We start from the raw sequence: 72,089 nt of genomic DNA on the forward strand, positions 1-72,089 counted from the left end.
TTTCGACTTTATTTTTAGGAGCAAGGATTCTATGAGGTCTTGTTGGCAAACAGTGAGGCCAGAGATGCCCTGCTTGAAATATCATCGTTGTTCTTTAACACTCAAATTACACATGTATTTCCATAAGCTCTTACCATGGATTAACAAAGTCTCATTCAACATAAATTTCTGGTATGGGCGGAGGTGGTGGAGTTTCCTTGCAGGTGGCATCACTTTCTTCCACTAATGGCTACCCAGTTGGGAAAAGAGGTTTTCCCTCCAAGGTTGTATGTAAACACCAATAGATTCTGCATCTTGTGGGATACAGACATCCCTATTCCAACAAGTATAACGATAAACTCAGGTGACTCCTTGGTAGGAAAATGGCCCTTTTAGCTGAAGTGGGGAAAATTTGTCAGCTCATGTTTTTGTTGTGGTAAATTCGGTCATATGCAATCATAATTTCCAAAGCTGCACATCCAACCTCCTCCTTCAACTTTATTGCCTCCACAGCCTTCCCCTCCCGCAAAGTCCCCCCCGGAACTTAGACACAATGGTGCTTTGAGTTTCGCACCACCTTCCTTATGGATAAAGGGAAAGGGAAGCAAGCATTGATGTCCATAACACCTCATTCCACGGTATCAAAAGAACAAGAAAAAGAATCAAGAAAAGGCAAAGTCAAGGACACAGAAAAGCTGGCCTAGATTATTCCCAAAAAGATGATTAATGTTCGAACTCCAGCTTCTTTGCATAATTATGTGCCCTTGTTGAAGACTGCATCTCAAACTAAGCTTTCCTATAATGATAATAAGTCTCTAGGGAGGCATGGGATAAGGTAGTGTGCTCATATAAGGAAGTTGTTACAGATGAACCAACCATGAGAGGTGCCCTTCAGGCCATGTCTTCTAGCCCTTTCCATGATGTACCTACAGTTGCTTCTTGGCATATGAAGATGTGTCGATGGGCACCAACCCTTAATTCTCTTGCTCCTTTGTCTTTTGTACATACTACATAGTATGCATAGTTTTTTGAGGTACATTTCATATAACGTGCGTGGGTTATGCAATCACAGCAAGTGGAGGCTAACTTGGCACTATATACATATATGTAAGGCAGATGTGGTAAGAGCATGATCAACATCATTTTGCCAATCAAACATCTTATTTGTGGGATATTGGATAGCTTATGCTGGAAATGCCAATTATTCAGGAGTGGTTATGCTTGTTCGGCATAGATTACGGTCAACTATTGCTTTCAGTGACCCATATGGAAAATGGATGGTGACCCATACGTATTGTTAATGGGGAAGTCTTTGAATTTGGAAGTGTATATACCTTTGTAGTCTCTAACAATCATGCAAGATTATGGAGTGATATCTCCTCGTATTGTCGATGTTCTGATGCTTTTCTTTGTGGAAATTTTAACAGTGCGCCAAACCATGCAGACAATACTACTGGTCAGTCACACATGTTGCATGTGGAATATCATGCATGGGATCATATGATGCGTTTTTGTAATGCATTGGACTTGTGGCCACTTTTACATGATAGAGATTCAAAATTCACTTTCCAACAGAATGTTTGATCCTCCTATTGAGCTCACCTTGACCGTTGGTATCTCTTTCATAGGCATCAATATGAGGCCTTTCTGTGGGGATTGATTATACTTTATTCCTTTTAGATCATGCTCCCATATGTCTGACTTTACGTTTTGGCCTATCTCTAGACGTTGCTTCTTTGCACAGGAAATGACTTTTGCATGTCAATAATGCATATCTAACACATGAAGTTTTTTGTAATATGATTATGGATGTAATCCCGCCCTTGATCCCCAAATGCATATTGATATAGATGCTACATGGTTCCGCTTTGTTATGCATGTCTAACGGGTGAAAGCATGACTGGGTGGACACCAAAGCTGTGTCCGAGACATCACTATTTGGCAAATTAATAGTTGTAATATGTTTGACAAAGATAGAAGAACCCAAGGCGTGTGATATATCATTTGATAGCTCTTGAAGAGGAGAATCTAAAAAGCTATTTGGCGCCAAATTTAGAATTAATTTGCAAAAATTTTACCGCGTGCCACATCTAATAGTGCAGCTATTCAAAACTAGTAATCAACCCATAAAAGTGTACCACCCAGTCATGCTTTCACCCTAACATGTTGTTAGTGATTATGGCAAGTACTATATGCCTTAGCTGTGAAGCAATGTTTAGCAGGCAAGGGATACATGTCAAAAATTAATGCATATGGTTAATTCTTTCCCACTTTTGGATGCCGAACTTATTCATTACTTTCAGCTCACACAATTATACAACATAATGATGAGAGAAAATTGGCTAAATGGCAGATGCGTGAAAGGCAACACGCTTTTGCCGATAAAGGTTGTGCCTCCAAATAGTTCTTCAAACATTTGCATCATTCTTGTCAATCTCAGGACATAAAAAGAGTCAAACTTCCCTCCGAGGAGTGGACATCTTCCCTACAGGAGTTAGCAAAGGCTTTAGTTTCTCACTTTGGGAAGATCTTCAAAGCCCTGCCCCCTCTTAGACAAGAAGCCAGACAAGCACACAATCTTTTCTATCGCATGTTGCTCCAATCATTTCCGTACAGTAGGCACAAAATTTGGAAGTTGCTCTCAATGAGGCAACGTTGCATACAAGTTTCCTGGACTTGGACAAATGGAAATCTCCTAGTTGGAATGGGCTTATTTTGTCAAATCCTTCTTGTCCTTTTGGGACCACCGTAAGCAACCATTACTGGCAATTATGAATACAACATGGGAGAAGCAAGATGTCCTCCTTTCTTGGAAGGAAGGGCTACTCAATCTATTACCAAAGCACGCTTTGGGTATGTTATCTTCACGAGCTAAAACACCCGAGCTAGGAACTATGAGCTTCAAATAAATCGTCTAGACAAGATACATATTTTACTTTAAGAAAAATGTGTAAGCACATGAGCTATTGTATAACTGCATAATCATTATATACTACAAAAATAACATATAGCATCCTTCTTATCAAGTTAAAAAAGCTTTTTTTAACCATAGTTTTCTAGATAAATAATATATAAGTCACAACTCACAAATGTATCTCTTTAAAGAAATTATCTTCCAAGACATACCACAACTATATTTTTCTCGAGAAACTATATGTTCTAAGCTAGCTCACAACCATATTTCTTTGGAGAAATTATGTTGCCACACATGCTATAACCATAGTTGTTTGCAAAGATGAAGCTCAAATCCAAGCAAAAAGCATATTTCTTTGAAGGAATGATGTAAGAACTAGGGAAAGCTAGACATGAGATCCTCCTCCCAACCCCCCATAATATAGGCCCTTCCCTAGACGGATCCCCTGTCCACATTGTCTAGCCCGGCCCCTGGCCGAAGTCCATGACCACCCTAGTCCTTAGGTTACAGGACCCTTGTCCTGACATTACTCCCCCCTTAAGGAAGAGTTTTCGTCCTCGAAAACATAAGTAGTAATATCTTCGTAAGAATACTGATGTTTTCTTTATTGACATCCCATACGTGGGCTAGTTGTCTGTATGTCCGATAATTGATGCAGTGAGGAGGTTCAATTGAAACCAAGAGCAACATCTTGATTTTCAACATTGTTGTCCTTTTGCAACCACTTGTATCGAATTGGTAACTCAATTTGTAACTTACTTGAGTACTGGAAAGGAATAACCACAACTAAGAGTTATCCAAGGCATAACCAGTGTTCAGATCTTCTGAAGGTGCTGGAATAATGCAAGAAAACCTTGGCATAACTTTCCATGCAGTTGTGAGCCAGATTTCCTACTGGCGTGAGTATCTTGAAAAGTTCATAACTACTGAGGGATAGAATAGGGAGTGTCCTCTTGTCAAACTTCTGAATAGTTTGGAACACAAAGAACTACATGTTCATCCCTAATGAAGGTTACTTGCCAACATACTTTGTCAGCACACCTAGTAAGTCCTTGACTTATGAAACTATTGAAACAATATCCAACCCCACCACAACAGGTGTTCAAAGTTGAAATCCTTCTTAAGCAAATTCTAGAATAGGGAGAAAATCATCTATTCAGAAATGCGTTGTGCTAACGTATGCTCTTAGCAGATCCTTTAGCAAAAGAAATATTTGTAAGTTTTCCATCCAGCACGAGATGAATAGCAGCAGTAAGAGTGAGGTGCTTTTCCCCAGCCACTTACAGACAGTCTTCCATGACTGTCGATAAACTAGGGCTCAAATCATTGAGTATCCAGCCATATATTTTATATGGAGTGAAGACAACCAACTAGGTTGAAAACGGGGTGGACTGGAGTAATCTCCTAGAGTTTAGACCATCCAAACGCAGTGCCTTGTATGGTAGGGTGTAAACTCATAATAAATCTGCAGGAGAGATTGCACATGCAGTGCAAAAAGGTGCAGAGAGAATAAAGTCCATGAATTGGCATGCCGCTCCAAATAAATCAGTGTTAAACACTAGGGCCCAGAACACCTAGTGTGCATGCATTTAACACAAATTTATCCAAACCGCAATTCCATGACGAGACTTTCCACGTTACGTAAGTGAAAGCCTTTCAACAAGAGTTGGACCATAATGGAATGTGAAAGCTCAGTCACACCTAGGTATCAACCATGAGACATTCTTAGTAACTTAGCATACTTGGCTATATGTAGAAAAACCCCTCCATTAAGGTGGTTTCACAGCACTTGTCATCGCAACAAGTCTGTATTGAGTACCCAAAAAATTTTTGCCACTGAAATTGTTCCTGATACGGTGTGCTCCAAATGGTCTAATAACAGATGCGACCTGCACGTAGGGACTTCGTCGCGACACATCATTAAGAATTAGGCGCCAGTGTCAGTCCCAGAGACTCATATTCACCACATGTGGAATATGTCTCAAATTAGGATGGCCGAAAAAGCGACATCCATCAAGTACAAGATGTACTTGTGTGTGGAGGTAACTACAAAACACTCCGCGACAAGAGTGAGAGGGACCCTCATGATCATTGCTCCACACTGGCTAAACCGAACTCCTTGAGTTCCTAGACCATGTTGTATCCCATGTGACAACATGTGCCAAAGCGAACCCTACAAGTGGGTTCATAATAGCATAATGCAGAAATGTATATTGGACACTATGGCGAGACATGCCCTTGGCATGTCTTGAAAACATGCAATCGTATTTATACAAGTTGAAAAAATCAAACAAAGCATACTAAAAAATGGAATAACACCAAATCAATAGATGTGTACCTGGGGATTGAACTTAATGTTCACTTACCCGTATTCAAATGCAGAGGAGCACGTCGCCCATCTGCGAAAAAACCAAGCAACATTGCACTGGAAATCCTGGGTGTTGCCTTCACAATCCAAACCCGTTGGTTAAAATCTATGTAGTCAAACCTTTTGGTAAGACCCTTTGCAGAAACTGCTCAACTAGCAGGTAACAGTAACCAACATAGTCAACCGTGTACAGAATGATTGGAATCAACTTGAAAAGTTGAAGTTGTTCGCTACCGCGTGGTAAAGTATGGAATTCCATAGACACTCCGTAGTGCTATAGAGGGAGCAGGAGATCCACACAAGTGAAATGCTTAGCTCTTATGGACAGCCATGCTGTCTTAATTGATTGCTGCATCTATACTCCGTGGTAGAGATGAGTTGATGTGAGTTTAAGATTATCAGAAACTCAACTGGAGCATCGCATTAAAAACATCCAAAAGATCACCGAAAATATCTAGAATGGCAAGACTCTTGCGTGGCCATTAACATCGATGTGGACTCCACTGGGTAGATTGGTGCAAGCGAGAGAACAATCACCCAAGGAATGCCAACAACTGGGTCTTACCCTAGATCTGACAATGGCTCTTAGCCAGTGTGTGTGGCTCATAGCCCTTATGTCAATTAGTGTTTAATCGTCGAACCGATGAAGACTAAGTTGGATGGCGTCTTGGCCAATTTCTAGCTGAGAGTTAGAGCACCTTGGCTCAGGCTGACTCCCAAACAAAACATGTTCAAAATCTTCTCAGAAAATTTTCATTATTCATTGAGAGAAATAAGAAAGAGAGAGAAAGAGAGAATGCTGGGCTGAGGAAATCGGATCCCTGTATTCCAATGGGTTGTGTGCCCTTCTGAAATGCTCGAGTGCAGACCGTGCCGGTGTCATAGCTTATCATATAAGCGTACATCAGTGTAATTGTACCATGCCCTCGTAGAGAGAGGTACCAAAAGTCATATCATGACTCACTTACTCTGTATGTGAGCGTGGTTGTATCAGGGTGCAGATGTATGGAATATTGCCTGTGAATAAACATAAAAAGAAAATGTCTAACAATAACAACAACTGAGCTCGTCCTTAACAAAGTAGCTAGTGCTATAGCGGAAGCGTATGCAATGATGAGTGGTGTACGTCCATCATACTAGTATGCCATGCATACAGATCAAAAAATGGAATGATAAGCCCTTGGCTTCAATGACAGTCTCAACCATGTGAGCCATTGGTATACATGTCGTGCACGATTACACTGTCATGGATACATGACACTGCACCGTTGCGAAAACTATGAGCTTATATCCATATAGTGCCAAATATGTGTGTCCTTATCATTGATTGGAAGTCAATCGATAATACCTTCACACATAAGAGAAGTAGTGCTTCACATGAAGACAGGCAAAGCACTTTGCTTTGTACAGTGGCTTCGGAGGGAGTCTGCCTAAGCACTTTGCTTTGCACAGCAGACAGATCTTTTCCAAAATGAAAAGTAAAACATAGACAAAAACAAATGTAACTTGAAATTGACTAACCTTGTCTCCCACTTGTGGCCAGGTTGTTGGTAGTGGCCTTGAATCCAGCTCATAGCCATATATGCGAATAATTGGAGAGTTGTCGGATGTCCCGCACATGCCTTCGTGGCTTGGTTTAATCCGATTTCTATTGAGAGAATATGTAGACATGTTGCAAAGACTCCCAAGTTTGTATGTAGATAGCCTCTCTTGAGTGCTTATAGCAAAACAATGCGTCCATTGACGCAAAAATGTCAAAGAGAGTCGATCTTGTCGAGCTTGCATAGAAAAATGGCCTTGCCAAATCATGCAACATATTGAGAATCATGCGACTGCTCAATATTGTAAGAGATAGAGGGTAACATCTAGTCATTAAATGTCAAACTCAATTTGTGTAACCACTGCCCTTGGCATTGGAAGTCATAGCATAGCGGTTGAAATCAATGGGCTTTATGTACGGTTGGTGCCCGCATTGTGGCAAGCTATAAGGGTGATGGAGTGACCGTGCACCCAATGTATATATAGAGGGACAGAGCCATGCTCTTGAAAGCCTTGGTTTTCCATAGATTTAAGCTTCAAACATGTTGAAAATTATAAAACAATACACGAGGCTTGCTCATGGGTAGCCACATACAGAGTCCTACTCCATACGTGGTGCTGAATGCATGGAATCCAAAAAAGTTGTTGAGGAGCCATGCTCAAGAAAATCTAGAACTTCAAATCAGAGAGAAAGAGTTGTCAGGGCTGTGTGACTTAAAAGGACTGATCAACCTTGCCGAATACTTATATCGGACAAGCCACAAGCCGTGCTTGTACTTGGTTTATCGTAGGAAGCCTACATAAAAGTGTCTTGCCAGAATGGTGGTATTAAACCTTGCTTGGCTCGTTGATACGAGTACGGTCACAAGCCTTGTTTGTAGTACGAGAGCTTATAGTGCACTATAGTACAAGGGCTTATAGTGCACAAGGAGATAATTATTGTTTTTAAATCATGGCATCAAACATAGCCGTTGCATGCCATACTATTCAGCATGTACCTAAAAAATTTTGCAAACACAATCGAAATTGATTTCATACCTGATAACATACTTGTATAAACGTGCCATCTTGATTGCCTTGCTAGGATGTTCGAGCTTCGATGAACCTCGAACCGAGCATCGACATCGTCATTGCCTAGCAGCCTTGCTCGAAACCTTGTCGAACGCAATTGGTAGAATTGTCATTGTAGAGCCCATATGGAAACCGATTTGAAAGAATCTGTAGCCTCTGCTGCTTGCACCAGCTTTGTAATTTGGAGGCTCAATGGCTTTGCATCCCCGAGCTTGGCAAAGCAAGATGTTGATATCTTGAGGGGTGTGTGCCCGGGGTGGGCATGCACCCTTACTTAGGGTTTGATTGAAAAAAACCCAAAATTGGGCGCCCGTGTATGAAAGAAACGCTCTGCTATGAGCCATGGCGGGCGGCAACAGCTCTGCGCGAGGACAAACACGGACCCATAGTTCCTTCTGCTGCGAACCGGGGCTTGGCCCTGTGTCAAAAAACTCTGCATGTTGCCTCGCGACCCCAACGATCCCGGCCCCATCCCTTTCTGTGCACCTTGACCTTGCCCGCCTCCTCGGCACTAGCGGCCTTGCACACGCACATCCCCGACTCCGACTGATGATCTCCACTGTTTACCCTAGGGCCATGCCCACGCCATGTCGGCTTCTCCACATGTCTTGCATGAACATGCACAAGGTGCAGATGAGGACAGCGCCCTTCCTTCCCAAAAAAGAAACTGAGGCTCTTGATACCACTGTAAGAACTAGGGAAAGCTAGACCTGAGATCCTCTTCCCAACCCCCCATAATATAGGCCCTTGCCCTAAACAGATCCCCTTTCCACACTGTCTAGCCCGGCCCCTGGCCGAAGTCCATGACCACCCTAGTCCTTAGGTTACAGGATCATGCAATTTGATGCCTGGATTGTGTCTCATGGAAATTGGTTATGTTAAATCTCCAAGCCTCAGTTATGGTGGCAAAGCATTGTCTCACATTTGGAAGAATCATCTACCTCTCAAAGAGCACATTTTCTTATGGCGACGCATGGTGAGTGCTCTATCAATTGGTCCTTTGTTGCATGTGTGACACATCGCATCCTCTCGTTGTGTCCAATGTCATGGGGATGACGAGACTGTGACGCATTTGCTTTGGATTGCCAGTGCCTCTAGACTTTCATCAGCCAAGTGTCCACTGCTTTGTGCCTTCCTTTCCTCTCTGGGATATTTCATAGACAGTTCTGGATTTTTGGAGTCCTTCAACCACCACAGTCTCGTTTGAGGTCTTCTTCAGTTGGGTCGGATTTTGGTGTGGACCATATGGCACCAATGTAACTCTTAGATGTTTCACGCCATGGAAATGGACCCTTTCCTTACTTCAAAAAAATTTCACGTAGACAATCACTACACTTTGCTCATGATGTGGGGAGACTTCTCTCTCGAAGCTTATAGCATTTACTTGACTGTTTCTAGTTTTCAGAGCCTCATGGTGCTTTGTCTTTTGTACCTCTTACTTACACACACACACACACACACACACACACAGAGTGTACATGCACGGGTAGAGACTCCCATACTGTTGTGTGCTTACTTTCATGCCCAATCTAGATAAGAGGCTCAACAAGTTGACAATTGTTGCAATCAGAGATATGTGTAGCTCTTGTTACATTATACAATGATGACTACACATTGTGTATGTACATGCACACGTTTGACTCCCATACTTTCATGCCCAATCCAGATAAGAGGCTCAACAAATTGTCAAATTATTTCCGTCAGAGATATGTGTAGCTTTCGTTACACTACACAATGATGACTACACATTTGTTTCCAATTTAGAAAAAAAACTTGAAAAATGTGCAATAGCAATATTTGACCCTTGAAAAAATGGAAGGGTGAGTAAACAAACCATTCACCGCACACAAAAACAATGTAGAAAGGACTCCTCAATATTGCATCTAAGCCAAGATAAAATAGACATACATCTTTTCTCACTCACATAGGGTAAAGGGGTCAGTTAAGATATAGCCCCCCAAAAGGTAAATGTACTAACCCCCAGAAGAGGGCCAAAATTTTGGAATCTTGCTTATGTCTCCTCTGATGATTTCTAAAGGAAGTGTGCTAGTACTTGCCTTTGGGTGTCTCTAGTCTCTTAAAAGCTTTTAAATTTGCATTTTTCCAAATAGAGCATTGAGATAAATCCAAAAAATATCAATTTTGGAGTAAATTTTCATGAGATATTTAAGGCAATCTTCAGATCTCAAATCTGGCTGGATATGCAGACCCCTTTTCCCCAAAATTATAATTTTTTTCTTATAGTTGTCCCACTATTGGCTCCTCTACCTTGCACACTTGTGAATAAATTTTGTAAACAACAATCTTCAATGCTAGCAAAACAGAAAGAAAGCCTACATTCACCTTTAAGCACCATTTTTTTTTGTATGAGGATCAATACCCCATTGTTTGCCAAATTCATTGACATTAGCACAAAAAAGCAACATATGTTGGACACACCACCAAAGCCAAAAATCTAAGCTCTAGTTGGAGCCATACCAACTCTGATGGCACCCAATCTGTGTTCAAATTTAATGTTTTACAACCAGAACATGCATAAGAAATGTTAAAAGAATTTAAGATGACCTGCCCAAATATTAAAAAAAAATTGTATGTGAATGTGATGGTGTGTGTGTGTGTTTTTTTTTTTTTGGGGGGGTTGGGGGGGGGTTTCAAGAAATGAGTGGAAAGAAAGGCAAAGAGAATTGTCTTGGTTTTTCCAATCTCAAAAAATAGCATTAAAGAACCAGCAGTCATTTGAAGGTATCCACTTACAACTATGATGCCTTGTTTTGCACTATCACACTATCTCTTAATAGAAAAAGGTTTGATTAAAGAGGTTGACCAACCAAGCTAATAAATATACAAAATATGTCACTACTTGACAATCTGGCACCAATCTTTCTTACACATTCAGCAGACTAACTATATTCTCCAGAAATGTGTGACCTTCAAAGGTACTGCGATGACCTGCATCATTCTTCAATAGTGAAATGAAGTCAATGAAGAGAAGATGCGCTTAGGACACGAACGAGATACACAAAACTGTTAGAGGTGGACAATTTACTGGTTCTCATGCAATTATCTGGGCAGAAGTTTGAAACTGTGGCTCATCTTCCCCAACTTCATCAATTGGACAGCAAATCCCTCCATATAAGTATTACCTTGATGGGTTTCTCTGACTCCCTATTCTTTCAATTACTGCCTGGAGCCGGTAGTTATGTGACTCCTGTTTCCACCAAACATTGGTGACCCATATCTGATTTGAACGCATTTGGATATCTAACGCCTGGAAAATCATGAAGGCACAAGATATGCTTCCACAAACCCCCATCCATCTACACCCTCTGGACCAATCCAATAGCCCAACAGTACCTGAGGCCTAATAGATCGTTGTCCTGTCAAAGATTGAAGGTCCAAATCATTGAAAAGTTTGGCCAGAAACAGAAACGGCGACATCTTGGAATACGAGAAAATGTCATAGGTATTGAATCTCTTTGAAAGAGCCCCTTGCTTTGAAGCTATCCCAGATGTCCAGCTTCCGTGTGACTTGGTGTTACGAGCCTCTGCAAATAATCAGAGCCAAGCATCAAAATACAATCTTTACTGTAAAAGACTAGAAAAAAGCAACGCTACCTGCACCAGCGACACATCCATGAGGGAGCTGCACGTGCATTAAACAATGTTGAATATTATGCAGCACAAAACACTGTAAAGACACACTTTCAAAGTGGAATGTTAGCTCTAACACAAAACAATCTCTCTCTCTCTCTCTCTCTCTCTCTCTCTCTCTCTCTCTCTCTCTCTCTCTCTTACAATCATGACGGTCTAGTAGCGGAGCACTTTATACATGCTAGGGATATGCTGATGGAGGTTCTTGCAGTGTTGTTCAATCGTGCCATGTGTGAGGGATTACCTGAGACTTGGAGGTTGTCTACTATTGTGCCTATATTCAAGGCAGGTGATCCTACAGAGCCTGGAAATTACCGCACTATTATGGTTGGACACACACTGGCACGATTGTATGCATCCATTATTGAGCAGCAGTTGAGTAACTGGGCAGAGGGTGACGGTTACGGGCAAAGGGACAGGCAGGTTTCAGGAGGGGTTTCTCCACTCTTGACCATATTCTGACACTCAGAGCTATCATTGAGGAGGGCAGGTCACATGGGAGACGGATTTATTGTAGCTTTGTGGATTTCCGCAAAGCATTTGACATGGTACCGAGAGCCCGACTGATGCGCAGACTGCAGGAGATGGGGGTGCCCACAGTGTTGATTTGGGGGATTATGGCTTTATACAGATCAGTGATGGGACATGTACGCACCCCAGAGGGGATATCTGACTTAGTTCACTCCACTATCGGGGTGAAACAGGGTTGCCCATTGTCTCCTACTCTATTTGGTATGTATGTTGATGAGGTGTCTGATTACATTGACAGAGAGGGTGATAGAGGTGCCCAGCTGGCAGGGACGTGGATCCCATTGTTGTTATATGCTGATGATATTGTCTTGATCTCTGACTCACCAGAGGGTATGCAGCGACAGTTGGATGCATTACACAGTTTTGCAGAGGATAGTGGATTGTCTGTAAACCTTGGTAAAACCAAGGTCATGGTGTTTAACACCACACCGCAGTGGATCAGGAGATCGGCACCGACCTTCACGTATGGTCAAGAGATTGTGGAGTATACAGATGCATACACTTACCTTGGGATAGTCTTCACTGGGCCGAGGTTTTCTTTGGGGAGAGCAGCAGAGACTAGACTGACCAGAGCTTATGCGGCCTTGGGAGGCTTGGAGAGGATGTGTTCGCAGGTTCAGTTCCAGGAACCTCGGACAAAGTTATGGCTCTTTGATACTTTAGTAGCCTCAGCTATGATGTATGGGGTACAGGTTTGGGGACCTTCTGTAGGCCAGGATGGTTGGAGACGTATGGAGAGGCCCTTGGTATCTATGATCTCCCGATTGATTAGAGCCAAGGCCTCCGTACCTCACGCGATCATTCGAGCAGAGCTAGCTGCCCCCCCCATGGAGATTGAGGCGCTTACCAGATCAGTGTCCTTTGTGCACAGCCTATGGGATACTACTAGAGACAGATATGCTAGACTGGCCCTTGAGTCTTCCAGACAGTTAGCTCTACAGGGGGACACTTCATGCTGGTATGCACAGATGACTTCATGGTTTCAGACGCATGGCTTCACCATGGACAGGTTGCCCCCTTTCCAGTATTCTCTTCAGGCACCCTCGCTGTCTCTTACACGGGTGGAGATCACTAGACTCATTCGTCAGGACCTGATCCAGCTCGACACCAGGAGGACATGGATAGAGCCGCCTCAGGAGTTGAGCACGAAGATGGCTTTCTATAGAGAGCATCTTCTCCACCTCACAGGAGATGGGTTTGTGATTCGACCCAGCTACATGGACACACATATGTCTCATGGTTTGCGTTGTGCCATTGGTCAGATACGCACATCCTCACATCAGCTCGAGATTGAGACTGGTAGATTCAGAGGGATACCAGCAGACAGCAGGATATGCCGATTATGCCAGAGAGAGCCAGAGACAGAGTTGCACTACATATGTCATTGCACAGTGTTCTATGAGATACGGGGGCGTTTCCACTGCTTATTCAGAGAGGGTTTTGGTCCTCTATCTAGGGTCATGAGTTATGAGGATCAGAGATGTCTTGGACTATATCTACTTGAGTTACACAGGTATAGAGACACTTTACTGGGGAGAGCTAGAGAGAGGCAGTCCCAGAGACACATTACAGATTTCTTTTCACTAGATATGGGACAGCCAGAGGAGCAGCCACCACTGCAGAGCTCGTCCCACACTCATTCGACCACTACTGGCACTCTCATCGACCGAGCATTGGAGCTACAGAGATACAGACGACCGCGACTGAGGAGAGGAGCTACACAGCATCGACGGAGACTACAACAGAAGATTCGAGCCATACTCTCTCGACATCCAGAGTGCAGATGAGGATGGATCCTCACCATTTCTTCCATCTTTGTTTCACACACTGTTACATCCAGTTTACCGGGTACCTATTGTATCAGCTGCTACACCCACGTAGTTTTAGATTGTAGTAGTAGTAGTAGTATTTTGTTCCACTTCTAGTTCTTTTCTAGTTCTTTTGTACCCAGACATGGTATTAGATTCACTATTTTGTAACTGATTGGTCTCATAGGTCATTTTGGCCTTTTGAAGACGTTAATATAACATTTCATTTCATTTCATTTCTCTCTCTCTCTCTCTCTCTCTCTCTCTCTCTCTCTCTCTCTCTCTATATATATATATATATATATATATATATATATATATATATATATATATATATATATATATATATATATATATATATGTGTGTGTGTGTGTGTGTGTGTGTGTGTGTGTGTGTGTGTGTGTGTGTGTGTGTGCGTGCACTAGCAATAACAACTGATTTACCATATATATATATGTGTGTGTGTGTGTGTGTGTGTGTGTGTGTGCGCGTGTGCGCGCGAGCAATAACAACAGATTTACCAAAAAAAAGTGTGTGAGCACGCAAAAAAGTGGGGCTTGGTACCCTTTTGTATTACGTAATCAAAATTACAAGCCCGTAGGCATACACACATAACAGATCTGATAGTGAAAAAAAACCTGAGATATTCAATGATTACAAACCATAGGGGGAAACTACCAGTGATGCAAAGTTACAAAAGATGGGTGATACAACAAAAGCTAGGAGCAACCACCCTAACGTCAAGAGGAGGCCGAAAACTCCACCAATGAATCTACATTAGCCAACTCCATATCTCCAAGACTGTATACAACGGCGCATTCCAATAGAAGAGACATCACCGCCGCAAGAAGATTCAACCACACACACAGCCACCTGCAGTTAAGGAACTGGCCACTTGTCCAAAACAGCCCATTAGAGGCTCAATTAGAAGAAGAAAGTGCAAACACTTGGCATTGGATTATGTTAAAACACACACACACACACACACACACATCTCTATTTAAAGGGTTGATTTAGCCAATTGTAACTTCTACTGGCACACTCTCTCTCTCTGTCTACTCTCACAGAAGCAGGGCGCCATCTCTCATAAGCTTTGCACTACTCACAGAAGCAGGGTGCCATCTCTCATAAGCTTTGCACTATTTCGGGGCCAATGCAATGTAGGGGTGGAGCTCTTTCTCTCTCTCTCTCTCTCTCTCTCTCTCTCTCTCTCTCTCTCTCTCTCTCTCTCTCTCTCTTATATCTCCATTACTCCAGTGTTGAATTTCTGATTTACAAGCTTAAATTCTCTGTTTTTGCTATCCTGGACCGCCTGGCAGAAGGCCAGCCAGTTACAAGGCCCACAAAATATAATGGATCTAATAGTGAAAAATCCCTGGGATATTCAACAAACACAAACCACAGGGGAAAACCTACCAATAGTTACAAAAGATGGGTAACACATCAAAAGCTAGGAACAAGGGACGTCAACCTTAGTGATCTCTCTTCTCCACAATTGCCTTGTACGTGTATGTGGCATTGCAAGCATTCTCTAGTGTCAGAGGATCTTATCAAAGTCGAGCCAAATTGGAGTCTAGTTGTCCAACTGGATCATCCTGGCAATTGTACTAAAGAAGATCAATAAAAAAGAAATACAGCAAGGGGGGCCTTGTTAGGGACCATTGCATATGGAAGTGGAACTCCATGTCTCCTCTCTCTCTACTGGTCCAGTGCTAAAGTTTGTTCCAATTGGTAGTTTCCATTGGCACGTGGTGCCCTTTTTGTTACAGTGGCATCAGAGAGTCACCTATTTGCTTTTTTGACAAGAAAACGGGTCCTATCTATCTATAGGCTTGCAACTCGAGCTATGGAATTGGAAGAAGATATGGCAAATAAAGAGGATGAAATAGAAAAAGCTTTATGTGCAATCAAAGAGAGAAAAAAGATTCTTGCAAAAGAATGTATATTATATATATATATATATATATATATATATATATATATATATATATATATATATATATATATATATATATATATATATAAAATAGCCAAGGATGAGAGAAGCGAGGAGGTAGCACGTTGGACCGCTTTTTGGCACTTAACCAATGATGACTGGTGGTTGACGGGCCCCGAAGTGCATAGAGGACAGTGTTCAAGCCTCGAGAATCGTCTCTAAACAGTCCCCATGGTTGTATAATCTCGTTTTTAACACACATTTTGATGCTGAAAATTTTCAAATCTTTCTTTCAAAAAAAATTGAGCTTTACATGACCACATCAAAGGACTTGAGAGGGAGATTGCACAGACAGTAGGTGAGGAAGCTCAAGCTTGAGCACTTATATTGTCACATGCGCATTGCACTTGAGCCACGTGGACAAGCTACTACCACAGGTCTGCATCAGTCTTAGTTAGGAAAGCTTAGAGATTTCACCTAGCAATTTTGTGAGCCTCTAGAAGGGAATGCATGATCAGGCAGGTCACTTAAGCATATAGGCATATAACAGTCACTAAAGTCATTTATTAATAAATAAGTCCTCTTTAAGTGTAGTCGTGGGTTGCTAAATATTACTCGACCTCCTCCTATTTTTCCATATATGAGAGCCTTGCCTCTTGCTTGAGCATCAAAAGATCACCAAACAGAGTACCCCTTGCATGGGCAATCAATAACCCAATACCCAGTACCATCAAGCACCAGCGTTTTCAGCCACAAAGTACCAACGTTTTCAACCATCAGTCTTCACCCTAGCATTTTGCAATTCCTCCGCGTCAAATGAGCCATTGCGTCTTTGCTTCGGCATCAGATTCAGCCTAGCATTTTTGCATGAAAATTAAGCATCATTATTCAGCATTTAGCCATTGTATCAGCATTTGTGCAAGTAATCTAAAGCAAGTACTTGCTCTGGCAATAGAGCAAGGGGGCCCTTGAGGATGATTGGGACCCGACATGCAGTGTCATCTCTCTCTCTCTCTCTCTCTCTCTCTCTCTCTCTCTCTCTCTCTCTCTTTTTGTATTCAGTTAAATTTCTCTCAAGTGAAGTAAAGTAACCTTGTGTTTGTGCAAAGTACTAGATCTAAGTTAAAATCCTTACATCCTTCCACTGCACCTGACATTTATGCGAAGTGTGTGTGAGTGTGTGTGTGAAGGGGGGAAGACAACTCTCTTTTATAGCAAATGGGTAGTGGATATATTGTGTGGCTCTCATCCCTTCCCAGAAAAGCCAAAAAATGGGTGGGTGGGTTTGGGGGTCGGGGGGGGGGGGGAGAGAGTCTAAAATTGTCCCTTTTTTAGAACTTTTTTTAACTGTGTCCTACAGCATGTGGTTTCCCAGACGCCCACCCAGGACATCCCCTTGCGACCCAAATATCTTCTTGTCTAGCCGACCGTCCCTCCCCCCCCCCCGTTAGAGTTTTGGCATCTCAAGTGAACTGCCCAATGTGATCCCATTATTTATTTTGGATTTAGGTATTTATTTTACTTATTTGTCAAAGTCTGGGTAGGGCAATTTACTGAGGTGGCTATATAAGCACACGAAGCCCCATATTGTATTATCATCTTCATTGCCAAGGTTGGTTGGTTCAGAGTCTCTCTCTCTCTCTCTCTCTCTCTCTCTCTCTCTCTCTCTCTCTCTCTCTCTCTCTCACGAGGATGTGGCAATTGCTAACTTGAGTTGTTGGTTTTTTTCCGATGATTTTTGTTTAATTTTTTGGGACCCTCTTTTTGAAGTTGCAAATGACCGGACATTGTGTGGCCAGTGTGAAACGGCTGACGGCCGAGAGTTTCACCCGCAGTCGGGACAGGCAGGTCACCACGAGTTGGTGGGGCCAATCGGCACTGGAATTCAAGCAATAAAAGGGTGTCTAGGCTTAGTTCAAAGTCATTTAGGCCCCTCGCGACACTTATAAGTTGGTGGGTACTAGGAAATTAACTCAAAAGAGGCAAACAGGACACTTGGTGGCTCCAAATGCAATTGCCAGAAGCATCAGCAAGAGGGGGCGCCCATTTCAAGAGAGGGGGCTGATTTCAGCCCACAAGTGTGTGCTACAGTGTGTGAGTAGTGGGTGCAGGTACTCACAGCTTTAATGGAAAGCTTGCCTTCTCCCTTGCTCTATGTAGCGCAATGATTTGCTCTCGTGCATCTCTCTCCCCCCTTTTGCACATATGATAATGCCCCACAAGTTGGGCTTCTCAAATGACCATGTACAGTTCTCGGGATTTCATGCGCGTTTGCCAAGGCAAGAGCCTTTTGTACAGGAACCGGATTAGCTAATTGCTAATCCCTTTCAGGTACGCACAGTTTCCTCGCAAAGGAATGCGAGAACGGAGAGTTTTCTCGTGTGAAAACTCGTCCGATTTACAGGGGAACTGTCCCATTGCGTGCGGGAGCACTTGAGACACGTAGGCGTGCTCGCTCCGCTCGAAACGGTCCAAAACAGAGAATTACAGCCTGCTGTGTTTTTCTGCAGATTTAGGGTTTCGCACCTAAACTGCAGGGAATCGCCAGTGGAGCCTCAGAAAGGCCTTGGGATGCGTGTACAGGGCAGTAGGCACCTAACAGTGGCAAAACAGAAAATTACAGCATGCTGAAATTGACCTACAGCTCACTAAAAAGCTTCCATACAAAAATCATTGAAAAGAAACCAACAACTAAGGTTAGCAGTTGCCACGTCCTCGTGACATAGTTAACAGTTGCCACGTCCTCGTGACATGCACTGTACAGTCATTTCAGCATACATGCATTTACCGCGTGAGCCACCTCTTATAGGTCATTTATTTATAAGCGGCTCTTGGAATTCTTTTTAAAAATCGTGAGTTTGTTAGAAAACTTGCCTGACCCAGCCTATAATTCTTATAAAAGAAACCCTAGTGCTGGGAGAGAAGAGCAAAGGAGCAGAGTAGTAGAGCCTCTCAAGCACAGTGGCTGTCCAACATTTTTGCCACCCATTGCATCGGCGTTTTCAGCCTTAGTACCTCGCCGTCATCAGCGTCTTTGGACGATCAGCTTTCAGCCCTTAGCCTCGCAGATCCACCCCATTCCTCGCAGCAAATCCATCATCGTTTCAACCCTTGATGAACAGCGTTTTTAGTCTAGCATGATCACCGTTTTCAGCCAGGAAAACCAGCATTTTCAGCCCAAGACAGCTGGCGTTTCCAGCCTTTGATCGCCAGCAGATCTCAGCCTAGCCTTGTCGTGGTTGCAAATCCCTTACCATCGACACCGCTAGCAGATTCCGATATTCAGCCATAGCGTCATCGTCATCGTCATTGACATCGTCGTCGTCGTTGTCATCGGCACAGTACCCCAGCACCCAGTATCCCTTGTGCCTTGGCTAGGCATAAGGATCCACAGAACCTAGTTGGACGCTCGCTACTGCTTGTTGCCCTCCCTGCACACGCCATCGCCTTCGGTGCCTCCCCTCAAACCCCCCCCCCCCCCGCGGCACTGCACGCTGCTCTCAGCCGGACACCCTCTCCCGCCCCAACTCGCCCCCCTGCAGCCCGCCAGTCCTCGTAACCCGTCAGCACCCCCCCGCCCCTTTTTCTCTTCGTCCCCGCCCCGAGATCCTCGACCCCTTGTTAGCTCAAGGCAAGGGTGTCGCCTTTCGTCCTCAACTTGTCATCCTCTCATTCGCTCTTCCTCGGTCGTCATCGTAGCAGCAGACACAGATGGAGGATTCTGCTCCGCCACAGAGGGACTCGACGGAAGCCCCCTCACCCGACCCCGCAGAACCCACTATCCGACTTGCTCTTTCGCTGACAGAGCAAGCGAGCTTAGAGGCAGAGGTGGCGCGCCTTCAGGCCACCTCTGTTATCTGCAGACTCTGAGCACCCGTCCGAGCAGAGGAGAGGTGCGTGATCTCCTCCAAGCCCGCCTTTTAGCAGAGGTGGACAAGATCCTCGACGTTCACCTTCTCGGGTGGGCTATTACCAGATAGAGTTTGAGACCCCCGAGATGGCGTCCAAGGTCATTGCGATGAGCCCCTTGGCCATCCGAGCAGTTCGAGCTCATTTTTTACAGTGGCGCCATGGTTTCGACCCAACTATCGACGTTCTTGTTGAGGAGGTAGACCTTCCCATCTCAGTCTGCTTCCCTAGTCTGAGGAGGGAGTACCTTCCGCTCTTATCCAGGATAGGCTCAAAGACTGGGACTGTCCTGGAGACACCTTGCACGGCAGCCTTTGTAGCTGCCAAGGCAACTGGCATTCCCACAGTACGTGTTCTGGTTCGGGACACCCACACTCTCTTGAAGGTCATTCTACTACCTCGGGTGAGTGGTGGTTGGCTCCACCAAAGCGTGGAGTATTCGGGCCTCCCGAATCAGTGTTTCATTTGTCGTCAGATGGGCCATCTTGCGAAGGCCTGTGCACGGAGGCCATCTTGCAAAGGCCCTGACCTTCACCTCAGGCTCAGCCCCAGCCTCCTAGGGCTAGCCAGAGCAAACAGAGTCACAGGGTACTCAGGCAGACTCACCCTCCGAGCCTGGGGCTTGGGCAAAGGAGGGCTGGCAGCAGGTTCATGGTCGGCGTCCACAGGGGTCACCACACCAGCCTGACCCTCTGGGTGGTCGCCAGGCTCTAGGCCAATAGCAGTAGGTTCCCACACGGAACCGTTTCATCCCTCTTCAGCAGGACGAGGTCCCAGCTCCACCCTCCACCTCGGCCTCACCTTCGACAGCCCCTCCTCCCCCCAATTTCTCCTTCGCCCCTCCCCCCCCTGCCTTCTACTGCTCCCCGCTCGCTCACTCCTCCATCCCCCACTAGCCCCCCCTACGTCCACATCTCCTCCTATTCCTACCCCGCAGCCGACCCATGGGGTAGGGCCTTCCTCGACTGCTAGGAGATCTCTTGGCAGCACTTTTGCCACGAGTCGCTTAGCGAGGAGAGGGACAGCCTTTCTTGAAAACCCCCTTCTAGTGTAGACGTCTCCCTTTGCAGTAGTTCCTCGTGGACTAACGAGCTTCGACATTCGTCGTAGGTGGGACTTCTTCGCCTACGACTTTACACGATTTCTCAGCGACCCTTCACCAGACTTTGAGGCAGCTTGTTTCAGAGTTCATGTACTGTTCCTTGCAGCTAGCGGGATAGAGGCCCTGGAGCTTCTCTTTTCCCTTATGTGGCAGGGACCAATCTGAGTGGACTTTGGACTCAGTGATGGAGTGGCTGTAGGCACAGGCCCTCGAGTTCTCTCACCACATGGGAGACCTGGGGGTTACAGACCTGATACAGACTTTGTGGCCGTTGGCCAAGTTCTCAATGACACCTCCAGACTCGGCATGATGTAGACACATTGTGGTACACTTCTTTGCTGACACGCAGACCCCACCATGCTATGTATACATACATGAGGACTCCTGGACAAAGGAGGTTGCCTTGCGCACAGCACGCTCTTCTTGGGCCTGGGCTAGACATTCTTTGCAATCACGCCTATCTCGGGGACGCTCAAATGCGGATTATTCCCCATCCAAGCCAGCCTCGAAGAGCATCAGTTCTTTCTCGTTCTCCATGAGGATTGTCTCATGGAACGTGAAGGGATTAGGCGGGCCCTAGTTTCAACACCAGCGGAGTCAATTGCGTCAGGAGCTTCAGCGATGCCTTGTGGGCGGAGAGATTGATCTTCTTATGCTACAGGAGCATCATGTTTGTGAAAGCCGCATTAGATGATGTGGTCAGCTTTTGCGTGGGCGATATGAGACATTTTGGTCAACTCCATTTGGACCTAGTGGTATCCAGGGAGAGGTTTGTATGACTATTGTGGACTCTTGGCAACAGGCCATTGTGGGTAGAGGTATTATTGTGTCTGGCAGGGCTCAGTGGATTACTATGCAGGTTCAGGGTTGCCTCTTGAGCTTCCTGAACATCTATGCGCCCAATGTGGCAAGTGCACGTGCAGAGTTTTGGTCTCACATTGTAGAGTCTTTGCCGCATGTAGAGCAATGGTGCATTGGGGGTGACTTCAACATGCTACGGGACCCCTCTGACAGGATTGGAGGTAGCCATGCTATTGTGCACGGAGCTGAGTTGGCATCTTGGGAGAGGCTATGTATGACTTTGAGGGTTTCAGATGTTTGGCAACACTCTGGCTATGTGTGAAACCGGCCTGTTCAATCCAAAAAGGGCGGTAGACTTTACTTCAAACCTTGATTTAGCTTTCACCCATTATTAGTCGTCTATTCTACCTGTACTTTCAAGACACAACAAAGGGGAAAGGGATACAGGCTGCTAGATTACCTGTATGAGAAGACCGACACCAGATTGGCCCATAACTTAGGCGCCCCTTTTGGTATTTCTTTATTGTCTAAAAGAGGGAATAAACGTTGTGGTTCCCTACAAGCTGCCCCGCACAAGCTTGGCTGAATTTCAACTGTTCCGGCCCGATTTCAGCAACATAACTATACTAGGACCCTTCACAGTCAGTATTCCCACGCATTGAATGACTTTCCCGACGCATACGGGCACTTTGCAAAACCTGGCGAGAATCTGCAGCACGCTGAATTCTCTGTTTTCAGCCCCGAAAATGCGCCAGATCACCTGTACAACGGTCCCCTCGCGTCCCCAAACCTCCTGGGGGTATTAGGGTCCGTTTAGGGCCAAAACCCTAAACCTGCAAAAATACACAGCAGGCTGTAATTTACTGTTTCGGGCTCCGGTTCGCGTGCCGGTCGCATCCGTAGCAAGTCCTCGAGCTCCCGCACCTGTAGGGCTACTTGCCCTTTGAATTGGACGAGATTTCTGGCGTGAAACCTCTCCGAATTCACCTGTACCTGCGGGGGATTAGCCGCTAGCTAATCCAGTACCTGTGCAAGAGGCTCTTGCCTCGGCAATCGCGCATGAACCCACACAACTGTACATTGGTCAATTGAAAAGCCCACTAGAGGGGCATAACATACTGCCATAGGGGAGAGAGAGGGCAGTGCGTAGCGTGCAGGGCATCACTTCTGGCACCGCACTGTACATAGAAGGGAAAGCAAGCACTCCATAGCTCTTAACCTGTGACAAAATCTGAAAATGAGCCTCTCCCAGCTTCAAATTCTGCGCCACTTCTTATTGCATGAGGAAAGTGCACCAGAAGGTGCCACTTGGCACATTTACAAGCATTTTCCCATTTCGGGGTTTCCACCTAAAAATCTCCCAACCGGTTGCCCGGTTGACTTCACGGCAGAGTAAGAAAATGTTCTCCTTGTCATTCCGGAGGTAATGACGCAAACACATTTTCAGGTCCCAAAATAGCACTTCCCTAAATTTTAGGAGATGCTGCCATTGTATCTTTCTAGGTCATCTGACCCCCTTTGTACACTGCAGCCACACCCAAAACTGAAATGTAGCCTCTGTAGCAAAGAATTCCACTTTGGCTAGTCAATGACCCCACTTTGCCTGACCATAGTCTTTGTCCAACCTTAGTGCTCTCTTGCCCTCAGGCCTGGACTCCCTCTGGACAGTTCCACACTAGCTATGCAATGCAGGGCAGTTAGATTTCCCGAGGGGTGTTTCCAAAAAGTGAAAGTAAATAAATAATAAGAAAGAAATCAACAAAAAGGATAGATAGTAGTCACACGCTGGTGACATACCCCCCTCTTGAAATCTCAAACGTCCTCGTTTGCATCTATGTCGTACATGCTCACAGTCAACACTGATGTATTCAACACCTGTCAACACATGTACGACACATACATGCTCATTGTCAACCCTGGTGTATTCAACACCTCGTTGAAACATGTATTGCCTGCGTGTGAACCCTGTTCCAATGACATAGTGGTAGCTTCGCACTCTACCATTGCTTTGAGTCACTAACTTTCCAATGACAAAATGGTAGCCACACATTTTGCCACCGTCTTTTAGTACACGTTGGATCCCGTAACACTTTCGAGCATACCTAAACCGACAATTTAAGAATGCAGTTACACATGTACCCTTTAATAGAAGCAATTACTGTATCCTTGACAAACTGACAAGAAATACTCACTTCTATAGCACTAATCACAATTTTGGACATTCCATAAGAGCAATTGCCAAACTGACAATCTGTACAGCTCTAACATTCATGTAACAGGTATTTCATTTGAGCTCACTTTAAATACCATGTACATCATTTGTTTCAGAAGCCATTGTCACACTGACAATCCATGTAGCTTTGAAACTCAAGGGGTCAAGGTAGGTTGCAAATCGAAGGCTTCAAGGTAAAGTGATAACACAGTTGGTGATTGTGCAAGTTCACCTTCTTCCATCCACTTAGCATCCATTAGTGGATAGTTTCTAAACTTTACCAAGTAACGCCTAGCAACCTTGCCTTTCACTTTTCTTTCCTTATGTGCCAAAATCTATTCGGGGACCAAGATCTCGTCAAGTTCCTCGACTTCTAGCTGATCTTCAACTGGCATATCTTCTGGCACATCACCCACATAGGGTCTGAGAAGACTCACATGAAACGCATTGTGAATCTTCCAACTCTCACGCAATTTCAGCCTATATGCAACATCACTAATTATGTCGCACACTTGAAAAGGCCCATAGTAACGCATGTTGAGCTTTGGAAACAGTCTTTCCTTGCCCTTCATCTTCTTTAACCTTGCCTTTTCAAAGCGTAGAAGCACCCAATCACCAAGTGAAAATACCACTTCACGACGGTGACGATTAGCTGCTTTCTTTTGCTTTGCCTGAGTTTTTTCTAAGGCCACTTTGACCTTCTTGTACATTTCATCCATGTCCTGAACATACTTATCTACTTCAAATATCTTGTCCTTTGTATGTAGTATGGGAGGAACTTTCTTGCCACCTTCAACTATCTCAAAAGATGCCTTGCCAGTTGATGAACGCACTGTATTATTGTATGCATACTCCACCAATGGCAAATACTGCTCCCACTTTCCTTTATGCTCTGACACATAGCACTTCAGCAGATCTAGGACAGTAGAATTTGCCTCTTCTGACTGCCCATCTGTTTGAGGATGAAATGACGAAGAGAATTTGAGTGTGGTGCCCATATTCTCAAACAAGCCTCTCCATAACAAACTTGTCATGCGTGGATCACGGTCGCTAACAATCGACTGTGGCATGCCATGATACTTGAAAATATTGCTCATAAACAAGCGTGCCATCTGATCTGGCTTTATCTTCTTCCTGACAGGAATAAAATGAGCCTGCTTGCTGAATCTGCAAATGATGGTCCAAATACCATCATTTCCTGTCTGCGTTCTCGGAAGATCAAAGATAAAATCCATAGCAATACTTTCCCATGGTTTATCTGGAATAGGTAGTGGTTGCAATAACCTGGTGCCTTTTGCCTATCAAACTTGACCTTCTGGCAAATTAGGCATTCTCGCACAAAGGCATCCACATCCCTTCTCAATGTAGGCCAATAGAAGAACGTCTCAACCGCTTTAACTGTAGCATCGATACCACGATGCCCTGCATACGGTGGGACATGACTCTCTTCCATAACTTTGCGTCGCAATGGCTTTGTGACACACAATCTGCCATGCATCATCATGAACCCATCTTTGAGAAGATAGTGTTCATGACGTTGTCCATCCATTAGCTGCTCGAAGACCCTTGCAAAATCTTCATTATTTGCATATTGTTCCCTCATATCATCAAGTTCATGATGATAAGGAATTGACACAGCTGAAATTTGTGGCTTCCTTGACAAGGCATCAGCCACAACGTTCTTCTTGCCTTCCACATGCACAATCTGAAAATGGAACATGGACAAGATATTTGCCCATCGCATATGCTTTTCAGATAACTTTGCCTATGTCAAGAAGTATCGCAAGGTCTAATGGTCTGTTTGGACAACAAAGTCTGCACCTAGCAGGTAGTGTATCCAACTTAAGAGCGCATGAATCACAGCCAGTAACTCTTTCTCATAGACCTGCATGGTCATCTCTGGCCCTTGCAAAATTCTGCTCTCATAGGCTACTACCCTGCCATCTTGCATTAGCACTGCACCAATGCTACTACCGCAGGCGTCACACTGGACCACAAATGACTTCCTAAGATCTGGCAACACAATGACTGGATCTGAAGTCATCTTTTCCTTTAAGAGATTAAAAGCTGAAATCTCTTTCTGTGTCCATCTAAAGGTGACTGCCTTCTTTTGAAGAGCATGTAAAGGTGAAGCAATCTCAGCGAAATTCGGATAAACCTTCTGTAATAGGAGCATAGTCCCAAGAAACTACGGACATCATGCACCGTCTTCAAATCTGGCCATGACTTGATCGCTTCAACTTTTGCAAGATCCATTCTGACACCATCCTTTGAGACAATGTGTCCCAGAAAGTGGATCTCTTCCAGAAAAAATTCACTTTTCTTTGCATTGATGAGCAACCTATGACTGCGTAGCTCTTTGAACACAATGGCCAAGTGATGCCTATGCTCCTCTTCATTCTTTGAGTAGACTATCATGACATCAAAAAATGTACCAACAAACTGCTGGTGTGGACGGAAAATTCTGTCCATCATCCTATTGAACGTAGCAGGAGCATTTGTGAGACCAAAGGGCATCACTAAAAATTCGTAAAGGTCAAACGTTGTTCTAAAAGCAGTCTTGTGCACATCCTCTGATCTAATGCGGATCTGATGGTACCCACTCTTTAGATCTATCCTGCTAAACATAGCTGCTCCTTCTAATTTGTCCAAAATATCATCAATTCTAGGTATAGGGAACCTATTCTTGATGGTATTCTTGTTCAGTGCACGGTAGTCGATGCACATACGCCATGAGCCATCCTTTTTCTGCACCAACAACACTGGAGAACAGAATGGAGATGAATTGGGCTGAATCAGCCCCTTTTCTAACAGCTCTTGAACTTGGCCCATTATCTCTTTCTGCTGAGCCGCACTAACCCTGTACGGAGGCTTATTTGGTGGGCTACTGCCTGGCACCAAATCTATCGCATGGTCCTCGGGTCTCTCTGGCGGTAATTGAGACGGTAATGAATCGGAGAAACAGTCACTATACTGTTGTAAAAACATTGACCTTTCTTTATCTAACACAGATAAATTTGATTCATCACAATCTGACACTTCATGTGCAAAAACCAAGTACACAGAAAGATGCTTTTTCATTACAGAAGTAATAGCAGAAGCTGATACAGTGGGAATAGACTCCCCTTTAAGCTTTACATCCAAAATGTGAGTCTTTCCCCTGCTCTGTACAGTGATCTTTTTGTTGTAAGCATCCATGATTCCCTATACACGAAATAACCAAGGAATACCTAACAACACATCACATCCGTCCAGTGGCATGATGTAAAATTCTTCAGCATCTACATAGGACTGGATATGTAGGCGCAACTTTCCAATGACGGGTGTCACAGCCTCTGTATGGCCAGGACATGCCAAACCTGCCTCTGCTGTATACCCCATCTCTTCAGGTCTAATTCCCAACTTGGAAGCCAATTATGGGGAAATGAAGTTGGCTTTGGCACCTGGATCAAAGAAGATAAGCACTGTTTGATCCCTAACCTTTCCCCATGCTCTGCAAAGCTCACTTGCATCTGAATTTGGCTTGTCGCCCACCATATCTGACACTAGACCAGCCATGGGCTTCTTTCCTTTCCTGTCCTCCTTGTCTTTAGAATCAACTGGCCTTTTCTTTGTAGGACAATTGTAAGCAATGTGGCCAGGCTGCTCACAGATGAAGCATTTGTTTTCTGACCTCAGGACCTTCTTTTGCTCTTCAGACTTGCGAGGAAAACGTCTTTTCATTCTCTTCGCTGCTCCCTTTTTTGATTCAGCCGTAGCTTTGCCTTTCCCTGCGTTGCCTGACTCCTGGGTCCCTTTAGGAACCTCATTGGGAACGTGCTTCTTCGCTGAATTTTTCTTGGCTGATCCTTCCTTGACACCAGTATTGAATTCACAATCTTCTCCCTTGAGCAAACCATTGTCAGTGTTTGCTACCTCGATGAGCTGCGTCAAAGTAGTGACTTTGGTCTTCGTGCAATACTTTCTCAATCCTTTGGGTAGGCCACAACAGTATTTTTCAATCTGTTCTGTCAATGGCACAAACCTATAGGAAGTTATTGGAAGTAGAGCTTTCCAAAACTTCCGATTGTAGTCATCCAGATTCTTGCAAGCGGCAGCATTAAGCTGGTGCCATTCTGTCATGACATCTGCTTCAAAGTCATCAGATAACCATGCTGCTGCAAAAATCTGCTTGAAGTAAATCCATGTGGACGGAGCTTGCCCTTGCAGCAATAAAGTTGTCCACCATTGTCCCGCATTCCCTGTCAAGAAAGTGGCTGCCTTGCCGACCTTTGAAGCCTCTGTAAAGTTCCCCCCTGCATAGGCCTTGTCAAACTGCTGGAGGAATGAGAGAGCCTTCTTCCTGTCATCAAACCCTGTAAAGGTCGTGAATGTCACACCTTTGCCACCTTCTTTGTACGGAGTTGGCCTCTCCAGCGGCGTTAAATTGTCATATGGAAGTGACTGAAACATGGGAACACTGTTAGGGTTCATTTGTGTTCCCTGACCGCAATTAAGTTGACCTGGAAATGCCATATTTGGCTGTTGATTTGTAATTCCAGCCATACCAAAATTTGCCTGTGGCATCCCAAATTGGCCCTGAGTGCTTTGAAATCCTGGTAGCGTGCCCGTGACACCATACATGGGGTTAGACATCATCGTTTGAGCACCCCTGAACACTGTTCCTGGCGTGTAAAACTGATTTCCAGGTGCATGACCAGCCATGCTCTGGAATACCGATCCACCCCCAAAATAGCCAGGGTGTACTGAAGGTGGTGGGAAGACCTGTTGCATAGCCTGTAGGTTGCTTCCCTGCCCATTAGAACCAGCTATAGGCTACTGAAAAGTGGCGGGCTGAACTGGTATAGCTTGAAAGACTGGCATCTCAACCACCTGTTCTTGCACCTTAGGCATAGGTTGTGGAGACTGCATGTTCTCCGTCAAGTGTACAGGTGTTTCCATTGACTGTGCAGTATGAATCACCTGTGCTCGAGCCTTAACAAGCTTTTGAATACGATCCAGTGACCCAACTTGCTGAGACGGAAGAGGAGGTTGCAGAAAGGCTAAAAACCTCGGGTTCTGCATTACTTGTGTAAACATAGCCACAGCAGTAGCCAACTGGGTCCTGAATATATCATCATCCGTCTGTGGTGGTCTTGAAGACTCACCCACTTCATGTGTCTGTTGACCCTGTGAAGAGAAAACCTCTTCAGTCACATCATCTGGTCTGTCAGCCAAAATTGCAATTCCCTGTGTCTGGTCTATGATCCCCTCTGTCTTCAAGCCCAAACTGACCAAGGCTCACTTCTATGGGAAAAAGTGATTTGATCCTGTCGATGGAACCATGAAACCGGCCTGTTCAATCCAAAAAGGGCGGTAGACTTTACTTCAAACCTTGATTTAGCTTTCACCCATTATTAGTCGTCTATTCTACCTGTACTTTCAAGACACAACAAAGGGGAAAGGGATACAGGCTGCTAGATTACCTGTATGAGAAGACCGACACCAGATTGGCCCATAACTTAGGCGCCCCTTTTGGTATTTCTTTATTGTCTAAAAGAGGGAATAAACGTTGTGGTTCCCTACAAGCTGCCCCGCACAAGCTTGGCTGAATTTCAACTGTTCCGGCCCGATTTCGGCAACATAACTATACTAGGACCCTTCACAGTCAGTATTCCCACGCATTGAATGACTTTCCCGACGCATACGGGCACTTTGCAAAACCTGGCGAGAATCTGCAGCACGCTGAATTCTCTGTTTTCAGCCCCGAAAATGCGCCAGATCACCTGTACAACGGTCCCCTCGCGTCCCCAAACCTCCTGGGGGTATTAGGGTCCGTTTAGGGCCAAAACCCTAAACCTGCAAAAATACACAGCAGGCTGTAATTTACTGTTTCGGGCTCCGGTTCGCGTGCCGGTCGCATCCGTAGCAAGTCCTCGAGCTCCCGCACCTGTAGGGCTACTTGCCCTTTGAATTGGACGAGATTTCTGGCGTGAAACCTCTCCGAATTCACCTGTACCTGCGGGGGATTAGCCGCTAGCTAATCCAGTACCTGTGCAAGAGGCTCTTGCCTCGGCAATCGCGCATGAACCCACACAACTGTACATTGGTCAATTGAAAAGCCCACTAGAGGGGCATAACATACTGCCATAGGGGAGAGAGAGGGCAGTGCGTAGCGTGCAGGGCATCACTTCTGGCACCGCACTGTACATAGGAGGGAAAGCAAGCACTCCATAGCTCTTAACCTGTGACAAAATCTGAAAATGAGCCTCTCCCAGCTTCAAATTCTGCGCCACTTCTTATTGCATGAGGAAAGTGCACCAGAAGGTGCCACTTGGCACATTTACAAGCATTTTCCCATTTCCGGGTTGCCACCTAAAAATCTCCCAACCGGTTGCCCGGTTGACTTCACGACAGAGTAAGAAAATGTTCTCCTTGTCATTCCGGAGGTAATGACGCAAACACATTTTCAGGTCCCAAAATAGCAGTTCCCTAAATTTTAGGAGATGCTGCCATTGTATCTTTCTAGGTCATCTGACCCCCTTTGTACACTGCAGCCACACCCAAAACTGAAATGTCGCCTCTGTAGCAAAGGATTCCACTTTGGCTAGTCAATGACCCCACTTTGGCTGACCAAAGTCTTTGTCCAACCTTAGTGCTCTCTTGCCCTCAGGCCTGGACTCCCTCTGGACAGTTCCACACTAGCTATGCAATGCAGGGCAGTTAGATTTCCCAAGGGGTGTTTCCAAAAAGTGAAAGTAAATAAATAATAAGAAAGAAATCAACAAAAAGGATAGATAGTAGTCACACGCTGGTGACAATGTGAGGCCCCCAGACAGCTTGGCCCTTCTGGGACCCAGGGAGGCTACACACCTTATCACATCCTTCACCATTCCACCCATACCCATCGGAGCCGACCACACATACCTCTCTTTCTCCATCACCGGAGATACCATCCCACACAGCTCCACAGCACACACTCCACACACCACCATCCATTTCACACATGAGCTAGCCTCTCTTTACTCGGCCGAGGTCGAGCATGGCCTATGCCTCCTCCACCCATCCACACCACTCTCAGTTCTCACATCACATATCTCTTCCGTTCTCCACACTTCAGCTATTAGCTCTTTTCCACACACCACTCACACAGGACGCACTCCCCCCCCCCGGGACTATGCCTCAGAACCGCTGGTATGATGATGAGTGCAGAGAGCTATACCGACGCCTCCGTGCACGGCGAGCCTTAGGAGAGATCACAGAGAGAGAGGCCAGACGGCATATGAAGACGCTGACACGCCAAAAGCGGCGAGCATTCGAAGAGGCACAGGAGCTTGAGCTATACCGCCTATTCATGAGCATGGATAGCGCGACGGCATGGCGCACCCTGCGCGAGCCACGTCCGACTACAGCTATTGAGGATCCACAGATATGGCATGATTATGCAGAGCGACTTTATGAGGTGCCAGGGCAGCCTCCTATCCCACAGCCACACGAGCCACGCCCCACGTGCTCCTCCTTCTTTACAGCAGAGATGGTAGAGAGGGCCATACGCCGCATGCAGCACAGACGATCAGCTGACCATACTGGATTACAGAGTGAGCACATCATTTATGCGGCCTCCACTATAGCCCCGTTGATTGCACATGTCTTCAACCGAGCTATAGGGGAGGGCTTCCCAGAGGAGTGGACACAGCACACCATAGTGCCTATCCACAAATCTGGCGACACCCTGGACCCAGGGAACTACTGGACTATCATGATTGGCCACACGATGGCCAAGCTATATGGAGCAGTACTTGAGGCACAGCTCAGCTGCTACGCAGAGATCGAGGGTTTACGAGCTCCAGGCCAAGCAGGTTTCAGACGAGCTTTCTCCACCACTGATCACATCTTCGTTCTGCGCTGCCTCATTGATGGGGCAAAGGCGCGGAAGAAGAGGCTTTACTGCTGCTTTGTGGATTTCCGCAAGGCCTTTGACACAGTCCCACGCGAGAGACTCTTCCAACGCCTTCACAGCATTGGGGTACCAACAGATATGATTTGGGCCATATATGCTCTCTACGAGAGGGTGACGGGTCGAGTTCGTTGCCCAGGCGGTTTTTCAGAGACCATTGCTAGCACCATTGGGGTTAAGCAAGGATGCCCACTCTCCCCGACACTCTTTGGGCTCTACATCGACGAGATCTCCGACTACATACTGCGAGCAGGAGGAGAGGGGAGCGACTTGGCAGGTACTCCGGTCCACATCATGTTATATGCTGATGATATTGTGTTGATTTCAGAGTCACCCGAGGGCTTGCAACGCCATCTTGAGGCCTTGGACGAATTCAGCACACACAGGGGGTTGACTGTGAACCTTGGCAAAACCAAGGTTATGATCTTTCACACATCCAGTGCAGTGAGGAGCGCTGCCACCTTCACAGCAGCAGGAGGACAGGTTGATGTAGTCACCTCCTATGTCTACCTTGGCATCACATTCACCAGCCTACCAGGACCCTTCACTATGAGGCAGGCTGCTGCTGACAGGCTCACCCGAGGATATGCAGCTCTGACCATGCTAGAGCGGAGATGCCACCAGGCACACTTTCAGGAGCCCCGCACGAAGGGGTGGCTTTTCGACACCTTAGTCACCCCGGCCTTGATGTACTCGGCGGCAGTATGGGCACCAGGATTGACAGCTGACCAGTGGACACAGCTTGAGAGGCCACAGGTATGTATGATGTCACGCTTGCTCCGCAGCAAGAAGACAATGCCACATGACATTATTAGAGCCGAGCTCGCCACACCACCTATGGTTGTAGAGGCACTATTCCAGACAGTCTGCTTCATCCAGAGGATGAGAGAGCTACCTCCTGACAGACTTACTCGTAGAGCATTTGAGGCAGCTATACAGCTATCAGAGAGTGGGCATGAGAGAGCATGGTACTCACAGGTCAGAGCATGGTTTGAGGGACACGGTCTTGACATGGAGAGCCTACCACCATTCCAGTACGACCCCCACTCACCATATGTTCACCTCTCTCGCAGTGAGAGGAACTTGGTATTGAGACAGGATCTGTGGCAGCTATACACTAGGAGAGTCTGGGAGTCACCTGGCTTGGGGACGAGGATGTCAGATTACAGAGACCAGTTTCTCACCATATTGTCTGGGGGGTTCATACAGAGACCACGCTACATGGACACATATATGCCACATAGCTCACGGGTGGCGATTGGTCAGCTGAGAGTGGCTTCACACAGGTTAGAGATTGAGATCGGGAGACATACTAGTGTTCCCAGGGAGGAGCGAGTCTGCAGAGCCTACACAGAGGAGGTGGAGAGTGAGGAGCACTTTGTATGTAGATGCAGAGCATACACTGAGATCAGAGGCAGGTATGAGGCCTTATTCAGAGGACAGCCCACTCTCCGAGAGATCATGGACTCTCGAGATCAGAGACAGCTCGGACGTTTCTTACTAGAGATACAGAGCCATCGGGACACACTACTACAGCCACACACAGCTACACAGACAGAGGGGAGACAGTCGCAGCTCAGACTTCTTTCAGAGGATTGCCGCCCCTCCCTCACCAGACACTCAGAGGGGAGTGACACTCCCACAGGCGGAGGTGAGCCGAGCTAGACGACGACCACGAGTCACAGGCTATAGGGGCGCGAGCTCCCACCACCGACAGATCGAGGAGATCCGAGCTCGGGAGCGCCGTGCCACTGAGGAGCGAGTGGCTCAGATGAGGGCCGACCCGACAGCTTTCATCCGGGTAGCCTTGGCACCAGACCCGCCCATGTACCACATCTTACATCCCCCCATTAGTACAGGATGGAGCTAGATAGCTTGATGCATTCTCATGATTGTACTACCTTGAGCATATAGACATGCACATACCCCTAGAGATAGAGCTCCATCCCTCCTCAGATACTCCACTACCTACATTCAGTTCAGTTTTGTATCAGTTTTGTTTGTTTTGTTTCATTTGTCTTTCCGATAGACGGATGACAAACACACCATGTACATTTGATTTGTCTCATAGGCCGATTTCGGCCTGACATAGACGTTAAAAATCTCTCTCTCTCTCTCTCTCTCTCTCTCTCTCTCTCTCTCTCTCTCTCTCTCTCTCTCTCTCTCTCTCTCTCTCTCTCTCTCTGTGTTCAATTCAGTTTCTGTTTTCAAGTGCAGTTGACTTTCGTGCTATTAAGCACTTGTGAAAACAAGAGGCCGAAAGCCTATAAAATAATGGCCCTAGGGGAATCAATCTTAGACTTGTATAGTTGAGGAATTCAGACAAGTCTCCTCCCGGAAATTGTATCTAAGAAGATCAATAATAAAGAAATATCGCAAGGGGTGCCTAGTTAGGTGTTAGTGCACCTGGGAGTGGAGCTCCACCACTCCGTATCTCATTTTAAGTGTGAAGCTTCAATTACAGTGTTTGAAGTGCTAAAGTCTGTTCCAATTAATATTTTCAAATGAAACAAGGTACCTTTCCAGTCGCAACAACTTTCACTTCTGCAACCTGTTGAAAATCTCAACCATTGAAGAGATTTTAAGAGTTCTTTGAAACACAAAAAACCATCATAAAACGTGCCTTTTTTAAGTAAAAACGAGCTTATAAAGCCATCGAAGCTGGTTGGAGATGATTCTTTGCTTGCACACGCTTCTCCATGCACTTTTTTATCAGCATTGACCAACGGCGTGCCAACAGTCAACCGGTCACGCCTATCAAAAAGCAATCGACACGTTGCCCCCTTGCTTCTCTCTTCCTCTGCTACCATACATACAATAAATACTTTTATTCTTCTGCAAAAATATCTTGATTTCTCTACTTTTCTCTCTCTTTGATTGCACATAAAGCTTCTCCTTCTTCATCCCCTTCTGTCGATGTATCTTCTTCCAACTCCATCGCTTCAATCGCAAGTGGGACCAGTTTGTTGGACTAGAAAATCAAACACCTGATGATTTGATGTCACTATAACCAGCAAGGCTCCTCACGCCAGCAGAAACAACAACCAAATGCATTGGCCCCTCTAGGCAACCCTTATGGTATTCCTTTATTATTGATCTTCTTAGTTACAACTGTGGTGAGGAGCAATGGTCCAAAACTAGGTGAAAATAACTCCCCCTTTGCCTCCTTTTATAGGGACGTGGCCTCTGCATTTAGAATAGGCTAAAAAGTCCCAAAATCTACTGAGATTAAAGTTGGCACCCTCAAAGGGCTGAAAGTCTCTGGGTACACGTGTGTGTGTGTGTGTGTGTGTGTGTGTGTGTGTGAGAGAGAGAGAGAGAGAGAGAGAGAGTGTAAGGATTCTGCTAATCCTTAATTAAGTACTTAAACTCATGATAAGACTTAAGAAACTTGAACTGAACTCAAAAACAAGACTCAAAAGACTCTGTGTTTATTTGATTGAATGTGTGATACAAGGGCTCCTTATATAGGAGACGAAGAGACATAAATGAAAAGGGCTCCTTATATAGGAGACGAAGAGACATAAATGAAAAGACACGTCTCCTGGTAAAGAGACATGACTTTAGACGTAAAGACACATCCTTTCGGCGAAGAGCTACAACCATTGGGCGAAGAGTCGGACCCGTAGAGCGAAGGGGTGTGACCAGTCGTCGAAGGAGTGTGGCTTTTGGCAAAGAGACGCGTCTTTTGGGCGAAGGGGTGTGACCATCCAAGCGCAGGGGTTCTCCTTGGCATGGCAATTTGCGTATCTGCAACTAGGAGTGTATGTAATACTGCAACATAGTCACAATCGTGACATTCCCTCCCTCTTTAAATAAAACCCAGGGTAGTTGAAAACTCCAGGAGAAGAAAATGTATTGTTGTTGTGCTTCTGCATCCAAAGCTCTTTCTGTAAGTCCATGTCATGGCACTGTTATTGTTCATGACTATTTTGCCAAACTGAAAACTAATCATATCTGTAACTTGATAAGTGTCTTTGTCAAAGTCTTTTGTAACTTCAAGCTTTGTCCAATAAAAGATTGAATCTGTATCTGCTTCAAGTGAAATTATTGGTAAACTAACTTGAGTTTTCTGTTGAGTGATGACCATTGGTTGGAAATCTGTAAGGTATTCCATTGGTTTGTCTGGAACAGTAAAATCCTCCTGAAGGGATGTCGTAGACTGAGACAGAGTAGTGTTTGGAGGTATATCCATCTGTAAAGGTTTATCAATAGAACAAGTTATGTCCAAAGATTCATTTGCAGCGACTAAAGTCGTGGTGCAAGAGTATGTGTCTGCTTTATCCTTTGCACCGCTTAAGGTAAGGACTGAAGTCTTCAAGTTTGAAGAAGTATCGTTCACCATAGCATCTGGTATCTGTTTAGAGACAAAGACTGTATTGTGCAAGTGCGATGACGAGGCGAATTTTCCTGCCTGGATCACGGCCAAAGAAGTGGTTATGTGCTTGTTGGTTGTCACAAAAGAACTGGAATCTTCTGAATCTTCAGCTTTCTCAGCGGGTATTCAGGCTTCCAATTAGAGAAGGGGGAGGTCGATGCAGTTGTTGCCTCTTAGACCTTTGAAGGATCCTCTTGCAATGAAAGGATCAATAAATCTTCAACTTTACCACTGTCAGACAAGAAAGACTTAAATGTAGGGCATGGCTTGCGAGGGGGAACTTGTCCAGCGTCACAGCATTCACGATCGAGTACTCGACTAGGGTCAGATATATGTGCCACTAAGTAAGTCCATCTTGATATCGCTGATGATCCTTTGGAAGCTTCATATTGCTTCTTTTGTTGCTGATAATTCTGATAAGAAGTTGGTTGCTTAGAATTGTAGCATTTCCAAGAATATTCATGCTGAGACTTTTGCTGCTCGCGCGAAGGTACTTTGTGTCTAGTTGTCTCTGAGAAACCATGCTTTGGGTGAGAAAATTTGAGTTCCGAAGGCTTTTGTTTGAGTGGTTCTTCCTGGTCGACCACTGAAGCGTCGGAAGAAGATGCATGTATTGTCCGAGAAGCTGTTGGGTGACTCCGAGAAGAGGTTTGCATTTGCATCTGATCCAAGCGAGTGTGAAGTGATTCGAGGCTCGTGGAAAGTGCTACCATCTGCTCTTTGAAAACTACTATCAGGTCCTCGGGTAAAATATTGTCGTCGTCATCTTGTGATTCGGCCATGCCGATTGTTCACAGTGAAAGTAACTTTTTCGCCGAATAAGCTTAAGAAGGATACTTCGAGAGCTAGAACCGGTAATTTTGGCACTCGTACCACCTCTGGAACAAGTTCCAACTCTGGGGTAGGAGAAATGGTGATCACCTCGTGACACGAGAATTTGTAATAAGAATATATTCCGGCTTGGGAACTGGTATGTACTGCTCGAGGATTGGTTTCAGAATCGGGACGGGTTTTGTGTCCTTCTACAGTGCTACTAACAACACCGGGGCATTTGCACAGAAGTCATCGAGATGTAAGGGGCAACCATGGCAACCCATACATTGCAGGAAATAGAACACTACGCACGCTAAGGGACATTTCAGTAGCCAGTGTGTAAAATTTTAGCGTCGAAAGGCAGCCTGCGTGGGTGATTTTAGCAGCCAGGCATGGAGAAGTTTCCAGCGCTGCATCTCGTTTCCTGGTGTATTTGAAGGGGTGCTTTCAAATGGTCTTGATTAATAAAGGGAGTTGGCCGGCCAAGGTTGGGCGCCCTTAGTGGGTAATTAAATAAAGAAAACCTTGCGCTGGTTAGTAGCTGGCCTTTATAAAAAAACCATACGCTGCGTAGAGTTGCTTACGAAGGGCTGTCAGCCTTGAGATTTTACGAAGGGCTGCCAACGTTTGGTGAGGATTCACCACGCTACAGCCAGCGCTTGGGGAGCAGGTATGTTGAAGAGGCGTGGCAGCCAGCAAATCATACACCAAGCGGTGCGAGCACGTAGAGGCACGCCGGCGGGAAGGGGTGAACACGAAGGGGCAGCCAAAGGGTACATCCCCATTCACGGGTACGTGCGCGCGCACACCACACCTGTGTTCTGTTTTTTGTGTACAGAATTGAGAAAAAAGGTTTAGTTACCTCATACGCGTGTGCGTGTGTGCACCACCTTTCTTCTGCTTCCATGTAACTCCGAGAAGGGGGGGAGAGGGTAGCGGCAAGGGTGAGAGGCTCACAACCTTCCGGTCCCGGAAAAAATTTTGCTCTGATACCACTGTAAGGATTCTAGTTGCTAATCCTTAATTAAGTACTTAAAACTCATGATTAAGACTTAAGAAACTTGAACTGAACTCAGAAACAAGACTCAGAAGACTCTGTGTTTGATTGATTGAATGTGTGATACAAGGGCTCCTTATATAGGAGACGAAGAGACATAAATAAAAAGACACGTCTCTTGGTAAAGAGACATGACTTTAGACGTAAAGACACATTCTTTCGACGAAGATCTGCAACCATTGGGCGAAGAGACGCACCCGTAGAGCGAAGGGGTGTGACCAGTCATCGAATGAGTGTGGCTTTTGGCGAAGAGACACGTCTTTTGGGAAAAGGGATGTGACCATCCAAGCGTAGGGGTTCCCCTTGGCATGGCACTTTGCGTATCTGCAACTAGGAGTGTATGTAATACTGCAACATAGTCACAATCGTGAGAGAGAGAGAGAGAGAGGAGGATGTACAACAGATTATGCATGCTCTGCATTTATTTGGTTTGGCAGCTGGACTGTAGATCAACTTTCGTAAATCCAAGTTACTACCTCTAAATGAACTTGATTGGGGGAGATTGTTCCTCCTAAGGTCATAGTACGTCATCTAGGATATCCGATAGGCTTGAATGTGTCTGTGACATAGAAATTAGACTCGGTACTCCAAAGATTGCAATTCAAGCTAAGCTATTGGAAATTATCGACCTGGCCATTGCATGTGCACCTCAGAATTTTCCAATGCATTATGATGGCTTATGCGCAGTTCTATTTACCACTTTTATCCTCGCCTCAACGGTACCTTGGGTCTCTTATGTCTTTGCATGTTGGAACATTTCTAGCGCACATCCTCTCACAAGAAGGGATTGCGGTTTTATCCATGAATAAGTTATGCACACCTAAGCGATTGGGAGGGATTAATATTTTGGATCTACGTCGACATGTTCTGGCCAGGAAAGCCATGCTCCTGCCTGTTTGGTGGAATGGCAACAGCCCTAGACGCTTATGCTTTCGCATTTATGTCGTGGTATTGTCACGCCTTCTTTTGGTCATTGGCACCCCTCATATTGGGATGTCATCTTTGGGCATCCTGATGGCCATATTCTCGGATGTCCCTTCACTTCATCCCTTGTTGCTCATTGGAAGGCCGTTACCTCGCATTTGTCCTGGCATGGTCACTAGTCCCCTAAAGGTAACTCCCTCCGGTTGGAGAGCATTCACTGGAGTAAAGCGTCCTCTCACTTTGGTTCAACGATCTCCTCAATAGGCATACTTTCTTTCGCAAAAAGGGTAGGCCAGGTTGATCAAGTGGTGGATGACTCGGGGTAGGTTCTCTCCTCTCCTACTGTCGCTCTTTGTTAAGAGTTGGGACCCCATTATCAACATATTGGCAGCAAGTTCAGTAGTTTCTTCTTGGTGTTTCCCCAATGCCTCCATTGTTTGCGTATTCTCGGCTTTTGGATTGGAATCTCGCCCATACTAGGTTGCATTGCATATCGGCTGGGCCAATTTCTGCTTTGTTGTAGTCTGATGCATGGATTGTGTCTAACGGAAACCAATTGTGGTCCCTCTCCAAGTTTCAGTTGCAATGGCAAAGAACACTGTCTTGCATTTGGAAGAATTATCTACCTCTGAAAGAGCCCATTTTCTTATTGTGATGCATGGTGGGTGCTTTACCGGTTGGTACTTTGTTGCATGTGCTGCCCATCACCTCCTCTTGTTGAGTCCGATGTCATGGGGCTGATGAGACTGTGCCACATTTGCTTTGGGATTGCCGCTACTCTAAAACTTTCATCAAGCAAGTGTCCTTTGCTCTATGCCTTCGTTTCCCCTCCGAATCTTTCGCAGACGGATCTCAATCTTTGGAGTCCTCCAACTGCCAGACTCTCCGTTTGAGGTCTTCTTCGGCTGGGTCAAATTTTGGGTTATGTGGACCGTATGGCACCAAGTAACTCTCAGATGTTTCATGCCATGGAAATTGGCCCTTTCTCTTACTTTCAAATTTTTGCTTGGAGACATGCTTATAGGATTCACTTTGATTGTTTCTAGTTTTCAGAGCCTCATGGTGCTTCGTCTTTTGCACCTCTTATTTATTGTGGGTTTGAGGTTTCCCACTTGTAAATGCAATCAAGATTTACAACAAAAAATGTGTGTGTGTGTGTGTGTGTGTGTGTGTGTGTGTGTGTGTGTGCGCGTGTGCGTGTGCGTGTGTGCGCGCGCACTGCACACCACGTAGAAAGATAGACACACGCACACACACATGTAGGTAACAAGGCATCAAGGGACGAAGGCGCTACCAATGGTGCATTGGCATGCCCTGGGCAGTGTCAAAAAGAAAATAAATATTATATGTATATATTCATAGTGATAGTTGGCTGAGCTACAGCCTCCACTTCTGCATAGTCAATCAAAGGCTCAGAGCTTCTCTATGTTTGAGTTTTACAACATATCAACGTAATGAAAACCAGAGACTTGTAGAAAGGGAGAACGTAGACCCTACATTCTTCTGCAATCTCTCTCTCTCTCTCTCTCTCTCTCTCTCTCTCATACCTTTGTGTCGAGTAAATTGATTGTAGAGCTGCAGACAGCGCTCGTCGAATGTGATCCTGGTGATAGGAGAAGGCGTGGAGTTTTGGAAGAGCAACTCCATAGTGAACAGACAGCCATCACACACGTTCCAATGTCACTACTATACGAGAGGTGGCCACATTGGGGACCAGACCGAGGGCTCATTGGGGGCCCACCCTGAAGGCATACAAGGGATCGACGGCAGAGGATCATCAATCCATATGAGTCGTTGGATCCTTTGTTGCCCATCCTCAAAAGCTTTGATGTAATTGTATCTAGAGTTCCGAGGCCTTGGACTCATTGGGGGATCCCGTGGGGCTACCTAAAAGGACTACTATGGATAGACGGCCCATGATCATCAATCCATATGATCGTTGGATCCTTGTTTTGGTGCCCATCCCCAAAACCTTTGATGTAGGATGCAGCCTTCCCATATAGCTAACGCGTGCATCTTTATTAACAAATACTAGTGTGCCATGATTACTTTGTAGGGAACAGTTCCAAGTTCAACTCAATTCATAGTTAGTCAAGTAATGGTATAACTGCATTGTATTACCACAAAGCACTACACTATTTGATGTAGGATGCAGCCTTCCCATCTAGCTAACGCGCGCATCTTTATTAACAAATACTAGTGTGCCATGATTACTTTGTAGGGAACAGTTCCAAGTTCAACTCAATTCATAATTAGTCAAGTAATGGTATAACTGCATTGTATTACCACAAAGCACTACACTATGCTCTAAGAATCGAAGCCTTGCGCCAACATCCCATCCTGAATTTGCCAATAGTGCTCATTACAACATAGACTTGTCGGAAGTAGATGAAAGGTTACTTTGTTTGGAGGAATGCGGTCGTGTTGTATTTACTTTGAATAATCTAGAGCCAAGTGATCACCTCACCTTTTTTAAGTATATTTCGTGGTCATAGCATTTCATGTTGCAAACTACCATTGAATATGCTATGTTTCAATTGAAACAAAAACTATCAGCTATTGGTTGGTTTGGAGCACTTCTACAAATTTTATTCATTGTCCGTACCTTGCAAGAATGAAAAATTAGAGATTAGCAAATGTTGATAGTAAAAAAAAATATCACAAACATGGGGATGATCATGATCAATACATTGCATTATGTGCTTGCATGTTGTGCCCACACCAAAAAAAAAAAAAAAACATGCATACATATAGTAGGGAGGAGGACCGTCCTCACCCATTTATTAAAAACCATAAGGAATGTGCCCTTCTTCCCTCGTATATTTTTTTCGTCCTCCAAGGTTGAAGGCTTACGATATGCTTGTCCTCCAATTTGAAGGGCACATTTGTTTCTCCTCCATTATAAAAGAGTCACTTTTCTTTTTGATGTACAATGCATGAAAGGAGATTCATTGCCTTCAATTTTTCAAAACTGGTGGCATCAAAATTATCTTGCTACAAAATGGTACATGGATACAAATATTGTATCTTGGGTAGCCTACCTTGAGATCTTTATCATGCATAATTGTTGCTCCTATAGGCCCCCATCTGCATTTGTGTGTGGACTTGTCATCACACCTTCTTCACACCTCCCCTTTGTCCCCCATCGGTGCTCCATTTTCACCTCCTTGAGCTCCTTGTTATTGTGTGATGTTGCTGCCATAGCTTGTGTCTATGTTGCGCACTACTCAGCAGATTAGATGTGAAGCCTTCTTTGCCATGCCAAATGTCAGAGCACCTCTACTTCAACCATTCCTTCATCTACATGGAACACCCTCATCTCAACATTGTGGAAAATGGGTCATAACAATCATGATTAAAAAACTATTGCCAACACTTCATACAACAACAAAGAAGCAAAAACTTAGAGCAAGCTCCACTAGATGAAGGAAGAATAGGAAACAAAAATCAAAAATAATTCTTGCAACATGGGTCTCGTCAAGGAAGTGGACAAAGGAAGGGATTCCTAATAACTCAAGCTTCTTCCCCAACTTCTGCTCCCACGTACTCCTGCATTATTGCTCGCAAAATGAAATCTTATGTGGCCCTTCGTTGTCCTTGTGTTTGAGAGTGTTGTCCGCACGATGCATCAGTGCATCTTTGAACTTTGCCATCTTTTGATATAACTAGGTATTGAAGCCAGTAGTTGTTGTCAATGTCTACAGACAACTTACAACAATACCTCACCAAGAAACACCACAAGGCCTTCGCCACTTGTTCCCTTTGTATCACCAGGGAAATTCATGAAGAGATCCATATCCTCATTTCAAGGGTACACCACCTACTTACCTATATACAAACCTTCATTGCCCATGCATCTGCATCGCATGATGGGTAGTAGAATTCCCACAATAGCATTGTCAAGCACTCCACGTGAAGAACCCAAGTTCATCGATCTGAAAGGCATGAGAGAGACTATATTCTTGATTTTTAAAGGGTGCGGAGGACATGATGGTAATGATATGAATTGTTTCATATGGTCACAGCCTATCATGAGCATGTCTCGAGTTAGAGGAGAGAAGGTTCTTGCAATACAAGAGCTTTGGTGTTTGATTGCAACACTTGATCTTGATTATAAAACTTGATACTTGATTAAGGAAAGTTGATTGCAAGGATTGTTAACAAGACTTGTTTGAGAGGATAAGGGTTGAGTGCAAGATGAGAGCTAGAAGAGGATTTTTTTCACAAGAGCTTCATGACTAGTGTTGGCAAGACTATTCCACCCGACAATTAGGTCTTGAAGAAACAATAGCTTACGTCTCGTTCGACTATGCAACCCCTACACGTAGATGTGTGAAACCAAGATTAGAAATTGGAAAGGGGCCCCCAGAGGGGTTGAGAGGCCCGAGGGGGGGGGGGGGGATATACATCCATCATCTAATGAATAGGGCAAAGATCTTCTCGACCCCTTGGGGCTCAGGTTCAAATCTTATTAATCATAATTTTGTGGTAATGACCCTCATGCAGGAGGGGGTGTTCAGATGAAGACTTTGTAGCCTAAAACCTCTATTTATACTATGCTTAAAGAGGTTAAGAACCTTCTAAGTTCTACCTTCTAGGTTCTTCTTTAAGCTTCTAGATCTTTTTAGAAATTCTTAGGTTTTTTAGCTACTTCTAAAACCTTCCAAATATTTCTAAAACCTTCTAGATACTTCTAGAATCTTTTAGATGGTACTAGAACCTTTTGAATCTTCTAGATTTTTTTAGATTCTTTGAGAACCTTCTAGATTCTTCTAGGTTTTCTTAGATTCTTTTAGAACCTTCTAGATTCTTCTACGTGTTTCTAGAAGCTTCCAAAATGAACTGGATGTTTGCATCCATGACAATATCCCCTCCTCTAGCAACGAGTTCCACGAGGACAAATTTTGCTTCTTTGTATAGGGACAGGGCTTGATGGATGTTGATGGAACTCATGAACTTTGATTGGTGCTCGATGAAGGGGTTAGAGGTAGGTTCCCATGTTTGTTCACTTGCAGCATAACCTTTCCAAATGTACAAGGTATTGAAGTCTACCACGAGATATTCTAGAATTAAGGATTTTCTCATATTCATATTCTATGTGACCATCGATTTCTATAGGCAGTGGTGGTTGTAAGTGTCTAGTAGGAATGGTGAATTGATGCCAAGGATCCAATATTGAAACATGGAAGACTATATGGATCTTCATAGACTCTGGTAATTGGAGATGGTATGTGATTGGATTCACTTGACCAATTTTCTTGAATGGTCCAAGTCTTTGATAATTGAGATTTTGGGAAAGATGAGATGAGTGTAGGTCGTGACAGAGAAGCCAATCTTGCTCGCCGATCTTGTATGAGGATTTTGTATTCACTGTTCATCTGCATTATTTTTATGCCTTTCTTAAGCCTCTCTGATATAATTTGTCAACTCTTTTACTCAGCAAATGTGTGGCTAAATATGTGGCATCTGGATTCTTTACCTTGGGTGTTGTCTATAATAGGCAGACAATTGGGTATGACAACTAGAGGCATGAATAGTATTGTTGTAGGAAAACTTAGCCAAGGCCAATAACTTTACCCAATTGTATTCATGATAGTTGATTGTGCATCGGAGATACTGCTCTAGAACTTGATTCACCCTCTCTATTTGTCCATCAATTTGTGGCTAAAGATAGGTTAATCACCACTCCTAGAAGCTTGAACATTCCTTTCCCAAATCTCAATCTGGATTGTGGTCCTCAATCTCAGAAAATGTCATCTAGAAGTCCATGATAGCGGTAGATATTTTCAAGGAAAAGTTTTTGTCGTTCCTTCTCTAGTGAGTGATTTGGTGGCTAGGATCGAATGTGCCATCTTTGTTATGACAACAATAATGGAACCATAGCCCTTAGAGTGGGGTAGATCTGTGATGAACCCATGGATGTACATGACCATGGTTTACTAGGGATATACAAGGGCTAAAGCAATCCATGTGGTTGATTTCATTGGAATTGTAATTGTCACATGTGTGTATATATTCTTTAACAAGCTTTCCACATCTGTGGACACCAAAAATCCCGTATGATAAACTCAATCATCCTGTTTACGCCAAAATGGCATGTTGTTGGGGAATTGTGTCTCTCTTGAGGTATAAACAATCTTAGCTTATCAAATGGTATATAGAGAAGTCCTTCATAATATAACAATCCACTACTTCTTCAAAGAATCGTAGAGGGCATTGTTCCCCATCTTGGAGTTTGAGCTTAATTGTCTAAACAAAGGGGTCATGTAGATTCACATTCTTCACTTTAAGAAGGAAGGCAGATTCATCTAGGCCATTTATAGTCACTACAAAGAGCTTGAGATAATATAGCTACAAGAGTGCTACTACTCTTGTTGATGGGTCTCCTTTTAAGGTGCAAGATAAAACCTTCGTGATAAAGCGTCTGATTTTCCTTGTTGGTTTCCATGCTAATAGCAGATGATGAAGTAAAACATGGATAAGAAGTTACTTCCTCTACTTCGATGGCAATTGAGGACTCGAGATGTCATGCAGTACTCCAAGGTCTTGTGATTTGAATATATTGTAATCTTATGGGGTGTTCCTTTGAGAAGGTGTCATCGTATCTCAAGCACTCAACAAATGCCAAAAGCTCTTTGTCATGAATTTCATAAAAGATTCATGCTTGTCAAATTTTTTGAGACTGGAAAGCAACAAGATTCTCTTGATCATCGTCACCTATTCTAGATAACATAGCACCAAGCACAAAATCTGGCGCACCTATTTCCAAGAAAATATGATTTGGATGCATCCAGATGTATAAGGATTGCAGCTATTGTGAAGGCCTTTTTGAGTGTTTGAAAAGTTTATTCCCTCCATGTTCCACATAAACTTGTTTTTTGCAATCAATTTTCTTAAAGGGGCGGAAATATTTGACAAATCATTGACGAAGATTCAATAGAAATTGGCAAGACTCCACTCTTTGATCTTGCTTGGACGTGGAATATGTATTGGGAGGTGTGTGTGACCATGCACAACTATGAGTAGAGCAATTACACTCATTAACACTTCTATAATTAGGCACTCAAGTGTCCAAGACACTATAGTGTCCACTTCTCCTTCCAAACTTTTTTATTTAATTTGTGATGCTAAAAGTTAAGCTTCTTCCCCAACTTCTGCTCCCACTCCTGCATTATTGCTCACAACAATGAAATCTTATGTGGCCCTTTGTTGTCCTTGTGATTGAGAGTTTTTTTCCACACAATGCATCATTGAAATTTGCCATCTTTTGACATAACTTGGCATTGAAGCTAGCAGTTGTTATGTCAATGTCTGCAGATAACTTACAACAATACCTCACCAAGAAACACCACAAGGCCTCCGCCACTTGTTCCCTTTGTATCACCAAGGAAATTCAGGAAGAGCTACATATCCTCATTTCAAGGGTATGCCACCTACTCACCTATATACAAACCTTCATTGCCCGTGCATCTTCATTGCATGATGGGTAATAGAATTCCCACATTAGTATTGTCAAGCACGCCACGTAAAGAACCCAAGTTCATCAATCTGAAATGCCTAAGAGAGACTATATTCTTGATTTTTAGAGGGTGCAGATTTTCCATCAATGCGGAGGACATGATGGCAATGATATGGGTGGAGTTCGCAGTACCGCTCCCAATTGTTTCCTGTGGTCATAGCCTGTTATGAGCATGTCTCAAGCTAGAGGAGAGAAGGTGATCGCAATACAAGATCTTTGGTGTTTAATTGCAACACTTGATCTTCATTACAAAACCTGATACTTGATTAAGGAAACTTGATTGCAAGGATTGTTAACAAGACTTGTTTGCAAGGATAAGGGTTGAGTGCAAAATGAGAGCTAAAAGAGGATTTGTTTTAGAAGAGCTTCATGACTAGTGTTGACAAGACTATTCCACCCGACAACTACGTCTTGAACAAACAATAGCTTACGTCTCGTTCAACTAGGCACCCGCTACACATAGATGTGTGAAACCAAGATTGGAAATTGGAAAGGGGACCCTAGAGGGTTTGAAGGAGGGGGGGGGGGGATATACATCCATCATCTAATGAATAGGACAAAGGTCTTCTCAATCTTGGGGTTCAGGTTCAAATCCTATTAATCATAACTGTGTGGTAATGAACCTCATGTAGGAGGGACTGTTCAGATGAGAACTTTGTAGCCTAAAACCTCTATTTATATTGTGCCTAAAGAGGTTAAGAACCTTCAAAGTTCTACCTTCTAGGTTCTTCTTTGAGCTTCTAGATCTTTTTAGAAATTTTTAGGTTGTTTTAGCTACTTCTAAAACTTCCAAATATTTCTAAAACCTTCTAGATACTTTTAGAATCTTTTAGATGGTTTTAGAACCTTTTAAGAAGGCCAACAAAAGTAAAAATGACAACACAACTAGAGTATGTAAGAGATGAAGGGGCGACCAGCTCCACGTCCATTGGATCAAAAACTAATGAGGAAGAGATTGAACTACAACCCATAGACCCATCCACTCAAGAGAGAAATCCAACATATATCTATACCCAGAGAATAGAACAAAGGGAAAAGAAGGCTAAGAAAGAGCAAGAGAGAAAACAAAGGGCGGAGGAAGAACGAAAGCAAAGGCAAAGGGAGGCCACTCAAGAAAAAAGAGAGATGGAACGACTGAGGAAAGAAAATAGTGCCCAAAGCTTGTCAAAAAGGATGAGAGTTAAAATAAGTGTATAGGCCCTACCTAGCTATTAATTGGGCCCCGTTGACTGCATGTTTGTCATGGCCCTTGGCATGCCGCCTGGTCTTACCCTAGGCCTAACATTACATTCCCCTTGGAGAAGTGTTTTTGTCCTTGAAAACAAAAGTGGTTGTATCTTCATAAGAACACTAATGTTTTCCACAGTGGCATCCTTCAAGATCCAACTGTTTGTTTTACCGAAACACGGTTCAGTAGGAGGTTCAATGAAATCAAGAATAACATCTTTACTTTCCACATTGTTGTCTCTTTGCAACCGTCTTGTGTAGCCGGCCTATATTCAATGTGGCATGTAGAATCCATTCAGAACTCACTTGAGTATGCTAAACCAATTATCAAAACTAAGATGTGCCCAAAAGAGTACCTCTTTTTACTTTCCATGAAAGTAACTGGCTAACGCAACTCATCAGCAAAGAGTAAGTCCTTGACATGTTATCTTATTGCATCAGTAAACAACCCCACCATAATTAGTGGTCAAGGCTGAGAACCTAACGTACACATGAAGAGACTAAACCTAGTCGCAAACATGCTTTACCTTATGGTTAGCAAACTCCAACTAAATCAATACATGCTTTGTAATTGGATTGCTTGGTGCTAATGTATGCACTTCGCATATCCTTTAGCACTATAACACTGTTGGAATTAGGGTTGCAGAGAAACACACACAGCTTGGAGAAGACGAAGGAAGCTCAAGGCACAAAATAGAGAGTGTATTCCTTAGTGTGCAATGGAAAGATAGATAGCCCTAGAGTGATGGGCGTATATACAATGCACGGGGGAAAAAACCTCCTAAAGAGGGAAAAAATGCCCCGGCGGTCCTAATGTGTTCACACACATCACTACCACATGTATATGGTAACAAATCCCCCCTGGAGTGATGCGGTGAACGAGAGCTGGCACATGAGTAAAGGGAAGTGCCATGCCCTGAGGACAGGATCAGTCCACAAAGGGGAGTAAGCCCAAAGCTTTGCGGAAAGCTTCAAGCTTCTCACGAGACAATGCCTTTGTGAAAAGATCTGCAAGGTTGTCCTGTGTTGGCACATAAGCCAAGCTGATCTCTCCTGCTGAGAGCCTTTCCCTGACATAGTGGTAATGCACCTCAATGTGCTTTGTGCGAGCATGAAAAACTGGGTTCCTCGCAACTGCCAATGCGCTCTGACTGTCAGTGAAGATAGTGTTGGCAGTGTCCTGTCCAACACCCAAGTCAGCCATAAGGCGTCTGAGCCATACACACTCAACCGTAGCTGTGAAGACTGCCCTGTACTCAGCCTCACAACTCGAAGTGGCCACAGTAGGTTGCTTCTTGCTCAACCATGATATACATGAACTGCCAAGCATGAAACAAAAACCACTTGTGGACACTCGCGTGTCAAAACAACCAGCCCAATCTGAGTCCGAAAAAGCATGTAAGTCTGGCGGCAATGATCCCCCCTTGGGATAAAACAAGCCAAGATGTAAAGTGCCACTAAGGTAGCGGAAAATCCTCTTGACAGCCTGCCAATGCTTAGACCCTGGGCTATGCATAAATCTGCTGACCTGCGAGACTGCAAACTGAATATCTGGCCTCGTGTTGCATACATAAATGAGGCAGCCAACAGCAGTTTGGTAAAGAGTGACATCAGCAGGATCGCCAGCATCATGTAGACTCAACTTCAAACCTGTTTCCATGGGAGTGGCAATAGGTTTGCAATCCTCAAGTCCAAACTTACATAGCAATGTCTCTATGTAACTTTTCTGACACAAGGCAATACCACCATCACACTGCTTAAACTGTATACCCAAGTAATGATGCAACAGCCCCAAATCTTTCATCTTGAAAGTAGCATTCAAATCAGCCTTAAATTCAGCAATATGTCTCTCATTTGGTCCAGTGATCAGCAAATCATCAACATAAAGAACCACAATGAGAAATACATCATCCTCACGCTTTACATACAATGTGCTTTCTGTTGGACTGTTACGAAAGCCTCGTTTAACCAAATGAGTGTCAGCTTTCTCATACCAAGCACGAGGAGATTGCTTCAACCCATACAAAGCCTTCTTACATTTGCACACTTTGTCCTCTTGTCCTTTTATGACAAAACCGCGAGGCTGCGTTACATAAACTTCCTCAAATATGTCACCATTCAAGAAAGCAGTAACAATGTCTGATTGATGTACATCCCAACCAAAATGAGCTGCCAATGCACATAGAAAACGCACAGTAGTCATACGACAAGTGGGAGCAAAAGTCTCTTCATAATCTATGCCTTTTTGTTGTGCATAACCCTTTGCAACAAGTCGAGCCTTATGGCGATCGATCTCACCATCCGGCTTGCGTTTCAACTTGTAAACCCACTTTGTACCAATGGCCTTTTTGCCAGGAGGCAAATCACATAAAGTCCATGTGTCATTCTCTATAAGTGCATCATATTCTGATTTCATGGCAGCAATCCAATTTTCTGAATTCTGTGCTTCATCAAAAGACAGAGGCTCCTCAACATCATGTAAACTAGACACAGCCAAAGCATAACAATCTGATGCATAAGATGCATGGCGAGAGCCTGAACGAGTACGACTAGATAAAGGTGCATCCAATTTACTGTCACGCAAAGTGTGCACCAGCCATTTTGGCATACTTCTAGCCTGCTCATTTTCAGCCCTTTCCTCATCAAGTACATCATGTACATCTGCATCAGTAATAGGCTGTTCTAAAACATTTTCAGAAACCCCCATAGGCTGTACATTTGCCTCATTGGAACTTACATTCGTATTTCCACCACTGAAAAGAGGCAACAAAGTGTCATAAATGTCCTGTGAGCTTACATTACTGTCTCTAGTACATGACAGCAAGGGTTGAACAGAATCTTCCACAAACACTACATCCCGTGAAACCAAAATACGTTTTGTTTGCGGATGATACAACCTGTAACCTTTGCTTTCAGCACTATAACCAACAAAAATACATTTGACAGCCTTATCATCCAATTTTCTGCGCTGCACTTGTGGCACCAAAGCATATGCCAAACAGCCAAAAACACGCATGTGCTCAATAGAAGGTTTTCTATCATGCCATGCTTCATATGGAGTAATAGACTGCAAAGCTTTCGTAGGACACCTGTTAAGTACATAAGTGGCACACATGATGGCCTCAAGCCAAAAAGAGTGCGGCAAAGCTTGACTTTTGACCATACATCGTGCCATTTCCGTTAGTGACCTGTTTTTCCTCTCAGCAACACCATTTTGCTGAGGTGTATAAGGCACTGTACATTGGTGTTTTATCCCACGACTAGCCAGAAATGCATTAAATTCATGAGACATATACTCCCCCCCTCGATCGGAACGGAGGGTGCCCATAGTACATTTTGAGACATTTTCAACCATAGCCAAAAATTGTTTGAAGCACATAAAAACTTCGGACTTTGCTTTAAGCGGAAATACCCATGCATGCCTGGAGTAATCATCAATGAAAGTCACGAAGTACAGGTAATTGCCCAAGGACGGAGTTTGCATGGGCCCACAAACATCACTATGCACAAGCTGCAACCTGCATGTGGCCCTAACTGAACCATCCTTTGGAAACTTAGAACGCTGCATTTTACCAAGAATACAGCCTTCACAAACATGTTTGATAGGTGCTTCAAGAGGCGGCAAAGAAGCAACCATATCAGATTTCTGCAAACGCAGCAAACTGGCAAAATTCAGATGACCAAAACGTGCATGCCAAAGTTTTGCATCTGAAATAGCCCTTGAATCTGCAACAGCATTTGCAAAATTTTGTCCACACTTGTCATACAAAGTGAGCTTATACAGCCCACGGCACAAAAGCCCAGATGCAACAATTTCATCACCAAAACTGAGATCATGAACTGTACATCTGTCATCCACAAATTTGACTACAAGTCCAAGTCTAGCAAGTGCGGATACAGACAATAGATTCTTCTTGATCCCAGGTACATAAAGTGCATCAACAAGTGTGAAGGAACTGCCATTAGCAGCAATGAGCACAATCTTTCCAACTCCCTGAACTGGATAAGAGGCGTTGTTGGCACAAGTGACTGAATTCCCATGAGGGACAGACTCGAGAGAGGTAAACAATTCACGATGTGAGGTAATGTGCTTTGTAGCACCACTGTCGAAATACCACACATGTGAATCTGCAGCAACTGACAAGCATGCATCATGGACAGCAGGATTGTAAGTGCACTCTGCGCTAAAAGCCCATTCTGCATCAACATCAGCATCACAATCTCCTTTCACAGAAGACTCAACAATGGCTGCATTTGTAGTGGAACCAGCATTTGCAGTGGAACCACCCTCTTTCTTCTTAGCCTCTTTGGCCTTCAACTTAGGACACGACTTGATCAAGTGATCATTGGCTTTACAATAATGGCAACGCATTTTCTTTTTGCCCTTATCACCAGAATTGCCAGACGAAGTGCTGCCAGCAGAAGCATTAGGAACAGAATTTTTGCCACTCGCAGCAGAACCATAAGAAGTGGCTGCATTACTGTTACCACCCTTTCTTTGAGAAGCAATAAAAGCCTGTTCAACTGCACGCTGCCTAGTCCTGTTTTTTCTAGAAAGTGACTCTTGCAACAGCAATGTACATAATGCATCAAACTTGACAACTTCAGGATTTCCTTGGGTCATCAGTCTCCAAGTACTAGCAAAAGTCTGGTAGGAATCTGGTAAGGCATCAAGAACAGTCTGCACAAGGGAACTGTCAGAAATGACTTCACCTGCAGAAATGAGTTGCTCATTGATATCCTTGACACTAGCAAGGAAAGTGTCCATATCATCTTCCTCATGCATAATCTTCGACTCTAGCTCTTTACGTAGCAAAGCAATTTTAGCCTCATTGCGGCTTGCATAAAGACCTGCTAGAATATCCCAAGCCTGTTTTGCAGATTTTGCTGAACGGATGTGAGGAATAATGGTGCGCTTCACAGACAACGCAATCAATGCATGAGCCTGCGCATCCTTAACATCCCAACGAGCTTGTTCTGTTGTAGGCAAAACAACTCTAACAGCTGCAATCCTTGCAGCAAGACCTGCAACATCCTCAATATCGCCTACATCTTCAGAACCAGGACGTACATCAATGCCCTGCACAATGTTCCAGACACCTTTTGACACAAGAACGTGTTGCATCATATAAGCCCACATAGGGTAGTTGTCCCCATCCAACCTGTCCTCAGCAGCAAACATCTTGAACACATCTGTGTTGTTGTTGTCAGCCATGGTAAATGCTGCACCTGATGTGAAAACTGCCCGAAAATAGGAGAAATGGAGCGGGAACAACTTGTGCTATATAGCACAAACCGTAGAAGACTATAAGGCACCTGTTATGCAGAAAACGGCACTGACAGAAAATCTGCACAAAATGACGAAATAGCCTGTGCAGTACTGCCCGTAGTGGAAACGGAGGCCGAAATGAGCCCAAATCAAAATTCTGAGCAGACCAAGCTCTTCGAGCTATCCCAAAATATTTGTCGACCTGCGAACGCTTGCCAAAGCTCACTGAAATCGGAGAAAGTGAGCAGGCGTGTGCTGGAGCAGCTGGCGACTAAGCCCGGGAGGACATGACCTGCTCTGATACCAATTGTTGGAATTAGGGTTGCAGAGAAACACACACAGCTTGGAGAAGACGAAGGAAGCTCAAGGCACAAAATAGAGAGTGTATTCCTTAGTGTGCAATGGAAAGATAGATAGCCCTAGAGTGATGGGCGTATATACAATGCACGGGGGAAAAAACCTCCTAAAGAGGGAAAAAATGCCCCGGCGGTCCTAATGTGTTCACACACATCACTACCACATGTATATGGTAACAAACACTTGTAATTTTCCTATGTTCTTTGGATAAATGACAATACTGAGGTGTGTTTCCCCAGTGTTTACAGATAGTCTTCCAAAATGACTGTAAACAGGGATCGCAGTGCCTTATTACGACATTGCTGAGGAATCAACGATGTTAATAATAACCATCTTGGTTAACTTAAAAGATTAACAAGCACCCAAATTGAGACATGAACTCTATTGGTGATTGTTAGATCTATGTCATGAATGTGCATGCCGCTCCAAATCAGCCCTTGCTAAACATTAAGGCCCATAACAGCTAGTGTGTATTCTTTTAGCAAAAGATAGATCCGGACCTGCATATCCATGAGCATACTTGCCCATACTTATGGCGAATGTGCTCACATGAAAGAGGGCTGTAAGTAGTCTTGAGAAGAAACTAAATATTGTCTATTGCAATCATTTGCAAACCTTGCTAAAACATTTGAACCATGATAGAATGTGAAACATAAATCACTTCTAGGTACAAACAATGAAACATTTTCATTAACAACACATAGCCTTGCTATATGCGCAAACAACTATCCTTTGATGTTGTTTAGCAGCACTTGTAACCTTAACAAGTAGCTCTAAGTACCCGACGATTCTTAGCAAGTGAAATTGTTCCTGATTCTATGTGTTGAAAATGGTCTATAAAATGGATTTGACCAACACCTAGGGACCTTGTCGTGACACATAATTGAAATAGCTAGGCACCAGTGTCAATCCCAAAGACCCATATTCTCCAGATGTGGAATATGTTTCACATAAGGATGTCCATAAGAAGAATGTCCTTCAAGTACGAGATATACTTGTGTGTGGAGGCAATTGCAAACATTGTGAGTGAGAGGGACCCTCATTAACCTTGTTCTACATTGGCTAAACCAAACTCCTTGAGTTCTTAGAAAATGTTGTATCCCATGTGACAACATGTGCCAAAGAAAACCCTACATGTGGGTCCATAACTGCATAATGCAAGAATGTGTGTTGGACACTACGATCCAAAATATGTTGCTCCTACACGACTTTGTCATGTCTCTTAAAGAGAAAAATGGATGAAAACATAGAGATTTATGCATCCTACTGGAAAACTAAACAAAAACATATTCAAAAAAGAAATAAAACCAAATCAGATGCTAGAGGTTGAACATAGTGTTCACTTGTTGGGGTTAAGAACTATGTGCCTTGACCGGTCGCCCGCCCACTGTTACCCTATACTTATAGTGAGTTTACTGTATAGGGGGAGCTGCCACTCTTTGAGTCTCCCCACCCATATCTGTGTGTCGTGTGTCTCCTTCTCTCTCTCACTATTCGTCTATGGTGCTCTCCGATCCCCCTTCAATTGGTATCAGAGCTATGGCGACCGCGGAGAGCACGACGGCTTTGAGAGCTTCGAGACGATAGCTCGCTCGCTCTTGACAGTGGAGAGATTAAGAAAGCTTGGAAGCTTTGTGAGAATGCAATGGGAGCTTGTGAGCTCAGTTGAGAGTGATGTATGCTCTTGGGGAAGCTCAGAAAGGAGTGTGGAAGATTGTGTGTAAGTGAAGGTGCTGCCCTAAAACTGTGTGCGCAGCACCACTGTTTTCAGATTCGTTTTTCTCTTTGTAGAATGCAGATCTGAGAATTCTGCCTGCGTTACCCATCCGTTTCAACGTGGTCTACAACTTTGCAAGAGAAACTTTTTGCAAATTCCTCACCGTTTTGCTAATATTCAGCTCAGACTGACTATATACAAAAATTCCAGATTTTCTGTTGTCGGATTGTGTGCGAGTTTGATGCACTTTTGGAAGCACGGAAGATGCTTGAAATTGAGTGCATAAATTCTGAGCTGAAGATGCAATTGCAGCTTGTGTTAAGCTTGTGGTTTGAGGGTTTTTTGGTAGACTTGGGCAACGAAGTACAGAGGCGTTTACACACCACCGAGGCGATCTCTTGAGAGACGTAGTTTTTTGGAGCACACAGGTGGAGCTTCTTTCACTGGTTTTCACAGGATACTTTGGCAGTGATTTTGTGCTTGGATTCATGGTCTTTGCGGATGGTTTGCATATGGTTATGGCGCATGGTTGATGCCCATTATACATGCATTTTGGCGAGCACTTTCAAGTGCCGGTGAGCTCTCTTGAAAGCATTGTTTTTGCATTGATCAAGTTTCCGGATTGCAAATCTTTTGGCGCTTGCTTATGCGCGGTCACTCCGTTGATGTACGTTGAGTGCAGATTGCCATTGTATGTGAAAATGTGGAGCCATTTTGGCATTTCTACTCATTGGCATTGAGTAGTGTTATGGTTTATGGTAGAGATTGTACTTGAGTTTTTTGCTCAGTTTTCAGGGGAAATTCTGTCGGATTTTTCCCAGATTCTCGCCATAGTTTGTGATCGAGTGTTTACTCTCACTTTGACAGGTTTTGTCAGTTTAGACACAGTTTTGTGTTTTTGTATCCACTCTCGCAAGAGTGAGGAGTTGTGTATCTTTCTTTGCTTGAGACAGTGGTTTGCTCTCAGGTGGGAGAGTCTTGTGATCTCGAGCATTGTTTGCCATAGTTTTGCAGAGCTTATGCATGTATGTTGAGTGTAGTTTGATGCACATTGATTGCTCATTGTATTGAGCTTGCAAGACAATGGTTATTTTGTGTTGAGATAGCCATTGTGCGTCGAAACTCTGGCGAAATTTTCCTAGGAGTTTTATGCGTATCATTTATGCGATCTAGGTAGAGATTGCGGGTTGCACTCAGCATTTGCGTGCGGTGTTCTCTGCAGGTGGAAGATTTGTGCATGTGTATGCATCGATACCGCATAGTGTGGGCTTGGTGATTAGCTCACAGATTGCAGTGTGATACTAGAGCAGGCGAGGCTTGTATTGACATTGCGGGAGCTCTATTTTGGAGTGTGTCTCACAGGTTTTACATTGTGTTTCTGGCCATATTTGTAGACAATTTCCAAGTGTTGTTGGTGAGGTGGTTTTGCTTTCTAGTTTGCTACATTGTGCTCATGGCAGAGACAGGTGATGGCTCAGATTATGATCTCTCCAAAATGTGCATGTTTGATGGGTCAGACTTTGCAGCATGGAGAGAGTGTATGCTTGATGCATTGACACGGCGAGGGTTGCATCAACCATTGAGTGGTGATGCAGGTAGACCTTCAAACATGTCTGACGATCAGTGGCAAGATATAGAGGAGATGGCACTATCTACACTCTCTTTGCACCTTGCGGAATCTGTATATGCTCTTGTTATGTATGAGACTACTTCGAGAGCACTTTGGCGCAGATTACATGATATGTATGAAAGATATGAGTCATCACGGACTCGTGTGAGACATGTACATTCACGAGCACGCCGACAGGTGACATGTTGGTATTGTGGTCATTCTGGACACGGTAGACAGCGCTGTTTTCGCCGTATGTGACATCGTAGGAGACATGGCAGTCTCAAAGATGTATGTAGTGATGCCATGGACTCAGTTGCTTTGACAATTGAGGCAGATGTAGTGTCGGAGTATACTAGTGACGGGGATGTCACTTTTACCTCGAGCTATGCACGAGATGCTATACATGTGGATAGTGTACTCCCTTCGCAATGGCTGCTAGACGCAGATGCTATGTTCCATGTCACGCCGCATCGTGAATGGTTTTGTAGCTATTCTAGCGGGATGCTTGGCAGTGTACGTTTGACCGATGGATCGGTGCAGGAGATGTGAGACTGTCATTACCGAGTGGTGCATCTTACTTGTTACGACATGTGCACTATGTACCAGATTTGATAGTGAGTTTGATCTCGACTGGTCAGCTTAGAGATTGTGGATGTCAGATTTCGCTACGAGAGCGAGATTTTGTGATGCATTTGGGTTCGCTTGTGATTACAAGAGGTGCCAGGAGTGGTACAGGTTACCCATTGCATGTGGATCACGGGAGAGACGGTGTTGTCTCTGTGATCATGCAGCCAGGTAGACAGTGAGAGAGCAGGCGAGTCTCTTTTGCTTGTGGGTTGCAGGATGCTTTGCATGGAGTGCAGAGCAGTGACCTTGTTGTGCAGGTTGCGTCTACGGATGCACAGGTAGAGCGGGACAGCTCTAGTGAGTCACAACAGGATGAGTCATCAGAGGTGATGACAGAGATGACTCACATGGATACTGAGATGTCGGCTATTGTGGAGTCATTTCTTGATATGCTTATGCCAGAGCTTGATGCAGATTTAGGACAGATGGATACTCTTGGTACACATGTGATATGTGGTGGGCACGAGGAGTCACTCCAGAGCTTGGAGTCAGAGTGCCATGGTCTCTATGATAAGGGACAGGATTGCCGTGAGTTGAGTTCTGAGTTGGAGGTGGCAGAGGTTGCTAGGGTTGCATCAACATTCGGTGTCCTCATGTACGAGATGCTGATCTCGAGGCCCGACATAGCAGCTGCAGTGGGAGCATTTACAGCAGGGTTGATTAGTTGTTCTATGACTGATCTCGACATAGAGCACAGGGGAGGTTTGCAGGTATTGGACCAATACTTGCAGGAGTGCATGAGCTCTTGTAGACTCTTTGCAGAGCCTGGAGCTAGCTCTGTGTGGCTTCTGCAGCAGCGATGTTTGTCTATCAGTAGAGGCTGATGCACTAGCTCATCGAGAGTCAGTGGGCATAGGTTGAGAGAATATCTCACCTTCTATTGGTTGTACACTAGTAGATCTTGCTTAAAGGCACATTGGCCTTTAAGTGGGAGGTTGTTGGGGTTAAGGCCTATGTGCCTAGACCGGTCGCCCGCCCACTGTTACCCTATACTTATAGTGAGTTTACTGTATAGGGGGAGCTGCCACTCTTCGAGTCTCCCCACCCATATCTGTGTGTCGTGTGTCTCCTTCTCTCTCTCACTCTCTGTCTGTGGTGCTCTCCGATGCCCCTTCATCACTTACCTGTAGCCAAATGCCCCTGCCTAAATTTCCTGCCTGCAAAGGCCTAGGAACACTAATTGAAAATTAGTGAAATTCAAGTAGTATTGCACATGTGACCCTGGGTGTTGCCTTTGCAATTCAAACCCCTTGGCCTACATTGTCAAACCCCTTGATTAGACTTTGCAAGAAAACTGCTCAACGAGCAGCCCATATTAATTGAAAACTTTGGAAGTTGAAAGTGTCCACTACCCTGTGGTATATGGTGGATTTCTTTCCTTGAATGTGTCCACTACCCCGTGGTATATGGTGGATTTCTTTCCTTGAAAGTGCAAGTGTGAAGGTTCCAAGAATTGACCATCAACACTTAGTAAGTGATTTAGCAATCACGAGCTAGGTCTTACCCCAAAACTGTGCTCGTATAGACACTCTCAATGCTACAAACAAAATACGAGATCCGCTCAAGTTGGAATCATATTCACAACTGAATGTTTTAAGACTTGAAAGTCCATAATCTTGGGTTTTTGTGAGAAGTCGTGCTGTCTGAAATGCTTTCTTCATCTATACACCTTGGTAGAGATAAGCCTTTATGAGTTTAAGACTTTCAAAAACTCAACTTGATCTTCACACTTAAAGTATGTATTGCCAAAATAACACCCAAAAAATCAGTAATGGCAAGACTCTTGCTTGTCCATTATAATTGATGGGTACTCAATTAGATAGAAGTGTTCGATCTTGAAAGTAATCACCGATGGATTACAAACAGATGGCTCTTAGCCATTCCAAATAGATGAATCTTAGCCCTTCAAAAAAAGATGGCTCTTAGCCCTTCCTGTTACCATATCATCATAGAAAGATTTTAGTATAATCATGCCTAAATTCACTTTTCCCGCAGAGAATTAGGAGAGAGAGAGAGAGAGAGAGAGAGAGAGAGAGAGAGAGAGAGAGAGAGAGATAAGATAAGATAATGATGGGATGACAAAAATCCATTATTCTACTATGTTGTATGCCCCTTGCATCCTGTGCAAAAAATGGATGTGTGGTAGCTTATCCTATAAGCGCACAACAATGTGCTTGTACAATGCTCTCGTAGAGAGAGGTACCATAATTCGCATCTTGACCCACCTACCTTATACATGTTTGTAAATGTACCATGGTGACATAAGTGTGGCACTTTTCCTTTGAATAAACATAAATAAAAAATGTTGTAAGACATCAATAACTGACCTCGTCATTGACAGAGTAGCTAGTGTATGGAAGAAGCATAAACAATAATGAGATGGAATTATGTCACGTCACTAGCATGCCGTGCAGGCAGAGGTGTAAACCCTTGGTGATAATGACAGCCCTTACAGATTGAGCCAGTACCAGAAGTGCCTTGCACAAGCGGACATGGATACATCACAATTTGTCGTTGTCGTAAGTAAATTGTGAGCTTATATCCTTGCTTTGCCAGATTCCCACAACTGTACCAATGTCGTTGATTTGAAGTCAACTGAAGGATCTTGGCACGGGTTAGAAGCCTTTGCATGAATGTTGTCAAAGTAATTTTTCTTTGTACAATAGGTAATACTTGACAACTTAAAAGTTAAAATGTAGAAAAACAAGAAAACTTGATATTGTCTGACCCGGTTGCACTGCTCTTATATTGCATTCTTGAAAAAATCTCACTGTGTATAGAGTGTTGCTCAACTTAAACAAAGACCCTTAAAAATGAGATAAAACTCACTTGTATACTTCCTAATACATACTCCCTAATGGCTTCAAAACAATTAAAATTCATCAGTTCTCTTGCCATTCCCATGACATCCCTACCCACCTAGTTACCAATTGCACTTATGCGAGCTTGCTACTCTCCGATTATGCAATACTCCCCACCATGGAGGATCCATAACGAGTAGCACCTATCAGCATTGCCACGTTTAGTTGTAATCTCGTGGTTCTTGCCAAGTGTATGCCCGTGTTACTCCTATCTAGAGTAGCCATCAACACATACCACATTATCACCAAAACTGCTAGTGCAACCACACACCATCCACATCAACGGCATTGACAAGAAGAAGCATGCATGAATAGAGAGAGAGAGAGAGAGAGAGAGAGAGAGAGAGTTTTTACTTTCCATCTCCTAATTGTTAGTTATGACACTTTGGATTTTTCATGCTCGACATCACGTTCTGAATTTTCTACATTTTTATCCATCAATATCATCTACTTCTTTATCCTTTTTCTTTTTTAGAACTGTAGCTAATGCAAATGATCTAGAAACATCTAAGCATGTGTGAGACTCTCTTCAAAAGCAACAGACACTTGTCATACAGGGAATTGAGGGAAGACTGATGCAGAGCAATAGGAGCTTTGAGTGTTGTGCACGATCGATTGAAGCTAATGCAAAAGTCGGTGATACATTAATGGACTTGAATGTATAAGAAGATTGAAGGTCAACCTATTGTTTGCCACCTTGATCATATCATTTTGCACAAAATTTGTGTGTGTGTGTGTGTGTGCGCATGCGTGCACCTCCAAGGCTAGAGTGCTAGCATGTATATGAGTGAGTGGGGGAGAGGTAGAGGAGAGAGAAAAAGAGTGCCAAAAACATTGGATCCAAGTTTACTACTGCATGAGTGGAGAGAGGGAGACAATGAGAGTGAGAGAGAAAAGAGATGCGCCATGCGCACCTCCAAGGATGGAGTGCTCAATATGCACATGAATGATAGGAGGAGAGCTAGAGGAGAGAAAAGAAGAGCGACAAAAACATTGTTTGCCATACCTTTTTAATTTTCTGTGATTTCTTCTCATGATGTTTCTCCACATGGTCCTTTATTGACTTTAATGACGTCTCCTTTTCTTTGACTCTCTAGATGTACTTATGAATATGGCTGCTTTGATTTGTCGTCTTCAATATCGATCGTGATCGTCAAGGAAGTCGTTGGGGTGGGTTAAGCTTGGGTAGCCAAATATATGTATTGCCTTCATACAATCCTTGCACTTGGAGTAACTTCACTAGGACCATCCATTGTTGTTTGCGCATCACATTACACCCATTCATGCTATCCCTAACTAGAAGGTCAGCTTCTATCTTTGTGACCACTTGAGACTTTGGTACCCAAATTCACCTAATGTCTTATTGATGGTTATGGTACCTAGTAGCATTCTTATTGGATTTCACTTTTCCTTTTTAATTTCTCAGCTTGAATCGATGAATTGACAAGATGTAACAATCAAGTCACTGCTTCAACCAACCAAAGGAAAAGAGATTGTGGAGAGAATAATGAATACCCTTGGTAGTTCTTCATCAACAGCCACTAAAAAACCTCGTATTTTTTGGGGATCGGATGATATTGGAGATACTCCTAAAAATTGGTATTTTGTCTCTTACAATGATCATGTACAATGTATCTCATATAAAAATAATGATATGAAAAGGTTCAATTTGTTAAGAAAGCTCATGGTAGATTCGTACATTTAACATTTTGGATTAAGTTCATGGATTTATACACCCTTACAAGTTCTTTCAAGATATGCTTATGCACTTATCTATCCCATGTTCATTAGATTTCTTTAGAATACAATTTGGATGGAAATACACTCGTTATATCGACACTATTCTCTATAAACCTTGGCACGCGTTTGCTACTCCCTTCGATTTTGTTGAAGGCTGTTGTTGTGGAACTAGCACATGATTTGCACCATTCCTTGTTGAGTATGACTCGTTTTTGGGAAAACATGTGATCACTACTAACCCTTGCATTACACATCACTAGAAACTCACAAAATTTCTAGCACAAGGCCTTAGTCATATACCTTTGGTACCTATAGATTGGGTTAAAGTGGCTAAAGAATTCAGCAGGCATGGGAGAAAATATGCAGCATTATTGGAATTCCAGTATGCCCTGAACATGTGATATTCATCATCATAAATACCAGTAAGGAGATGTTTTCTCTTCTCTCCCCGAATCATGTAGTCAATCAAAAATCTTGGTTTCTGGATAATCTTATCATGGATGACATAGGATTTTTGCCTAGATGGTTTTTTATTGTGGTATTGAAAAATCCTCTAATACACCCATGTTCATATGCAAAAAAACTTGCACGATTAGCGGCTCATAAGGGAATTAAATCATTAGAATTTACACCTTCAATTGATACTGAGAAGAGTTCATTGTGTCTACAATAAAAGCCTATTCTTCTAACATGGGTGTTTCGGTTCCTCATAAAACCATACTACCATATCTTATGGGCAACTTTAAAATGCATAAGAATGAATTTAGATAGATCACTAATGCCCATAATTGTGTGTTCTCTCCTACTTCTCTATTAGCCTCACTCTTGAAAGGATTAGACTTTGGACTAGTTGAACATACTGAAATCTACCACAAAGAATTGAGCACAATGTCAAAATTTAAAACTAATTGTTATTAGATAATCAATAATCAGTATAAATTTTTTGATCAATCCTAAATCCATTTTTTTGCACACATGTTTGACATTAAGGCTTGTTATGAAGCCATTCCACATAACTTGACAGAATGGGCTTATGGATACTTTAAACAATCTAATCAAACTTGTTACACACCTTGGGTATAAAGGCTTCAAGAAAGCCAGGAAGAAAACACAAACAAAAAGAAGTGAGCTTTTCATTCGAGTTTTTTTGCACTTTAAATCAACTTTTATTGGATACTTGTGTATCTAGACTTGGATCTCACATCTGTAATCAAATTAAAGGTATTCCCATGGGATATTCTTGTTCACCAATATGGTGTAATTTATATTTGGCATGGTTTGAACTATAGTATATCAGAAAACTTTCACGCCTAGGAAAGACTCAAATGTTGATGATGGCATTCCTCTATTCATGGAGGTTTATGGATGATTTATTGTTTGTTAATAATTGGTTTGCTTTGGATTGTCTCAATCATAATGAACCTCTTTCAAAAGAGGACCCTTTTACAATCTATCCCTTTGATATTCTCAATATCAAGCCCACTTATTTGATGGCATCCAACACACACCCACAGGTAGCAATATTTGCTAACTGAGATGTATGTCGTGTCTCTCTCTGGCTATCACTCAATACTGGTTGGTTATTCTTTCTTGTTGTAGATATTGGTTTGTTTTCTTTATCTGAATCATAAAATGAATTGTATTATCCATCAAGTAGATAATGAAGCACCATCCAATGAGTCTAGGGATGTGAATCCTTGGGATATTGGGAATCGCTTGAAGTTCTATAGGTTCTCTATCTGAAGATAGCTCAAACAGTATGGTTGATATGGAATATTCACCTACTTTGTTACAGATAATAGGGGATTGGTATGTAGCTGTGTCTTAACATGAATTTTAAGATGATATGAAAACATGAAACCATAAAGCCATATATTGGCTACATGAACTAATACACATAATTCGGTTGATATTATCACTCAGACAAATGTGACTTTTTATTACTACATGGTATAATGCAAGGCAACGGTACTAGCTTTTCTAATCGATCAATACATTGAGAAGTGGTTAGTTTAGCACATTGTCTAGTTTTTTGAAAACTCTACAACTGCAGGTACCTTGAACATAAGGGTTGAAACCACTAAGAGTAAGTGACGCTAAAAGCTACAAGGTAACTATATAATACCTGGGTCTTATTTTCCTTATTTTGATGTCTTTTTTCTGCTATCTTTTGATCACATATTGCAAATCTTTTTTGTGTCATATTAAAAGGAAGTCCATTACTGATGTCCTCGTAAAGAATATTATAGGTCTCGAGGACGATTTTTTGGAGAAAGTAGTTTTGAATCACCTTGGCAATTGAAGCTTTCATATTCCTCAATTGGTAATCAGTAACTCTATTGGGTACAATACAGGTTGCTGTTATGGTTCTTTTTTGACACGTTATATATATATATGTGTGTGTGTGTGTGTGTGTGTGTGTGTGTGTGTGTGTGTGTGTATATATATATATATATATATTGAAAAAAGTACAATAATACAAAGGAGACTTTGGCAAAAAAAAATTAAAAATTAAAACATTGAATGTTTAGAGTTTATGAATTCATTAGCTTGAATCTCAGCCTGTAATCAAGAGAATCTCTGCTTGTAAACCTAATGAACCTTCTTATCGAGCATGCATACAATATCACTTTACTTCATAATTTCTTCAAATTTTCAACTAGAGGTAGAATTTGAGGATTTTGGCATCATCGTTGCATGTGAAAGGCCCAAAAACCTAGGAAACAACTATCTATTAAGCTCATTCTAACACCCGAAGAGGGAGAAAGGCATGACCCCCACCCCCCCAAAGCGATCCTCTAATCAAACGATCCTTTGCTTTTTCTCCATACCATAAGCAAGTTATGCACCTCATATTTATGTTATGAAACAAAAATCAGTAGTGGACCATCTTGATGAAGGGCTATATTTGCACCTCTCATCTTTATACTATGTTTGCTTGGTTTTCTCTTTGCTCAAAAAAACTTGTTCAGTGTATGGTATAGAAGTCATTGGTCTTGAGATTTGTTTGCACACTACTCGATATTGTGATGTAAGTGCTAATGTCCATTGCAAGCAACACCTCTCTACACCATGCTTCCAAGTGGTTGGTGTAGCCATTCCCACAAAGTTTAGTAGTGAAGTAATGTCCTCAAAAGGTGGCATGAATTTGTTATCACCGTGTTTAAGATACATGCTTTCTTTCGCCTAAAGCTCTAGGTTTTTCTTACCTATCACAAAAGGCCATTAGGATGCTTGCAGTAGACCTCAAAGGAAGGTTCAAAAATTCCTTTGTCACATCTTGTTATGAATTTGTCGCACATTTTTTTCCATTCTCTATACCACGCCACGCTACCTTGCATCTTAGTTGGGTGTACCATATCACCCACAATACATAGTCAATTGCTCCACCACCTCTTCGCCACATGCTCATCTCTCTCTCTCTCTCTCTCTCTCTCTCTCTCTCTCTCTCTCCACCCCTACCCAAAGTAGTGTCAACAAATTGAATCTTTCTAGGTTGTCCTACACTTGTTCATTTTTTTATGTGCGCATTGTATGTTGGGTTATGACTAGAATCATCATTGATGTCAAAGGGACTTTCTGCCAACATGTGGGCATTCCTACAGTGAATGTATTCACTGTATTCACCATCCTCACCACCTTTGTTGGAGTGTTGTTTGCTCTATTTATGAGGGTCTTTAAACTAAAATCTAAGCCAATAATGTGCTTTCTTAATGAGAGAAAGATATATCCTTTGTGCTTGTTAGGTTTTCCATATCTTTTTTCATGTATCACATATAGAGCTCTTCCTCCAAAACCCTTTGCCTCCAAGCTACCTACCATGTTTGCTCTCAAACAAATTGATGGGCACAATTCCTATCCCTTCCATGCCTCTCTTTATTTTTGTCATTACATTGCCTCGATGGCCTCCCACTAGCTCATTCAAATACCATGATTATGATGTCTCGATCTTGTTTGTTCCACCATTCTAATATTAATCGCGCTTATGCAATAGCTATTTTGGTGGATATCTTGAATTCCCTCACATTCTCTTATGTTCTTATTGTGCATGGGCAACACATACTTAGAATGGAGATGCAACTAGCGTTTCCAAAGACACTCACATTCTCTTATGTTCTTATTGTGCATGGGCAACACATACTTAGAATGGAGATGCAACTAGCGTTTCCAAAGACACTCACATGAGCACCCTCTTCCAACCATTAAATTATTCTTGCCTTCATTGAATATTTATAAAAAAAACATTCCGATTCACTAGGTTTCATCTGCCAAGAAGCCATCAAAACTTGCTAGCTCATATTTGTGCTCAACCATCACTTCATTCAAAGACCAAAAAAGACTATGTACATCAATATCCTCCTTCTTCATATCACATATGGAAATTTTGAGTAAAAGCAAGCTTTTCTCATATCACTTTCATTGTCATAAAAATTACAAAGCATACAAATGTGGAGAAGACAAAAGTATAAGCTTGGATTGAACATGTGACACCCATTGTTACCTACTCTCTATAGCACCCAATATGATCAATTGAATCCATGCTCAACATAGATTTCTAGTTCCACTCTGCCTTCTCTAGTTTACAAGGGTCACCATGAACGTCGAGCCAATGGTGGGCATGTCAAAATAAAAACACCTCTCTCACAATTTCTTTCTCCCCGCTGGGGTGTTTAGGGTTTGGGAAGGAGGGTTATACCATGGAATCTTGAAGAACATCATCTTGATCAAGAAAGGCTCTACAATCGCACAAAAATGTATTGTAACAAAGCTCTCTTTTGAAAGGATTATAATTCAAGTCCTTTTGGAGGGGGGACCGGCTCCGAGAAAATTCGGTCCTCATCGAGTTGTCAATCTTAATTGGTTATTCTCTTTGAATAATGTGCATGGTTAAAGTGTTTTTAATGTGTATTTGTGTAAAGAAAATAGTCCGATGTAACCTTTGTTCTCCTTGCTATCTCTCTCTTAAGGAAAAATCTCTCATTTCATAATTAATTTCCGTTGAATCTAAAAGTAAGTATTAGATTCTCTGACATCAAATTTATCGATGATCCATGGAATTAGCCATGTGCTACCATAAAGGATGCTCTTTTATCCCTGAAAGTGTTCATGTGCTATCGTAAAGGATGTTATTGCATGTAAGGAGGTAAAGAAAAGATAGAGAGCATGCCAAGTGAAGGTTGTGCAAGGAAACCAAAATTTGGATTTGATCCGATTCTTTCTATAATTGATTAAACTTTATAATAATTCTAGCTTTGATGGATCTTCCTTGTATTGAGAGAAGATGGCGCACCACCTAATTTTGTCACAGACCCTTATAATAGTTTTGATGAATCCTCCTTGTATTGAGAGGAAATGGTCCACCTCCTAATCTAGTCACATATCCTTATAATAGTTGTTGTCATTCATGCTAATAGCATCATTATCATAAATTATCATTTTTGTGCTTGTTTTAATAGTTCATTTTTTTTAACTTGCTTGATTTTGAGCAATCCCACAATGTTCTTTTTGCATGGTTAGGAACGTACCATCGCTTGAGTTGAAATGGAAATAGATGGCAAGGTATAATCTTAACGATATTTTGTTATCCAATATATGGAAAAATGTGTGGAGTCAGCCACCACTGAGCTAACTCAAGGATCATAACCTTCTAAGGGACATATGTTTTACATATGTAATATGCTCCTTTGTGACACCATAGTTCCAGGCAAACATTGGGACTTTACATAGAACCATCCGCACTCCCTCACATTAATGTCAAGGAGCAAGATATCTTCAATACGGGGGATAAGTTGTTGGCCAGCGAGGAAAATTACACTGAGTGAATGGATTGCATGCCATGCTTCAAGAAGGCTCAAACCATGGAGGATAAGGTGCTCCATGTTGCTTGAATACCCCTTTATGACCGTGTCAGGTATTTTATGTTGGCAACATCGCAAGAGCCCTTCAATCTTCAAGTGCATTATCCCCACTCATCCTCTCTATGAATATTATTAGTTCCTAACCTTTGTTTTGTGGGCCTGGTAGGTTTCTTTGGAAAATTTTAGGACAAGTGTCCTATGAGGGCAAGGCTAGTGGTTAGGAGCCACATGTACAACATGCATAGCAAGGGGTTTTGAGAGTTCAATCAAGGAGCTCTACATAAGGGAGTTGGATGGGAGGAGATTAGCATGCTGATTCTCAAGGTCTTACATTGGTATTAAAGCAATGAAGGAGCCATGATAGAGTAAGGAGGTGAAGGTCTCTCTCTTACTCTGTGGATCCTCTCAGAAGGGCATAGTAGTTTGTTTTCTAACTTTCATAACATATAAAAATAGAGAATGATTTCCAATAATTTGCTTGCAAGTCCTATCAGAACCACTATGGCTTCTAACTTTGCAGAACAACATTTTTTAAGATTCTACACTGATTTGCAATATGATGTTCTTTGTGTCTAGTTTAGCATCAAAGAGAGTAGAAGAATAGCAAGGGTATGTGTGCGCGCATACACACACACACACACACATACACACACACACACACACACACAAGAGAAGGGCACGAGCGAAAGAGAAGGGAAGGCTTGCTTGATGTGTGTGTGTGTGTGTGTGTGTGTGTGTGTGTGTGTGAGAGAGAGAGAGAGAGAGAGAGAGAGAGCTTCTTTGCCTCTCTCATAGAAGTGATTCCTTTGCTTGTTGAGATTGGCTCTCGGCATCGATGGCCTCGTTTTTTGGAATGTGGCATCGGCAACAAATCTTCAAGCATCATCCCTTCAGAGAGAGCACATAGGCTCTCTTCCAACATCTTTGAGCATTGGCGAGGCTCTTTCACCCAACGGTGGAAGTCGGCATTGACACCCAATTTTACCAGCATCAACGTGCACAATTGATCTACCTCTTCTATAGAGAACACCCGAGTGACATCGACTCCAGATTCTCGTAGACACGCTCTCTGGCATCGTATAGAGCAAGACTCAGAGGCACTTTGTCTCGACAGTGGGAGGCACGTTACAGATTGTCACTATTAAATGACAGTTTCATGCATTTTTGAGAGTATATTTGGATTTCCATATGCATGTTTGGCCGTGATGTATGTTCTTTGGCTTCTCAGAGACAACCCTTATACACAGATCTACATGCACATGAACAATCATAGGTTCTTTTCATGCAACAAATCTACAAGCATTTTTGACAGAGAGAAGAATTTTAGTTCTAGTGGGAGTTTAATGTGTATGGATTATGCATATGTTGGCAAGGATTTTGTGCTATGAGCTTTGTTGAGAGGGTTTTACTCCATGTAGGGAGGTCAGTTCTATGATTTTGCTTGCACACTTTTTGGCCCTTGTTTGAGCGCATGCTCTACACTTAGCAATGCCTATTATAGTTCATGTACATTGTGTTGCAGATACTACCATTGTACGCATTGTGGAGTCAATTTTGGTTTGTTTTTGAAGTCCTGACCGTTTCTAAGACTTGGTTCAAAAGAGCCCTTTTTGAGACTGTGGCTAGTTGTGTCTGCATAACCTTTTGTGTGGGTTGTTGCATGAGGTTTTTCAAAACCGAGCACTGGGGGCTGAGTTATCCAGTGTGAGGTGGATTACGTTGTTGAAGGTCCCTACTTGTGGCCTTACCATATGATATGTATAGAAGGGTATAACTTTGATGCCAAGTTGACAATCTTTCGAGAGTGTTTTTAAGTAGCATATGCCAGTTTATACCCTATCTAAACTCTTTTACACTTTATGCATTGTTTTGATGAGTTTTGATTGAGATTTTGATCTTTGTTGCATCTGACCATGAAAGAGGGCAGTAGTGCCAGTTCACACTTGAATGAGTTCAACGACTTGTTTTTGTAGCTTACATATAAGGGACTCAATTTCGATGATGAAATGAAAGCCATTTTCTTGCTATGTTCTTTGCCTCATTGTGGGACACATTTAACACTGCCATTAGTAACTCCGTCCTTAAGGGCAAGATTTTTTTAGTGATGTTACTATTGCTCTAATCACAAAAGAGATTAGACATCAGTCTCATGACACTAGTGGGCACAATGATGCACATATGGGTGGTGATTGTTGTCCAAGGCAAATGGTCGTAGTCATAGGCACAGTCGATTACAAGATCACAAGAATGCTCGTAGCAAGAGTCATGGACGTAATGTGCGCAATGTGAAATGCTATTATTACCACAAGAAAGTCCATTTGAAGAGAGATTGTGTGAGGAACTCAATGTAGTTCAGTCTCCACTAGCTGAAGTTGTTCTTGACATGCCACAACAATCAGATGTCTTGATATTCACTATCGATTTGAGTCTAGATGCATTAATGGATCTTGATGAGTGTTATGTGCAAAACTAAATCATTGACCCATGTGCTAGTTTCTTTGTTACTCCCCATAGGAAATGGTTCTCTAATTATGCTTCTATACATAGTTAGGTCAAGCTTGGTGACTCATATCAGCCTGACATTTGTGGCATTGGAGATGTGAAGCTATGCATGCATACGCGACACTAAATTTATGTTTCAAGGTGTTAGAAATGTGCCAAATTTGACTAATAGCTTAGTGTTAGGTCAGCTTGATGATTTGGGCTACACTATAGTTTTTGGCAATGGTTCTTGGATGATTTGCAAGGGGAATTTGGTCATCTTGACAAGTCAAAAGTTTGGCTCATTGTGCTCTTTGTATGTCTCTAGTGTAAAAGAGAATTCCATTTATGTTGCTGAGATACCATATGCTGAGTTGTGGCATAGCTGGCTTGGTCATATGAGTCAGGAAGGTATGAAATAACTTCAGTGTTTGGGCTACTTACCTGTTTTAAACTATTCCGATTTAAGTTTGTGTGAACATTGCATTTATGGGAAACAGGCTAGGATTACCACTTTGCCATTGAACTGAGAGTTAGGAAACCCTCTAAGCTTGGTATATAATGATCTGTGTGGGCCCATGCTGCATACATCTCTAGGGGCCCATTATATTTCCTACCATTCATAGATTACTCTACTTAGAAGGCGTGGGTCTACCTCTCGGAGAGGAAAGAAAAATATTTTGCTATGTTTCCAAAATTTGTTGCAATGGTAGAGAACCAATTGGGCAAGAAGTTGAAAGCTTTGCATATTGACAAGGGGGGAGAATACGTCTCCACTGACTTCAAGAGTTTGTGTAGCAAACAAGGCATTAGACAATAATTACTATGCCATACACACCTCCTCAGAATGAAATCGTTGAGAGTATGAATAGGACAATTCAAGAGAGTCATAGCCATGTTGCCTATGGAGAACTTACCTCTAGAGTTTTGGGGAGAGGCTATTATGACAGTAGTTTGTATCATAAATCGATCGCCTAGTATGCCATTGAACTTTAAGATTCTATAGGAAATGTGGACTATCAAAAAGCTAAACTATGATAGATTACATGTCTTTGGATGTGAGGCATTATCACATGTCCCTAAAGATCTACATAAGAAGCTAGATCCCAAATCACACAAATGCATCTTCATTGGATATGGTGCAGATGGAGAGATGGGCTATCATCTCTGGCACCTGGAATCTAGAAAAGTCATTTGTAGCTCACAAGCTATCTTCAATGAGTCAAAAATACATAAATAGCTTGTTAAAGAGGTTATCACAAGGACAGATTTGAGGGCGTAACCTCAAGTGACATCAAACAAACAGCTCAGTCTACTAGTGATGTTCCTACCACTAGTAGTGCTCCAAAGAGAGCAAAGTCTAGCAATCAGGCAATGAGGAGATGTACGCAAGTCTCTTATGTCCTTGAGTTTTTTCAAATAGGGTTAGACTATTTGTTGGTCATCATTGACTGGAGAGAGCATAAGTGCTACCAAGAGGCTATTCAAATGGAAGATAGTGTGAAGTGGGAGCATGCAACGTAATTTGAGTATAGCTCAATTATGGAAAATGAGACTTGGGAACTAACAAAGTTACCAGATGGCAAATAAGACTTGTCTTGTAAATGGAAGAAGATCTCAAGCCTAAGTATAAGGCTAGATTGGTTGCTAAGAGATTCAAGCAGAAGAAAGGCATGGACTTTGATGAGTTTTCCTCTCTAGTAGTCAAGATGACTACATTGCATCTTGTACTTTGATGAAATTTTCTCTCTAGTAGTCAAGATGACTACATTGCATCTTGTACTTGGACTAGTAGCCACTGAGGACAAGAAACTTGTTCAGATGGATGTGGAAAAAGCTTTCCTCCATGGGGATCTAGAAGAAGACATCTACATGAAACAACCAGAGGGTT

General features: G+C 43.3%; 1 protein-coding gene across 1 annotated transcript; it reads right to left on the reverse strand.

Moving 5' to 3' along the window:
- Window positions 1-10,555: 10,555 nt before the first annotated feature.
- Window positions 10,556-40,767, reverse strand: LOC147442493 (uncharacterized). The gene is made up of 3 exons (XM_086529670.1): window positions 40,478-40,767; window positions 11,487-11,559; window positions 10,556-11,416 (listed from the first exon to the last, which is right to left on the reverse strand). Exons 1-3 carry the CDS (start codon window positions 40,742-40,744, stop codon window positions 11,148-11,150), a joined length of 609 nt encoding a protein of 202 aa, XP_086385796.1. The 5' UTR covers window positions 40,745-40,767; the 3' UTR covers window positions 10,556-11,147.
- Window positions 40,768-72,089: the final 31,322 nt, after the last annotated feature.

Source organism: Adiantum capillus-veneris, chromosome 14 (genome assembly GCF_014529385.1).
Source record: "Adiantum capillus-veneris isolate H3 chromosome 14, ASM1452938v2, whole genome shotgun sequence".
Taxonomy (NCBI): Eukaryota; Viridiplantae; Streptophyta; class Polypodiopsida; order Polypodiales; family Pteridaceae; genus Adiantum; species Adiantum capillus-veneris.

Excerpts from the sequence above, each read along its gene's own strand:
- LOC147442493 (XM_086529670.1), bottom strand. The coding sequence starts at position 40,744 with ATGGGCAACAAAGGATCCAACGACTCATATGGATTGATGATCCTCTGC. Across the intron at positions 11,560-40,477 it reads TCAATTTACTCGACACAAAG|TGTTTTGTGCTGCATAATAT; the intron begins GTATGAGAGAGA and ends GTGTCTTTACAG. Across the intron at positions 11,417-11,486 it reads TGGATGTGTCGCTGGTGCAG|AGGCTCGTAACACCAAGTCA; the intron begins GTAGCGTTGCTT and ends GATTATTTGCAG.